At 45.8% G+C, this 71,565-nt stretch overlaps 1 protein-coding gene and 1 pseudogene across 2 annotated transcripts; both read right to left on the minus strand.

The window, feature by feature from the left end:
- Positions 1-1,757: 1,757 nt before the first annotated feature.
- ONECUT2 (one cut homeobox 2) lies at positions 1,758-49,909 on the minus strand. 2 transcript variants are annotated; one of them, XM_047697480.1, is made up of 2 exons: positions 48,259-49,905; positions 1,758-3,876 (listed from the first exon to the last, which is right to left on the minus strand). In XM_047697480.1, exons 1-2 carry the CDS (start codon positions 49,484-49,486, stop codon positions 3,590-3,592), a joined length of 1,515 nt encoding a protein of 504 aa, XP_047553436.1. In that variant the 5' UTR covers positions 49,487-49,905; the 3' UTR covers positions 1,758-3,589. The 2 variants fall into 2 exon arrangements, with proteins under 2 accessions (XP_047553436.1, XP_047553437.1); XM_047697481.1 differs by lacking the exon at positions 1,758-3,876 and adding an exon at positions 14,337-16,282 and having other exon boundaries at positions 48,259-49,909.
- Positions 21,064-21,158, minus strand: LOC125082799 (uncharacterized; annotated as a pseudogene).
- Positions 49,910-71,565: the final 21,656 nt, after the last annotated feature.

Consider the following 71,565-nt stretch of genomic DNA (forward strand, 5'->3'; position numbering starts at 1 on the left):
GCAGAAGTACACTTTTTTCTCCGTTGTTTGACAAAGGAAACATGGGATACGAGAAGAGACAAAAGGATACAGGGCAAAGTCCTGGGACATCCCAAAGTAGGATGGAATACAAGAGCCACGGAGAGTCGCATTCCTTCCCAGCTCTGCGGCTGCTGTCCCTGCAAAGAGAGACCCCCATCTCCCTCGCTGGTGGGGAGCGAGGAGGTGGCACCACGGATGATGGAGCTCTGGGGAGCAGGACGCTGGGCTTCTCCCCAAATCCTGCTTTGCATTTTCCCTCCAAGATGGAGATAAGCCCCCGGTCGGTACCGCTGCCTCACTCCAGGGCCAGCCGTGGTTGCACACAGGCTGGTCAAAACACCAGGGAACGGCCGCCCTGAGGAAATCCGATCAGCCATTCCAACAGGAGCTGGACTTCCCCTATGAGAAGTCCCTTTGGTGGACCTGCTCCCTGAGGAGATCAGCAACCCCTGATGGGACAGGGTGGCTCCTGGAGAGATTTCTGGGCTGGCCTCATCTTCACAGCTAGTGGGACCGGACCCCCCGAGGCTTCCCAGCAGTTACAGAAGACAAGCTCCCCCCTGGCCCAAGGGTGGGCCAGGTCTCATGGACAGACCTCACTCTCCACCTTGATGGTGGTTGAGGCATTCGTCTAGAGCTGACTCCAAATACAAATAAAGCTCATTTGTGCCACGAGTCCATTTATCAACAGGTTAAACGCTGAAATGCTTGACTTTCAACTTTCCTGGGAATTTTCACAGAAATCTGAGTACCCCAAATCATCCACAGTGGAAAACGGACTCTGGGATGGCATGAGAAACGAGCAAAATTCGGAACTAAGGCCTAATAAATGAAGCAGTTGACCAAAACCAGACATGGACTTGGACAGCAAGAATCTGGGGTTATCACCAATGTCAAGTTGAATCTATATATGTATTCATATATTATATATATATCTCTTTCTTTAGAAATGCAACTTTACAGCTGAATTTTAAAAAGCTAATAGAAAAGTAGAAACTGGCAATTATTTTTACGTTTCCCCCCCCCACCCGCAAATGAAGCCATTAGGATGTAGCAATCACATGAAAATGAGGCTGTTGATTCCTCTATCAATTCTTTGGTTCTGTGGTTCAGGAGAGTACGTGTCACCAAGACCCCTAACCCTGACCCTCACTCCCCTTCCCTCCCCTGATGCTGAGACTCTGAACATAGAAGGAACCAAGTCTAAGGGATAAGCAAAGAACATTCAAGTGACATTATTCCCCTTGCTCCGAGGAGTAGAGGAAACAGATCAGTATCCCAACATCTTAAACTTGGAGTCCATGGAACCTTCTGGGAGATTCCAGGTTGGGGCAGAAAGCCATAAAACAAAATTAAAGGGAAACAATAAAATCAAATCAATGGCCCTTGCCTTTTGTTGCTCAGAAACAAAATTGATTACCTTTACACAGATCAATGACGCTATTAGTATTTTAGCCAGACAAGAGGAGATACTGAACTGAAACAAAAGATGTGAGAAATCCTCGTCTTTGGTATTGTAGCTGTTGAGGTTTCTGTTGTTCTGTTCCGTGTTCTTTTGAAAAACTGCATAGGCACAAATTAAAGACAATCTTCAACTTTACGATTACCGATGAGTTGTCAAATGAAGCAGGAGCCACCGAGGCTGTTCCTTATATCTATTCCTGCCTCAACCCTTTCTTTAAAATCTGCTTCCAAAAAATGTCCTAAGAGGTCTGTTTACACACAGTGTGTCTCGCTGTTTTTTTGTTTTTTGTTTTTTTCTGGCGTGCTTCCTTCTTGGTGATGGTGACGTTCACTGATTTACGTATTTATTTATTTATTCATTTTAATGGAACAGTTTTGTTTGTTGCAGAAGTAGGTGCAGAAAAAGTTTCTTTGGTTTCGATTAAGTAATTCATAAAAAAGTCAGTCTCAAGTGTCTGTAAAGAATCATTGCAGCGTTTGGCTTGCTTCGAACACCCCATGGGGCCCACCTGGGGCCATTCACTGGTAAATACGCACATCGTGACCTTCGCATCTCCCAGAGTTCTGCGGGCGCTCTTCCACATGCCGTGGGAAGGTGGCAGCCAGTAACCAGAGCTGGTGTGGCTAAGCCACTCCCTGGGTGGCTGGGCTAGCCGGTCTGCTCAGCCCGATGGTGAGCCAAATGCAAGAGCTGGATGCCATTTGGAGTTGCAGAGGTTTTCTGATTTCTAAAGGTAATCACAGTATTTTTAGGCTAGAAAATGGCAAGTAAGAAATGTCTTTGGTTTGCAGTATTCTGCTTCTTTGGTGTGCTGTGTTTTCTCCAGATTTACTCTGCGGTTTTGCAGGGGTGATTCGACCATGGAAGAGATCTGGGACTAGATGACCCTCATGAGTAACACGTATGGTGGTTTGAATTACTTTTTTTTTTTTTTTTTAATTTTCTAGCTAGAAAACACTGAAAAACGGCCCTACCAATGGGATGGATGAGAAAACAACAGAAATGCGAAAGAGCGAGAATGATTTGTATTAATGCACAGTGGGAAGAACCAGGTGACTCTACTAACCAAGAAGGACACATCGATGACCTAAAACAATCTAGATCTTTGAAAATGCTGCATTTGCTCCATGTACCGTAACAGTTAAATTGGCCTCCTGAGTGTGCGTCTGCATTGTGTACAAACAGAATTTGTAGCAAACTGCAAAATGTGCTTGAAGCCATATTCCCAACGATTCCCTAATGACTTCACAATCAGCGTCTTGAAAACCCAGATGTGGTGAATCCAGAACCTTCCTTACTTCTCTGTTTATCTACGTTGTGCTTGATATGTTGAGCTCAAGAGAACTGATTTTTTTTTTTTTTTTGATGGATCCAAGACCACGTGAGATTTCCAGGAGGTAAGGAAAAGAAAATTGTAAACTGGATCAACTTAAAGCTTTCCAAACCATTCAATGGAATGATGCCTGAGTTGGAAAAACAGGTCCTCGGATTTTTTTTTTTAATTTCCGTATTTAAAAGTTGTGCTCAGTAATTATCATTCTGATGTTTTTTATGTTATGGCTGTGAACTTTGGTGTACTGTGGTATGATGAGGCTAAGCACTGGGAAAGCAAATGAGGTCATTCTTGTTGCTAGAAGAATCTCTCATGGTAGCATCTTGGGAGCCCAAACTCAGAATCCTTACACGGGCCAAATTCCCACCGTGACACGTGGGAACTCGGACTGCAACAGGGCCCCAAGTGGGACTGTTGACACCTGAAGAGATCCTGAGCTTGGCTAACACCATGCTGAAGTCAACCAGCTCCAGGAAGCCCCCCCCATTTGGATTTCTGGGATGTTTAGCATGCTCAGAGGACAATGTCCGGTTCAAAGAGATTCATTTTCAGCTTGCACTTGGACTCCATAGCCATGAAAAACAAAACAAGAAAAGAACACCTGGCCTATGATTACAGCTAGAATAGAAGTTTCTTTTCAAGAGAATTGTGCTTTCAAATCACCAGTGAAGGGCCCCAGCTAAGAATCCGGTGTCTTTTTCCTTTGTGTTTTCTTTTGTGTCGGTTGTCCTCACCTGGAGGGGACCTTTGCCCACCCGAGAGTCCTTCCATCACGCTTTGGTACAAGTGCTGGAGGTGGACGAGGAGCCCCCTGTGCTCAGATCGTCCTGCCACTTCTCCAGGCTGCGGCGGCGGGCGTTCATGAAGAAGTTGCTGACGGTCGTAAGCTCCAGGCCCAGCTGCTGGGAAATGGTGATCTGCATCTCTTTGGATGGGCGTTTGTTCTCCTTGAAGATGGCAAAGAGTGTTCGGCGTTGGAGGTCGGTGAACACCAGGCGGGATTTCTTCTGGGAATTGTTCCTGTCTTTGTTTGGTTCTTGCTCTTTGCGTTTGCATGCTTGAAGGGAAAAGAGAAGAAGGAGGGAGTCAGTACGAGTGTGAGAACCAGCCCCTGAGAAGGTGAGCCATTGAAAACATTGACAGAGTCATACAAGGGGATGTAAACCGTTAAACTTTATTGTGCGCGTTGCCCAGCTGTCAATAACCAGCCTTCCCCGTTCGCCTCCCGGTGATGGAAGGCACCAGGGAATGGAGGAGGGAGGAAGGGGAGAACGGCGGGGCGGCTCTCGGCGGTCTGCTTTTATTTTTTATTTTTTTTATTTTTTTTTTGTTTTTTTGTTTTTTAAAGATTTTATTTATTTATTTGACAGAGAGAGATCACAAGTAGATGGAGAGGCAGGCAGAGAGAGAGAGAGAGAGGGAAGCAGGCTCCCTGCTGAGCAGAGAGCCCGATGCGGGGCTCGATCCCAGGACCTTGAGATCATGACCTGAGCCGAAGGCAGTGGCTTAACCCACTGAGCCACCCAGGCGCCCTCGGCGGTCTGCTTTTAAACCAGTGGCAGCCCCCTGCCTCCCAGCACACCCTTAAAATTCTTCATCTCTGAAATCAGGCACTGTGAAGAGAGTGAGGACTCCAGGTCCCCAGCGGGAGCCTGGGCAGGCAGTTCCTCTTTCATATTCAGCTTCTAGAAGTGTGCACGACTGAGCTGAAAGGACTTTTGGAGTCAAAACTTCAAAGTGCCTTATTTTTTCAAAATCAAAGCTTCTACGCATGTGATTCCAAAAATTGTTAACAGAACGAAGGTAGAAGTGACAGAACGTTGGTATCATCCCAACCCAAATCCCTTTCTTCCAGACTTTTGAAAAATTACGGAAAAACGAAACAAAACCAGAACAAAGAGGGAAAGACCCAAAGAAATTGGTTGAGCCCACTTCACTCCGGGTAGTTTGAGGTGAAGCCGGTACAAGAGGACAGGGCTGGCGGCAGCAGAAGCAGCCCGACTAAAGGGGACATGAATTAACCAATGTGTCGCTATCTCTGCCTTAGCCTACGAGTGCCCGGAAGGCAGGGAGCAGGTCTGCGGAATGTTCCCAACTGGCCCGTTTGGGAGCCATCGACCTCATGGAATGCCTGGGATGCCGAGGTCACGTGCTGCCCGGACTCTTTCAGGGGGTCTGTGTGCTTCACCGACTGATCCAGGTCTCAGAAAAGAGCCTCATACGGGCGAAGTAACATGCGGCTTGCCCGTCAAGAATGTGAACATGACCTTTTTTAGAAAAGATTTTATTATTTATTTGACAGATTGAGAGAGAGATCACAAGTAGGCAGAGAGGCAGGCAGAGAGAGAGGGGGAAGCAGGCTCCCTGCAGAGCAGAGAGCCCCATGCGGGGCTCGATCCCAAGACCCTGGGATCATGACCTGAGCTGAAAGCAGAGGTCTAACCCACTGAGCTACCCAGGTGCCCCAAGAACATGAACATGAGAACACCTGCTCAAGTCGCTGGAAAGAGCCCAGCTCACCCAGGGGCGTTGTGCAGCATCAACAGAGCTAACCCGGGAAAGGCAAGGAGGGAGCAGAGATGCTCCTTCTTGCATCAAACCCTACTGGAAGTTCTGGGCCCAGGTTGGACATTCCTTTGTGCACTGACACCCCCCACCCCAGAGTGAGCACTCTGGGTGCTGCCTGGTTGTCTTCCCACACCTTGTAGCCCTGGTTTGCCAGTTTGACATCTGAGCCCTGGGTCAGGGCGTGACCTTCAGCAGGGAGCAGCTTGTGCGGGCGGGCGGTGGGGGGCGCTGCTGTTGGAGTAGGTGGGGGGTGTGGGGGTGGGATAGCCTTCCCATGGATGGGTCTTACAATTTAACTTGAGGACCAGCATGTAGAGAGATCTTGTGGACGCAAAACATCCCCTCACCCAACTGGCCCTCCTTCCCGGGGGCGCTCCCTGCTGTAAAAGAGTCATTCCCAATACAGGAAAAGTGAGGACACATTGCTTTGCTAAATGCTTTCTCTCTGATTTTTTTCCTTCTTCTTCTTCTTTTTTTTAAAAAAGATTTTATTTATTTATTTGACAGAGAGAGAGAGATCACAAGTAGGCAGAGAGAGAGGGGGAAGCAGGCTCCCTGCTGAGCAGAGAGCCCGATGCGGTGCTTGATCCCAGGACCCTAAGACCATGACCTGAGCCGAAGGCAGAGGCTTAACCCACTGAGCCATCCAGGCACCCCCCCCCCCTTTTTAAAAAGATTTTATTTATTGATTTGAGAGAGAGACAGAGAGAGCACAAGCAGGGGGAGAAGCAGAGGGAGAGGGAGAAGCAGGTTCCCCAATGAGCTGGGAACCCAACATGGGGCTCCATCCCAGGACCTGGAGGTCACGACCTGAGCCGCAGGCAGATGCTTAACCAACTGAGCCACCCGGACGCCCCTCTTTCTTTCTTTTTAAAAATAAAAGAAAATATAGTACTTTTGAAAATGAAATATACTCCCCTCCCGCACACAGAGACCAATGAAAGCAATTTGTCTCCACGTGAAAACTCTTTCTCTTGGAGGGTCGGACTTCCTCAGAGAAGGCGAGCTTCCCGGGCAACGGCAGCAAGAAGGCCGAGATGCTGCGCACCTGTTCTCTCGTCACAGGCGCATCGCACTAAAGGCGGCCTCCTCATTCATCCCTACCGGGATCTTCCGTTTGGGTTGGATTCTGTGTGTTTACCACACCCTATCTTCAGACTCACGCTCTCTGGTCCAATCTCCAAGCCTCCTCAACACGGCTTCTCAACCTTAGATTTTTTTTTTTTTTTTTTTTTATCTGACAGAGAGGGAGATCACAAGTAGACGGAGAGGCAGGCAGAGAGAGAGAGAGAGGGAAGCAGGCTTCTTGCTGAGCAGAGAGCCCGATGCGGGACTCGATCCCAGGACCCTGAGATCATGACCTGAGCCGAAGGCAGCGGCTTAACCCACTGAGCCACCCAGGCGCCCCCAGCTTCTCAACCTTAAAGATGCCCAGGGGTCACTGGAGACTCTGGGGCAGGCGGCCGGGGGCGGGGCCCCAGAAGCTGCAGCTCTAATGAGCTCACAGGTGATGCCGGTCCTGCTGGTCCGCGCCACAGCTGACGCCCAAGCGCACACCTGACTTCGAAATTCCCAGAGGAGCACCCTGATGGCAAGGAAAGCTCTGGAGCCAGGGGAGTCTGGGTTCACAGCGGGGCTCCTCCCCCAGGGCCTTGGGACCCCAGTAAACTGCTTCATCCCTCAGAGCCTGTGTTCCTCATCCGACGGAAGGAACGACGCCGACCGCAGAGGTCCAAGAGGGCGTGACAAGCGCTCCCTCCTCACCGTCCCTCTTACTGCATTTCCCCAGGAATCCGGAGGAAGCCGGCAGAATTGTTCTCATTTTAAATTTTTTATTTTATTTTTAAAAGATTTTATTTATTTATTTGCCAGAGAGCAAGCACAGGCAGGCAGAGTGGCAGGCAGAGGCAGAGGGAGAAACAGGCTCCCTGCAGAGCAAGGAGCTGGATGTGGGGCTCCATCCCGACACTCTGGGATCATGACCTGAGCTGAAGGCGGCCGCTTCAGTGACTGAGCCACCCAGGCGTCCCGAATTGTTTTCATTTTAAAATGAAATCAGTAGAGACCTAGACTGGGTAAGTCATGGACCTGAGGTCCCATTCCAAGTCTGATGCAGACCCAGGGTAAGAATCCAGTCCTTCCCTCTCTCCAACTTTCTTTCCTTCCTTCCTTCTGTTCTCTTTCTTTCTAAGATTTATTTATTTGAGAGAGAGAGAGCGAGCATAAGCAGGGGGCAGGGAGAGGGAGAAGCAGGCTCCCCGCTGAGCAGGGAGCCCGATGCGGGACTTGATCCCAGGACCCCAGTACCATGACCTGAGCCAAAGGCAGACGCTTAACTGACTGAGCCACCCAGGCACCCCTCTCTCCGTCTTTCTCATCTACAGAAATAGCACCCACGTCGCTGTCACATTAGAGGGGATCTGTTCACAGGGCAGCCTCTGGGGCTCCACCCCCAGACATTCTGGTTTTCACCCATGTGGGGCAGGGTTCTGGAATCTGTGCTTTTACAAACCTCCCTGGGCCCTCCTGAGACATGGGAGCTAGCATGCCAGGTCACAGACTATTGTCCCCACCCCAGTCTCCTGGGACACCTAGTGCCAAGCCTTCCTCAGGAGGATTCTGCATCAAAGGTGGTGCATGGTGATCTCCTGATAACAAGATCTGAGCAAGTATCCTCTACAAACATTGGCTTGCCTCCTGCCTTGTCCTCTCTTTGGTCTTTCCTGAGAAGACCTGGTGTCCCAGGTGGGTGACCTCAGCGGTGAGTGTGTGGGGGGCGTGTAGAGAGGAAGAGGGGCAGGAACAAGTTGGTTCTGTCAGACAGATACAGGCTGCGGTCATCCTGGAACCTGCTGTCATCCCTTGACACCTGGCCTCACGGGTGCAGTGTCTTCAGCCCTTCAAGGCACCAGCCCATACCACACCACAACTGGGTCCTCATCCCTGAGTCGTAGAACGCAAGGGCTGTTGGCTGGCCTGGGGCTGTCACTGTTCACATGGGGAACTGGAGGCCCAGCAAGGTGAGCCTGAGCGGAAGCCGAAGGGTGGACCCTTGCAGAACCTCCTTCCCATGATATCTTGGAGCGGAATGTGGGGGTAGAGATGGAGATTCTCATCTTGCAGTGGGTGAAGGTTCAGGGACTTGCTTAGGGGGACACAACTGGCGCTGGAGTGAGGACAAAGGCCCAGAGACCCCTTCCCAGCCTGCCTAGTGTCCCAGGAACCCGTGAAGTAAGAGGAAGCCGACAGGGGTCAGATTCCTTGGCACCCCCTGCTCTGGCCCTGAAGCTTCTCACACTGTGGGGTTTTGTCCCATGAATTCAGGCACCTGTTGGACAACCTCTTCTGTCTGGGCTGGATCACGCCCACTTGTTTTTGGAGAATTCAGCCCTGACCATGTGCTGCAGAATTAGTGCTGGAAGGTCGCTCGGGCTCCTGCATAACGGCCTCAATTGACGGGAAAGGAAAATGTCTCATAGAAGCGAGCTCTACTCCCAAGACTTGAAATGAAAGACTTTGTAGTTTTACTTTTCTTGGGCAACTGACAGAGGGCAAGGCCAAAATGGATGAGGGCCTGGCAGTTCCTACGGACCCAAGTGCAGAGCCCAGTTGTGTGACCTGGGTGTGGTCCCCCGGCCTCCCTGAGCCTTCCTTTCCCAAGTGCTCACCGACCCCCGACATGGCTACCCAGGACCTTCCCACCTTGGTGATGGATTTGGCTTCATGGGCCTCTCCCTCTTTCTAGTACCGTGACTCTTACTGTCCCAAACCGAAGGTAGATGCTCTTTTTCTCAGTGACACCTGTTCCTCTCTCCTCTGGCAGGCAGAAGAATTACGGAAATATTGGCTGTTACCCGCAGGCTTAATATACACACCTGTGTTAATATACACAACCCATTCTGCCTGCAAAGGCCCACACTGGGCAGGTGCCTCTTTTGAGGACACCTATCCCACCTACCTAGTGGAGAGTGGAATCAGGAGTTTCTTTTCCCTCCCAGACAAGACGCTTTGGGGTTGGAGCTCTGTGACCACCACCTCGCAAGGATCCTAGGGGGGAGCTCCTGAGTTACCTGCTGGCGGAAGGTGGCACGGGGCAGGCAGGACCTGATTTGGACTCCAGGGGGTGCAAACGTCCGCCTCCCCTGGCTTGTCCTTTTATCTCTGATCTTTCAAATTGGATGTGTAAACCCCTGTCTCTCAAGTTTCTTCCCAGCGTGTTGCTTCTCTTTTCATGAGTTTTCAGTCCTGTCCCTGTCCTCCAGGCACCCAGCAGCTCTTCCCACCTCTGCCCTAGCCCTCGCTTACCCTCCTCTGCTCCACCCCACTCAGCACCTCCCCGCCCCTCCAGCTTCCTGTGTGGGCCAGCTTGGCCCTGGAGTCCTGCGGAAATGGCCTTGGCCTTGCAACCCTCCTCCCTGGAAACCACAAGCACACAGGACAGAGAGATCTTTGCAGAGGCCGGTGGGAAGGTGAGCTGCTGAGCTCCTGGAGAGGAGGGGAGTCCTGGCTCTGACAGCAAAACAGGACACTTGGGGCTGGGCAAGGGGGAGCCAACTCCAGAGGGGACTCCGCAAGGAGCAGCAGTCTCCGGTGTAGGCAGAGAAGGATCTATCTGCCCCTGGAAGGCCTGCTGCCCCCAGCTCCCCAGACTCCCCTCTGCCTGCTGGCTCATGCTGAGGGCACCTGCTTTAGCTCAATCAGAGGGGTGGAACCCCTGCCAGACTGACTGCCCTCCTTCCTCTTGGGGAAGGAGTCATTTTAAATTCTCTGCAGCAGGGGCGCCTGGTTGGCTCAGTGGTTTAAAGCCTCTGCCTTTGGCTCAGGTCATGATCCCAGGGTCCTGGGACCGAGCCCCACATTGGGCTCTCTGCTCAGTGGGGAGCCTGCTTCCCCCTCTCTGTCTCTGCCTGCCTCTCTGCTTACTTGTGATCTCTGTCAAATAAATCTTTTAAAAAAGAAATAAATTCTCCGCGCAGCTGTCCTGCCCCTTAGTGTAAATGAGGAGAGGCTCCTAGAGCAGGCTTTGCAGGGTGGGGGGAGCAGAGGCTTATAGTAATCAGGTGCCCCCAAGGAGGCAGAGCTGCCCCACAATGGGAACTGAGGCAGACTAATGGCAAAATTGGCCCCAATTCTTCCCTTCCCAATATTTACACCCCTGCAATGTGACTCAAATGCCCACCCCCATCCCCCCAGCATGAGGTGGCATTTGCTTGTCTTTGCTGGGGATCTGGACTGGCCAGATGGTTTGCTTTAGCCGAAAGAATGTGGCCGAAGTGACAGGGTGGCAGTTCTGAGCCCAGGCCTCAAGAAGCCATGTGCTTTGCTCACGCTCTTGGAACTCTGCCTGGTGGCCACACAGCAAGCCCAGACCCACCCAGGTCAGCGGACTGCAGGTGCAGGAGGGGGTCCGGCTGAGACCACCCCAGCGGGGGCCCCGGAGCAGCCGAACCGCCCAGCTGACCCACAGACCACAGCAAAAATAAACATTGATGGCTTTATGCTACTGGTTTTGTGGTTTTGCATTATGTAGCCTTGTTGTGGTGATAGATACAGAAGCCAAGGGAGAAAACCTTCGCATTCCTGCCCAGGGAAAGTCAAATGTTGGATAAGAAGTCTTCGCTTGAAATGGAGACCTGGTTCTCGGCTGCATGACCTTGAGTCTCCGTTTCCTCATCTACCTCATGTCTAAAATGGGGGTAGGAATGCCCACCACTCTGGACATCAGGAGGCCAGCTGTAGCACTTGGAACACAGTAGGTGCTTAGTAAATGTAAATATTCTTTCTCCCTTCATAGAAAAGGAAGAAAAAGGGTGTATAAGAAGGTAAGGTTAGGGGCATCTGGGTAGCTCAGTCAGTTAATTGTCTGACTCTTGATTCCGGCTCCGGTTATGATCTCAGGGTCATAAGATTGAGCCCTGAGCCAGGCTCTGCGCTCAGTGCAGAATCTGCTTAAGATTCTCTCTCCCTCTGCCCCTCCCCACCCATGCTTGCTCTCTCTCAAAAAGAAATAAATCTTTAAAAAATTAGCAGTTAAGTTTAGGAATTTATAATTTCAAATGGTTTTCCAAGACTTACTTAATGGTAGATGTACTGCCCAGAGAGCTAATGGTAAATAAAAGGTTAAAGATATTTGTTTTCTTTGTGAAGTTGTCTCATGGTCAATTCCCAGCCTCACAGGAAAGGTAAGACCATGAGGTGTGGGGCGCCTGGGTGGCTCAGTGGGTTAAGCCTCTGCCTTCGGCTCAGGTCATGATCTCGAGGTTCTGGGATCGAGCCCCACATCAGGCTCTCTGCTCAGCAGGGAGCCTGCTTCCCCCTCTCTCTCTGCCTGCCTCTCTGCCTACTTGTGATCTCTGTCAAATAGATAAATAAAATCTTAAAAAAAAAAAAGACCATGATGTGTTTTCATATATGTGTCAGAGATCCTAATAGGCTTGGGACCACTGCTGTTTCCTAACATCACGAATTTATTTCCAAATACATTCTACATATGATGGGTATTGTTAGCCCCTAATAAATAATGCAGAAGGGTCATGTTCTCCTTGCATTCAGTAAAAACTTTCCCTGAATAGTTCAATGTGATCTTGCCAGGGTGCGGGGTGGGAGTGTGGGAGGAATTCATGGGGTGTGCACTTGTCAACGGTCACTTGACCTCCAAGTATATGGGTTTGGAAAATCTGCTAAGGAGAATCAATGTCCTCTTTCAGATGGAGAGCCTGAAGCTGCCCACTTAGGAGGGCTTGTGCAAAGTTGGAGAGCGACTCTCTCTAGCAAGGAGGGAACACACGCACCAGGGCTGGAGCTCTGCTGGAAAAATCACCTGGGTTGTACAGGAAAAACCAATGACAAACGTAAGTTCATATACATAGCTCCAACCTTGTTCCAAGAAACCTATGGGTTTTCCTTTTTAAGTTTTTATTTGAACTCCAGTGAGTTAACATACAGTATGATATTAGTTTCAGTTTCAGGTATACAATATATTGATTCAACACTTCCACATATGACCCCGTGCTCATCACGACCAGAGCACCCCTGCATCCCCATCACCTCTATAGCCCATCCTCCTACCCACCTCCCCCTGGTAACCATTTCTGTAGTTAAGAGTCTATTTCTTGGTTTGCCTCTCTCTCTCTTTTTTCCCTTTGCTCCTTTGTTTTGTTTCTTAAGTTCCACATATGAGTGAAATGAGATGCATGAAAAGATGCTCAACATCACTGATCCTCATGGAAATGCAAATCAAAATCACGATGAGATACCACCTCACACCTGTCAGGAGGGCTAAGATCGACAACACAAGGAACAACAAGTGTTGGCGAGGATGCGGAGAAAGGGGGACCCTCCTGCACTGTTGGCCAGAAGGCAAACCGGTGCAGCCAGGTGGGCAAACAGTATGGAGGTTCCTCAAAAAGTTGAAAATATTACTACCTTACGAGCTACCACCTGCACTACTAGGTATTTAACCAAAAGATACAAAAATACTCCTTCGAAAGGATGCTCACACCCCAGTGTGTACAGCAGCATTATACACAACAGACAAATGGAAACAGCCCAAGTGTCCACTGACCGATGAACGGATAAAGAAGATGTGGTGGATATACACAATGGAATATTACTCTGCTATAAAAAAGAATGAAATTTTGCCATTTGCAGTGACATGGATGGCACTAGAGAGTATTATCCTAAGTGAAATAAGTCAGAGAGACCTATGGGGTGCAGGTAAGAAGGAGGTAAACTCCATTTACCTCCTTGCTCTGAGGAGGTCCAGGAGGGTCTCCTGTCTTTGGAACTAAGGATATGCAGATATCCAAGAGCTTTGAAAACAATAACAGGATCCCCCACATTCAAATAGGGAAGCAAGAATAGAGATGCTACATACTCTGATGGTACATATTTAATGTTCCAAAAGCCATCAATGCTGATAAGTCTTAGCAATGTAGACTTCTCAGACCGCAAAGACTATGAGCTGGCACACTGCTGCAGGGACAGGGAGAAGAGGGGTCTGACGCACAAGACTGAGGGCTCCAGCTCTACACATTGGCCCCTGAGGGCCAGGGTGGCACAGACCTGTGAGGTGGGAGGGCTTGATGGGGGGGGAGGGGCTGCAAGGGACACGAGCTCCTCAAATCACTGAATTATTGGGCGCCGTCTAAAATTTGGAAATTATAAACAGTTTGCACTTAAATGCTTTGCAGTTTTCCCTGCCTCCCTCTGATTCCTGACCTTGGTCCTGATCACTACAGAGCCAGTAAGGTGAACTTGGCCCCTGAGAGCTAAACTCTAACTTCACTCTGGTTTCTGCAAATGTCCCTGGCCTGAATCAGACGAGAAACTTAATGGCTTTATCTCCAGGTTGGGAGCTGGCCTTCCTCACGGATCAGATGCCAGTCCACTCAGACCGTGGAGCCAGTGACATCCAGACTCCCATCCATCTGAGAGGCCAAGAGCAGAGACGGGGAGGACCCGCCACACAAATGGACTCGGAGTCACTCTTGGCTGTTGTGTTCCAGCCTTCCATCATTCCCTTCGAACTGGGAGTGCGGACAAAACCCTGACGAGAAAACCCTCTAAACCATTTGGCAGACTTTCCCGGACAGGCCTGGCAGTCCAGGTTGAAGGACTACACAGCAGGAAGAAAGCTGTTCCCTGGCTTCTTAGAGCAAAATATGAGCTGGGGATGGGGTAGTCGGGGGTGGGGAAGGGTAGAGAGAGAGAGAGAGGGAGAAGGGTGAGAAGCATCCACAGAGCATGGGGGCCGTGCCCACGTGAGCACACACAGACACCCCTCATTCAGGAGACCCCTTCGGAAGGGGTTATATCCAAAATGCAGAAATGCCAGCAGTCCCAGGAGGTCTGGGGTCACCCCCGAGTGCCTGAGCCACCCCTGAGGCTTCACTCCAGACATGGGGCAAATATCTGTCCACCTGGGTATCCCTGCAGTACCCTCTTCCCGTCTGGAAATGTGGATGATACATGATAAATCTCTGGGGTGCCTGGGTGGCTCAGTGGGTTAAGCCTCTGCTTTCGGCTCAGGTATTCTGGGATCGAGCCCCGCATCGGGCTCTCTGCTCGGTGGGGAGCCTGCTTCCCTTTCTCTCCGCCTGTCTCTCTGCCTACTTGTGATCTCTCTCTCTGTCAAATAAATAAAATCTTAAAAAAAAAAAAAAAAAGAAAAGTCTCTGCTTCTCCTCTATCCCGTGCCCCTGCCTTGGCTTGGGTGTTGGGAGGGTTATCATGACAAGTGTTAGAGCAACTCCCTGATGTCCATTTATTGTCAAATGAAAGGCAGTCAGCCAGCCGCCATTCTTGTTTCCTGCGCCTCAAAGACATTCTCTGAAGGAAACAGGTTTTATTTCCTGTCTTTACTTTTACCTTCAATACAAAGGCACTGGAGGGGACTCAGGAAACAGGGATCCTCGGATGCCTGACAACTTTTGTAGGTAGCAGAGAGCCAGAAAAAGGCCCAGGTGGCCCCAGAAAGTGAATCTTGGAAGGAGGGCACCAGCCCTCGGCCCGTCCCGCAGTCCAGCGCTCCCCCAGCTGCTCCTAACAGCAGGTTCTGCACCCCCAGAGCTGAGGCATGCGCTCCCGACGTGCCTTCAGCTTCTGCTTCCCTTTCAGCAGAAGGCCGGAGTGCAGAAGGGACCAAGTTTCTAATAGCAGATGTTTCAGGACAGCTGGGAAAACCACCGAGTGCCAGAACAGCAAGGCTTTAGAGACCACGAGGTCCCATCCTTTATCCTGGATGGGGCAGGGTGAGGCTCTCAGATGGGCCACGCGTAGCCCAAGACTGAGCACAGCTAGTCCGTGTGGAGTCCCGAGAAGCCAGTTTCTCTCACTTCTACTCCAGTAGGACTTTCCTTTCCCAGCTGGCTATTAGAATAAGTCTTTTGGGGGCACTTGGACTTTGAAATTATAATTTCTGGTGATTAATTCTGCTGATGACAAAGGGAGAGCTTTCCTTCTGCAGCACGGTTGCATTCCTGCAGGCTATCTAGGAAGTCGTGAGTTGCTCAAACGAAAACTTCATTCTGGGTAGAAACCTCTGGCTGAAAATGGCTAAGGGAGCCAGTGAAGCGGCTCCCAACTTCCCACTAAAATCATCTCAAAAAACCAAGAGCAGGAGGTAAAACTCGCCCAACTGAAAGCCAGGCCTGTAGTCGACCTGTATGAGGCCATCTCTGAGGAACGTTCAACTCAACACGAGGCCAGTGCAACTAGGTTGAAAAACAAGATCTGAATTGGAAAAACAAAACAAAACACAAAAAACCCCAAAACCTGTTTCCCCCAATTGTTCAGAAATTCAAATCAAGCAGCCAGCACTTGTCTTGGTAGGTCCGTCCTGAAACAGCTGGAGTGCTTTCCACTCCCCTCACCTACCCATTGAGAACTGGAACTCTCAGAAAATAATCAGAGAGACAACCTGGAGGCAGGGGGCGGAAGAGAAGCACCAGCAGTGGTGGGTCACAGCGTGGAAGGCTGAGTTTCCGAAGGCGCTCTAGGCGAGCGAGGACAAGAGGAGCGGGGCGGGGTATGGGGGCACGGGGACTGGGGTGCGGGGCGTGGGGAAGGATGCACGGACGGTCTTCAGCAAGCAGAGCTGAATCCAAGGCGGTCCAGCAGAGCCAAACGAGAAGAAAGCTGGGCGGATGTTAAGAGCTGGGTAGGTGTGTCCATTGGCCCTTCCGTGCCAGTCTCAGAGGGTGAGTCCATGGACCTCCAGGAAGGACGTCGTCAGGAAAACACACACCGTTTCTGTTAACCACATCGGGCCTGATGGGGTTTTTCTCATTTGAGAATGAATCAGAGGAAATTCTTCTGATAATATCTTATAGAAACTTAAAGAGTATTTTAGAGTATCATGTGGTATCTCAATATGATGTAAAAGGAGATGGTTTCTATGAAACAAACAGAAAATGGTTAAGAAAACAGAACTCTCTAAGTAACAGTATGTAATTAAAAAAAAACAAAAACAAAACCAAAACAGTATGACGAGGTGAGAAAGATAAAAACTTGCAGGAGAATGAGAAATACATAGCACTAGAGGAAGCACAGAGCAACACTGACGGCGTAGTCGCAATGCTAGAATTTCTGTCAGTCCGTGGTCTTGCCTGTAGGGAGACATTCTCAGGTACATGCTGACTCAGAAAAGTGTGTCTATAGACTTGATGAAAAGAAAAATAACTGAAGATACATTCTAGCTTATTTGGTATACGTTCAGAATTAAAAGCTCAAGAATGTTCTATTGCCCTCAAAAAAGAACTGGCTAACAGCCCCATGTGGCTATGAATACCCCTGAACTCAACCCAAACATCCAAAGGAGTATCCTTACATGAACAAACGTCACCTCAGGAAAGCCTACAGCAATGAATCTCTCTCCTTTTCCAACAGGATCTCAGTAATGTTTACAAACAAATAATTTCATTATTAATGTTTTTCATTATTTGAAGTATATAGTTTGAATAAAAAAAATCCTCTGGAGAAATAGTTCCCTCTTTCAGAGTGAAACACCAGATTCATAAGTCCAGTTAAAAATGATTTCGGTGGGGGGGGGGGCGCCTGGGTGGCTCAGTGGGTTAAAGCCTCTGCCTTCGGCTCGGGTCATGGTCCCAGGGTCCTGGAATCAAGCCCTGCATCTGGCTCTCTGCTCAGCGGGGAGCCTGCTTCCTCCTCTCTCTCTCTCTCTCTCTGCCTGCCTCTCTGCCTACTTGTGATCTCTGTCTGTCAAATAAATAAATCTTAAAAAAAATATTTCATGTATGTCAAATAGACAAAACAGAAAACAACTATGCCTACAACAAGAAGAAAAAAACTAGAAGGAAATGCCTCCGAGTGTTCAGGTGAGGCCTGAAAGCACCACTACCATCCAGCATTGTGCTAAGAATGTGATCAATGCAGTGAGAATAAGAAAAAAACAGATAAGGGAAAATTTAGACAGGAATGAAACTAATTAATGACAGATGTCTACATAATTTGAGTGCTCATTATTTGATAGGCATTATTTGGAAGGTATTAACTCATTTAATTTTTACAATCAACCTATGAGGTAGTTTGCAGTGAATGATACTGAGTCACAGAAGATTAAGCAAATTACTGAAGGTTACAGAGTGAGTAAAGGAGCTGGGTGCAAAGTCAGGTGGTCAGATTCCAGACTCCTTGTACCTAACAGCTACCTACACTGCTTCTCCAGGCAGAAACAGAACACTAGTTATAAGTTAATATGATTTTTTTAAAACCCAGAGACTCCAAGAGCCTCAATACTGAAATTACTAGTAAACAGATAAACTATTAAAATTAATATGAAAATTTAGCAAGATTCATGGACTCAGTATCAGTAGACAAAAATCCTCTATAACACAACAAATAGAACATGAAAAAGATGCCACTTATAATAGGATCAAAACATCAAGTATATAGCACTAAATCTAACAATAGGTGTGCAAAATTTTGACAGAGAAAACTATAAGCTTTGTTGGAGAAATTAAAGAATATCTAAATAATATTATATTCAATATCCCATTACTCAATATTATAGAGTTTAATTCTCTCCATGGGGAGCTATAGATTCAATCAAATCTCTAAGGAAAGTGCCAGCAGTTGGCTCTCCATTCCTCCTTTTCTCCTTTCTTGCCTTTCAGTTTTGGGGATTTGACAAGCTGATTCTGAAATCTTTACGAGAATGCAAAAAATCAAAGGATGGTCAAACTAGTCTTGCTAAAAAGAAAAAGATAGGAAGACTTGCTGTATCAACCATCAAGACCTTTAATAAGTCGATCATGGTGTGGTACTGGGATAAGGACAAATAACTAGACCAGTGGAACAGAAGACAAAGCCCACAAACAGATCCATGCACATATAGACACTTAACAACGAGATTTAATGACACTCGATTTAATGACAAGTGCTGTTTAATGACAATGCCGCTGCAGAATATAGGAAGAGTGTGTTCTTTCCAATAATGGAGCTGGGATAACTGGATAGGCATTGGGGCAGGTCTTAATTCTTAACCCTACCTTCACATAGGGGTTAAGAATAAGTTCTGCACAGATCACAGACCATGTTAATGGCAAAACAATAAGGCTTATAGTAGGTAATATATTAGGTCCTATCCTCATAATCATGGGACAGATTTCTTAAGACTCAAAAAGTACTAACCAAAAGGGAAAAGATTTACAAATTAGAGCATATTAAAATTAAGAAATCTGCATATCAAAAGACACGAATAAGAGAATAAAAGGAAGAGAAGAGAGAAAGGGAGAGTAAAAGAGAGCCATGGATATTTGCAGCACATAAGACAGACAAAGGGCCGAATCCAGAATACATAAAATCTCTTGGAAAGCAATAAGAAAATGTCAGACATCTCAATAGAAAAACAGGCAAAGGCTTGAACAGGCACTCACAAAACAAGAAATCCAAATTTCCAGTAATTATACAAAAAGGCACAATTATTAGTCATCTAAAAATTACAAATTAAAAACACATTACACATCCATCAAAATGGCTTAAACTAAGTGCTGGAAAGGCTATGAGAACTCTCCTGCACTGCTGGTGGGACTGTAAGTTGGTACAACATTTTAGGAAACTATTTGACAGGATCTCATAAGGTTGAACATACACATGTCCTATGACCCAGAAATTCTTCCTCCTACATAGACCGTCTTGTTGTAGATGCTATCATATATTGGCACACTCTCTTGGCTATCACCATTGTAGAGCATGTCAGCCCAAATCCCAATTGCCAGCACCTTTATCTCTTCGTCTAATGGCTTTCTCTGGTTACTAGACCCCGCTCTGTCCATATACAGGTCATGCCAGAAGGCTGGGGAGTCAATGCCCCCCTCCCAGGAGCTTCTCCCAATCAGTGAATGGTGAGTGCTGCCAGATAGAGACCTCAACACCCTTGTTTTCCAGGTACAAGAACTCTGAGGCATGTTTTCTATGAACACACAGGGAGTTACTCAGTAGGTTTAAGCTCCTGCTGCCAGCTGTGGGAATGTGCTTGATAAAACAACACTTAGTGTGTTTCTTCCTTCCTGGTCTTACTTCTCTCCTCTACCAGTGCTTTCTGGGATCACCTTTCAAATAAATGACCTGTCTTAGAATCCTTGTTTCAGAGTTTGCTTCTGGGGGAACCCAGATAAAGAAAACTCTACAGGAAATGTATGCCAGGTACATTAGGGTCCATGTCCAAGAATGTTCAGAGCAGCTGTTTGTAATAAAACTAGAAACTAGCCAAGCGCCCATCAACAGTAGAAAGGATATATTATGGCGTATTAATTTAATGGAATACTATTCAGCTTTGAAAAAGAAAGAACTACTACTATTCCTACTACATGCAACAATGTGTAACAACATGAAGAGAGTGTTGAAAAAAAGAAGCCAAACAAAAAAGAAACACACACCAAGTGAATTTATTTCCATGAAGTTTTAAAAACCTGGCAAAACTAGTCATTAGGGATACATATTTGTGTTAAGAACTGTAAGACAAAGCCAAGAGATGATTATCTAAAAGGCAGGTTATTACTTAAATTTTATGATTGAGGAATGGGTTTTTGATAAGGAAAGGAAATATGGAGGACTTCTGGGGAGCTGGCAATATTCAATCTGCTTTACAATGATTTACTAAGCAATCTATTTATGTTTCATCACTCCTTGTATACATGTTTTCTTTTATAATAATAATACATTTTAAAAAGCAATAGGTTTTCTGTACACCAGACATACCCTATTAGAAAATGCATCAGAAAGAGAAATTTACAATAATACAAGTACCTGGGAATAACTATTAGCAAAAAAATGGAAAGACCAAAGCTAAAACTTTTCTTAATGAAAATACAAACAAAAATTTGGATAAGTGAACACTCTATGCCTTATATATAATTGGAAAGGTCAAACTAATAAATAAATTGAAACTGATTCTATAATTCTTGGGAGAATGAAAGGGCAGGAAAGGCTAGGAAAATGCAGAAACAAAAGATGAAGAGGTAAAACATGCTTTACCAGATCTCAAGACTTTATAAAACAAAAACAATTTATGTAGTGTGATGTTGACATGGGAATTGACAGATCAATAATAGAGAAAAGAGTTCAGAAACAGATCCAAATATATAGAAGAATTTAATACATGTAAAGAGAATACTGTATTTCAAAGTCTAAGAAAGGGATGAATTGTTCAGAAACTAGTGATGGATTAAGTGGTTATCCATTCAAGGAAAAAAATAGACACCAACGTCACATCATTTACAAAAAGAAATTTCTAGCAAAGAAAGAGTAAAGCTATCAGCACACTTAATGGTAAGAAATTTGAAGCTTTCCCACTAAGATGAGGTACGAGGGAAGAGACAAGGCAAGTGGCCCCTCTCACCACTCCTTTTCAACACTATACTGGAAGTCCTTGCTAATGCAATAAGGCAAGAAAGGAAGTAAAAGGTATACAGATTGTGACGAAGGACATAAAAGTTCGTTTATAGGTAACATGTTCATCTCTGCAGAAAATCCAAAAGAATCAAAACAAAACAAAAAACAAACCCAAAAAACGAAAACTCCTGGAACTAACAGCAATTAGAACAAGGCTGCAGGATGCAGGCTAATATACAAAAGTCAACTGCTTTCCCATATACCAATAATGAGTAAGTGGGATTTCAAATTAAAAACATAATACCATTTACATCAGCATCCAAAAGAGTTGAAGAGTTGGAAGAAGTTGAAATTTATACTTAGGTATAAATCTAATATATACTACACTTGATCTTAGCCAAAAGGCCGAGAAGTGACAGACAGACAGACACACACACACACACACATACACACACATAAGATCTATGAGAAAAAGCACAGATTCTGATGAACAAAATCTAAGAACTATGTAAATGGACAGGTATTTCATGTTCATGGATAGGAGGACTCAGTACTGTCTAGAGGTCAGTTCTTCCTGACTTGAACTATAGAGTCGGCACAATCCCAATCAATCCCAGTAATTTATTTTATGGGTATTGACCAACTGATTCTAAAGTTTATACAGAGAGACAAAGACCCAGAATAGCCAACACCAATTTGAAGAGAACAAAGTTGAAGGGTGGATACTACATGACCTCAAGACTTCCTATAAAGCTACAGTAGTTCAGGGACCCCTGGGTGGCTCAGTGGGTTGAGCCTCTGCCTTCAGCTCAGGTCATGATCCCAGGGTCCTGGGATCAAGCCCCGCATTGGGCTCTCTGCAGGGAGCCTGCTTCCTCCTCTCTCTCTGCCTGCCTCTCTGCCTACTTGTGATCTCTTCCTCTGTCAAATAAATAAATAAAATCTTAAAAAAAAAAAAAAAAGCTACAGTAGTCCAAACAGTGTGGTGTTGGTGAAAGAATGACAAATAGACCAGTAAGACAGAATAGAGCGCCTAAAAATGGACCCCCATAATTACAGTCAACAGATACAATGGAGCAAAGATAGTCTCTTCAACAAATGGGCTGGAACATCTGGATATTCACACGTTAAAAAAACAAAAACAAAAACAAAAAAGAATGCAGACATAGACGTAACATCCTGCACAAAAACTGACTGAAAATGGATCAGAGACCTACGTGTAAAACACAAAGCTATAAAACTAGAAGGTAACTAAGGAGAAAACCGAGATGACCTTGAATGTGGTGGTATCTTTTTAGAGATGACACTGAAGACACAATGTATGAAAGAAATAATGGATAAGCTAGACTTCCATGAAAATTAAAAATTTCTGCTCTGCAAAAGCTAACATTAAAAGAATTAGAAGACAAGCCACATCTTGGGAGAAAATATTTGCTAAAGACACATCTCATAAAGAATTGTTATCCAAAATATACAAAGTACTCTTAAAACCCCCACAAAAACAAAAACAAAAACACAAACACCCTCAACAAGAAAAGAAACATTCCAATTTAAAAAATGGGCCAATGACCTTAACAGAGACCTCACCAAAGAAGTTACACAGATGGCAAATGGCAAATAAGCATATGAAAAGATGCCCCATATGTCAGCAGGGAAATATGTAAATTAAGACAACACTCTGATTACCACCACACACCCATTAGAATAACCAAAATTCTAATGTCAGTCCAGAGCAGGGACATCAAATGCTGGCAAGGACGTGGAGTATCAGCAACTCTTACACAGTGCTGAAAGGAATGCAAAATAGTAGTTACTTCGGAAGACAGTTGGGCAGTTTCTCACAAAACTGAACATACTCTTACCATATGATCCAGAGATTGGGCTCCCTGGTATTTACCCGAAAGTGCTGACAACCACATCCGCACAAACTCTCACACACAGATGTTTAGGGCAGTGTTATTCGTAACTGCCAAAACTCAGGAACAACCAAGATGTCCCTCGGCAAGTGAATGGGTGAATGAACTCTGGTCCATCCAGACAATGGAATATTTATTATTTAGCACTAAAATGAAAGGAACTATCAGGCCATGAGAAGACATGGAGGACTCTTAAGTGCTCATCACTAAGAGAGGAAGCCAATCTGAAAAGGCTACATATTGTGGGATTCCAACTATCTGACATTCTGGAAAAGGGAAAACTATGGAGATGATACAAAGACCACTGACTGTCTGGGGAAGGGAGGGGAAGAGATGAACAGGCACGGCACAGAGGAGTTTTAAGGCAGTGAAAATACTCTGTATGATGATAATGGATACGTGTCATTAGACATTTGTCCAAACCCACAGAATGTACAACACCAAGAGTGAACACCAAGGGAAACTATGAGCTTGAGTGATTATGATATGTCAATTCAGGTTCCTTCTACTAAAAAAAAAAAAAAAGGAAGTGTACTATTCTGGTGTGGGATGTTGAGAGCGGGATAGGCGGTGCACATGTGGGGCAGGAGCTATATGGGAATTCTCTGTAGCTTCCTCTTCATTAAATGCTGTAAACCGAAAACTCTTGTAGAAAAAACAGTCTTAAAAAAATAAAGAGCCAAATGTTTAAAAATTACCTAAGAAGCAAAATGTATGAAATAGAACAACACAAAAAGGTTAATTTGATCACATGAAAGTGAAAAGAAACTTCAAAACAAAAGGAGTTTGGGAGAAAATGTTGGCAGTATATAAAACAAAGGAGTATTAGCATTCAGAATCAAAAGAAGTACAAAAAAAAAAAAAAAAGAAAAAGAAAAACAAATCAGCAAATTAAAAAATGGGCAAATCATGTGAACAGAACATTTTCAGAAAAGGAAATATATATAACCAGTAGGCCTATGAAAATATTCAGGCTCACCAGAAAGAAATCATGAACATGTAAATTAGAACAACACAAAATGCCATTTTTACCCATCAAGGATGAAAAAAATAAAAAAGGAAGGATGGACAATACATGAACTGTTCGCAAGTGGGGGGAAATAGGTGTTTTCCTGCATTGCTCAGTTTGGTCATCTCTATCAAAATTCAAACATGTGCTTCTCTACCACCCAGCACTCCAGCTCTCAGTGTCTGTCCTGGGGAGTACTTGCTCACACACCCAGGGATGTGTGCACAAGGCTGTTCAATCAACACTGCCCAGAAAATCCAGCAAACAGCAAAAATGGACAGTCCAACTGTCCATCTGTACAGGTGTGGCTAAGGAAATGAAAACAGCCACGCCATGGGGTACAGTGCAGCAGATCTGGGTTGGGTGGAACTCAGTTACACATAGAAACCAGGTGGTCTGACCACTGAATGAAAGCGGCAAGCTTCGGAATGGCGTGTGCCGTGCCATGGGACTTGTGCTAAAGCAGAACACTGCGCAAACCGCAGAGATAAACATTTCTGTGGGTACCAGCCTCCGTAAATAAACACATTGGAAGCACCTGGATTGGCAGACACCACTGTAGCTATAAGAGTGTCCATAGTGGGCAGTGATAAATAGACGGGAAGGGCCGCTGAGTGGCAAAGTCAGTTGAGTGTCTGACTCTTGGTTTCGGCTCAGGTCATGATCTTAGGGTTATGAGACTGAGCCCCGCGTTGGGCTCCACGCTCAGCCTGGGGTCTGCTTGAGGTTCTCTCCCTCTCTCTCCCTCTGCCGCTATCCCTGCTTGTGCTCTCTCTCTCTCTCTAAAATAGATGAATTAATTAAAAACAAAAAAAGGAGCATGGAATCTGCTCGAGGTTCCCTCTCTCCCTCTGCTACTCCTCCTGCTCACGCATGTTCACACTCTCTCTCTAAAATAATAAATTAATTTTAAAAAGAGACTGGGGGGCGCCGGGTGGCTCAGTGGGTTAAAGCCTCTGCTTTTGGCTCAGGTCATGATCTCAGGGTCCTGGGATCGAGCCCTGCATTGGGCTCTCTGCTCATCAGGGAACCTGCTCCCCACCCCCCGCCTGCCTCTCTGCCTACCTGTGATCTCTGTCTGTCAAATAAATAAATAAAATCTTTAAAAAAAAAGAGAGAGAGAGACTGGGATTACAGGAGGTGGGCAAAGGAGACTTCATCCTGATCATGAAGGTTTTGAGTTTTTACACAGAGAATGTTTTGATGCATTACCTAAGTAACTAAAAAATAAATTTAATAAAAGCAAAGTATTAATATGGTTGTCTTTAGGCAGTGGAACATTTTAGGTTTTCTATTTTTCTGCTGTCTAATTTTTACGATTAAGAAAGCACTACAATATAAATGACCATCTATTTTTTAAAAATCGTGCTAAAATACATATAACAAAATTGACCACCTTAACCACTTTTAAGTGTACAGTTCATTAGTGTCTAATATATTCACATGATTGTGCAAGCAACTGCCAAAACTTTTTCATCTTGTAAGACGGGAAACTCTAGATCTGTTGAACAACAACCTCTCCTTCCTCCTCTCCCCAGCCCCTGGCAACCACCATGTCTCTCACTGTTTTTATGAATTTGATGACTTTAGATACCTCATATAAATGAAGTCACCAGTATCTGTCTTTTTATGACTGGCTTATTTCACTTAGTATAATGTCCTCAAGGTTCATCCAGAAACTTGTCAGATGTTCCCTCCTTTCTAAGGCTGTATTTTATGTATATAAAATATACATTTTATGTATATACTACATCTTGTTTATCCATCTATTTTTTTAAAGATTTTATTTATTTATTTGAAAGAGAGGGAGGGAGAGAGAGATCATGGGCAGGGGGAGGGGCAAAAGAGAAGCAGACTCCCCACTGAGCAGACAGCCTGATGTGGGACTTGATCCCAGGACCCTGGGATTATGACCTGAGCCAAAGGCAGACGCTAAACCAACTGAGCCACCCAGGCACCCCATCTATTCATCTGCTGATGGACATTTGGTTGTACCTACCTTTGACTACTGTGAATAATGCTGTTATGAACATGGGTGTACAACTCTCTTAGAGACCCTGCTTCAACTCTTTCAGGTTTGTAGCCAGAATTGGTATTGCTGCATCATATGGTCATTTTATTTTCAGTTTTTTAAGGAACTGCCATATTTTTTTTTTCTTAGAGGCTGCATCATTTTACATTCCCACCAATGGTGCGCAAGGTTTCCAATTTCTCCACATCTATTGCTTGTTATTTTCTGGGGTTCTTTTTGTTTTTTTGATAGCTGCCATCCTAACGGGTATGAGGTCCGATGAACTTTTAATGAAAACAACTGGCATCAGAACTCTGAGTGGGAAGCAGGCTTCCAGAGTGTAGCCGGTGCCGGGTCGCACATCCGCGAGAACGGAAGAGAATTTGCTTGCCTTTGAGAAAGGCAGATTTCTCTGGGCACTATCCTGTCCGTACCTCAGGTTCCAGAAGAGGTTCAAGTGATGCTCACCTCCCACCAAAAAGCTCTGCCCCCACCCCATCCTCGTAAGCCCGTCCCTTCTCCCCCCGTGGAAGACCAGTCCTCCCTGCAGACTTCCCTCCCTCCCTGCATCCAAGGGCAGGCACTGGGTGCAGCTGGAACGAGACCCCATCAGAGCCGCTCAAGATGTGTCTGTGGATCAGAACTAATGGCATTAGGCGATCACTCAGGGAATAGAGCTGCAATTACCCCCTCAGATGCGTTCTCCAAGATGACCACATGCAGAACACCGAGCGGGAGAGCAGATGAATCACCAAGTGAATTAACTGGAAGCTGCTCTAATTAGCGTTATAATTTTTCATGAAAACACTAATGAATATGAAATAATGTGGCCATAAAACCACTAGGACAATTAATGCCTGGGAGTAATTTGGGGTCAGGAAAGGATGCTAGAGACTGTTTAAATAGACTTGCGTGTTGAGCATTCAGAGGCTCATGGCTTCGAAATCTTCTATTAGCAAAAAAATTTGCTACTTCAGAAAAGACAATGGTGGGGTGGCTGCGAGATTCCTTGCTTTTCTTGTTAAGCCTCCTGGCTTGGGAGTAAAGATGATGGTGGGAACCAAAACAGGAGCTCATCACAGAGTCAGACGAGAGCACAAGTGAATGCACAAAGAATGATTTGGGGACCACGAAAGGAGGCAGGGTCCAGACATGCCGAAAGAAAAAAAGACGTTAAAGAGGGAACCATTCTCAGCACTCTTAGCCTCATAATCACCTGGGTGTCTGAGAAAATGACTTTGTGATATGACCCCCGGCCTATGATCACGATGAGGATACACGATGGCTGAGTCTTGTGGGCTGGGCTGCGATTTCCACATGGGAAATCGTAATGTTCTATCAGACAGAGTTTGTGCTCAGCGCATGTCACGCCAAAAGGGACTTTATCCCAAGATAAGGTGGTAAGGATTCAGTGAGGACCTACTACGTGCTGAGCCGACTTCTGTGTGCTGGGCGTGAGCTTCACAAAGTGTCCAGAATTGTTGAGCCTTAAAAGGACACAGGGGTGAGGGAGGAGGGGCGGAGAGGAAGAGTCAACAGTACTGCTCTGTGTCTGATCAGTCTGAACGGAGCGCATCCTGAGACCAGCGCGCTGTCTGGCAATCCCTCTCATCACAGATTCCGCCAGTGAAAATGATGCAGAGGTTACGTGGAAGAACAGATGTGTCTCTGCCAAACGGGATGGCATCTGCTGTGTGCAGCGAGCAAGAGGTAAGTGTGGTAAGTGCGGCGCTAAGCAGATCTCCCTTAGCCCTCACACCAACCACGTGATGCCCGACGGCAACCTTACCCCCATTACACAGAGAAAGTAACTGAGTCTCCCTAAAGTGAATTACTCACCTGAGGTCACACAGCTAACTAGTAAGTGGTGCAGCTGGGACACAAATTAGATCTGTCTGGCCCCAAAGCTCGTGCTCTCAAGGACCACCCCAAGCAACACTCTTAACGTACAAAAATTACGGGAGAGTTGTTGACTAGGGCCAAATCTCCTACGGATATACAGACAACTTACAGAAGGTGATATTATCCAACGGTAACAATGATACAGTGGAATTAGCATGCGCATTCAGGTGTTCCGAGCATCTATGTGACTTAGCTCTTTGAAGGCTCACAGTAACTTAATGATTGCTGTGGGCTGAATACGTGGCCCCCACATTCATATGTTGAAAGCCTAACCCCCAAAGGTGATGGCATTAGTAGGTGGGGTCTTTGGGAGGTGCTTAAGTCATGAAGATGGGGCCCTTCGCCAACAGGCTTAGTATCTTTATCTAGATACTTTATCTAGATACAGGCTAGTATCTTTATACAAGAGGCTCCAGAGAGATCCCGTCTCTTCGTCCGCATGAGGACACAATGACATGTCTGGGACCCAGAGGAGGGTCCTCACCCTACCATGCTGGCACACACACCCCCAATCTCAGACTTCTAGACTCTGGAACTGTGAGCAATACATTTCTGCAGCTTCTAAACTACCTGGTTGGTGGTATTTTGTTACAGCAGCAGGAATGGACTAAGACGAGATAAGGATAAACCTGAAGACCTTGACAGGTCGTAGGGAAGTCTGAAATGTTTAAAGGCTAATTAACAGTGCAGCAAAAAGCAGTTCTTTGGGGCTATCTTTTCCCCCAAGATTTTGTTTCTTTGAGAGAGACAGAACAAGCAGTGGAGAGGGATGGCGGTGGGGGTGGTGGGGAGAGAAAGAGAGAAAGAGAAGCTGGTTGTTTTGACCTGGAGTATGAGCTTATCCACAGGAGTCCCTGGACTCCAGTAATCCATGAAAGAAGTTATGAATTTTGTTCACAATGCTCAGACTTTCCACTGAGCAGAGAGCCTGAAGTGGGGCTCAATCCCAGGACCCTGAAATCATGACCTGAGCCGAAGGCAGATGCTTAACCGACTGAGCTATGCAGGCGTCCCTCTTTGGGACTATTTTTAAAAATATTAAAGAAGTGCCAATGGAGTGTCGGCCCTCCAATTACAGCTTTATCACCGCAGGTTCCCTTGCCATAGAATTTAATGGAGTGGCTGTCTCAGGAAGAGCTAGCATAAAAGAGGAGGAGGGTCTGCTTTTCTCGCCTTCAGCAGCAGAGTGGGTGGAACTGGGAGATAAGGCCTTTCTCCTGTTTCTTGCTTCTAACGATACAAAACATTGAGAATCACACTTCTTCCACTGGGGATGAACCCTCAGACCGCCCGCTCTATTTGCTTTCAAACCCAGTCTGGAATTCTACCCTCTTGGCTGTGCAAATACGATTACGTAGGGAGCTGGTTGCCTTGAGCTGGAGTATGAGCTTTTCCACAGGAGTCCCTGGACTCCAGTAATCCATGAAAGAAGTTATGAATTTTGTTCACCATGCTCAGGATCTGAATAAATGAGCCTGCCGAGCCACAGGCACAGAAGTGCAAGGACATTTTGGAATTACAAAGTTCAGTAACCAGGGACAGCTCGTTATAGTAACAGGAGACTACGTCTGCCTGATGAGGGTGTCATTTTTTTCCCATTTGTGGGAAGTCTACACACTGGGTATTCATTCATAGGATCATTTCATACATACGCAGAACGAATCTGGCCAAACCAAGTTATCTGCCCAATGGAACTCAAAAATATTTCTCAATTTAATTTTAAACAGACCTTGATGTGAAGGAAATTTAATTAGGTAAGTAATATAGAACACAATGAAATGTCGGTCAAAATTGCTTCCAAAGGTTTAAAATGTTTTCCTTTTCAGACAATGTAGTTAGAACAGCTGAGATATCTATGTTGGTACAATGTCTTGAAAAGTGGGGCTCGGAAATCAATGCACCTCTCTGAATTAAGTATGCACAAATGAGAGCAACTGAGATCCATATAAATCAGCTCAAGTAGCCCTCCGTGTGCCAGGCCATTAGGGGACAGGCAGAGAAGAAGGAAGATGTAAATAAACACATTATCTGGGGCATTCTCACTAATGGAAGGCACATCTCTTAACACCCGCATTAAGAATCAAGACGGAACTGTCTGGTGTTTTTAACATTGCTTATGTCTTAAAAAAATAATGCCCCAGATGTAGAACCTAAGGTTAAAAACAAACAAAGAAAAACAAACCTTAGACATTGTCGGAGTCACAAATGAGCAAATCTTTTGATCTTTTGGATATCGTCTCCCAATCGCTTCCATATTTGTTGGCAAACTCTAAGCAAAGTGTTTGCCGTGTTTGGATTTTGTTGGCACAGAATAACGGAGGTCTAAATTGAATGACTTAACTTCTATAGGCATCAGATATTTGGTGATTATTTCAGTGGGAAAAAAGAGGAAAAATGGGAAATAAAGCCTTATTTAAAAATAAAAGGGTGGGGGAGGTGCCTGGGTGGCTCAGTCGTTGAGCGTCTGCTTTCAGCTTAGGTCATGACCCCAGGGTCCTGGGACTGAGCTTCTCATCAGGCTCCCTGCTCAGTGGGAAGCCTCCTTCTTCCTCTCCCACTCCCCCTGCTTGTGTTCCCTCTTTTGCTATGTATCTCTCTGTCAAATAAACAAATTAAATGTTTTTGAAAATTAAAAAAAAAATACCTGTAGAGTGCATGTGGGTTCCCTGGAGGGGACCTTCTGTTAGGACACTAGAGCTGCGTGACCCTGGGGATCATATGGCATCTGGATATATAACTACATATAACTATGTACATACAACTACATGTTAGGCCCTACACTAGTGCTAAAGGGAAGATGGAGGAAAGCAAAGCTCAGGAGGCCTGTCTGCTATGATCTAGAAGAGCCCGTCAGGCATGTCCACAAATAGACATGGTACAAAGATATATGGCTCCCATCAAGTTGGCCATAGGTTTGTTACTTGTATAAAATATAAAATAACAAAGTATACTGAAATATTTCCATATTTATTGCCAAATTTCTTATCCTATCTTATCCCTACCATAGGATTGGCTTCTTGCAAAATTAGAAGTGAACTAAAATATATGGTATTACGTAGACTGCAGAATAAAAAGTTCCAGTTCACCCTTCCCTGTGCTCACGCTCCGTGCCATGTAACCATGTGGCACCCTCCCACTATCTCTGGGCTCAACCACGTAACATGCTTTCGCCAATGGTATGTTCCAGACTATGTTATTGCTTGCACTTTCCCCTTTGCCACTGCATGCAACGGACACGCTCATACCACTACAGTGGCTCCAGAAAAGGATGGGAAGCATGTGGAGCAGAGCCCCCCAAAAACACATGACCAAGCCAACTGAACCAAAGATGCATGAGCAAGCCTAGCAGGGACAAGCCTAGATCAACCGAATCCTGCAAATTTGTGAGAAGAAAAAAAATGTTTATTGTTGAATGTTGAAATTGGGGGATGGTTTGTTTCTTGGCATTGTTATGGCAATAGGTAACTGATATGTAGCATGTAATAGAATTTCAGTAAAATTTGTACTTTTCTTCCTTTCTTTCCCCCTCTTCAATATTCAAAGTCACCTCTCCTTTAGGTCACCACTCTAAGTAAGTGATTCTGTGGGGAAGTCCTGAAGACAGCCTAGCACCCTGTTACCTGACAACTGCTTTATACAGATCATCTCTAATACTTAATTCTGTTCTCCAAGGTGGACATATTATTCCCATTTGATAAAGGGGGAAACCGAGACTCCGAGCAGTTAGGTTAGAGCTAGTAAATGGCAGAGTTAGAAGCAAAGAGCATTCATTCTACTGTACTAACCCACTGCTACTTCTGTAAGGTCAGCTGGGTGAAGGGGTGGTGACAAAGGAATTTTTGGTGCCTCCAAACCCTTCCCAACACCCCAGGAGAGAAGGATCTGGGTTGTGTAGATACAGTTCCCAGGCCCTGCTGTTGACTCCCACTCTTCTTAGCTTGGGGCTCACATGGGGATATGCCTATCCCAGGGAATTTCAGAACTCTAAGGAAGCAGAACACTTGGCCTCCAGAGTTGGTATGGCTATTAGCAGAGAAGTCCAACTACTTCTCCTGTTGATTTTCCTCCCTTTCCCCTCTAATTCAATCAACTACCTACTCCCCACTCTGCCTTTATTAACTGAATTTCCAGCATCTGCCTATGGAAGCCCAAGTCCAAAACTCTAGGTGGAAAACTGGTCTGGGAGGAGTGAGTTCAACAGTTCTGCATCTGCTGGGTCCAACGTGATTCCTCTGGGTGGATGGCAGAGGAGGAGGCTGAGGTCCCAGGCATAAGAGAGAAAAGGAAAGTGTGTGGTGTTTGTCGTTAGCCCATGGTGTCCCAGCTAGAGAAGAGTGTGGCCCTTACTAGGTGGTCTTTAGACAGGCCCTAGGGCTATCTCCTGCTCTGCTCAACCTGCCTATCTCTGGAAAATTGGTTGGGCTATGCACGGCACCTGAAAGACAGTCACTTAACTCAACTGCTTACAGAGAAGACCTAATTATCATGCAGCCCAAAGTGCATGCAATTAAAGGCATCAGGAGGGGCGCCTGGGTGGCTCAGTGGGTTAAGCCGCTGCCTTCAGCTCAGGTCATGATCTCAGGGTCCTGGGATCGAGCCCCGCATCGGGCTCTCTGCTTGGCGGGGAGCCTGCTCCCTCCTCTCTCTCTGCCTGCCCCTCTGCCTGCTTGTGATCTCTCCCTGTCAAATAAATAAATAAAATCTAAAAAAAAAAAACAATTAAAAAAAATAAAGGCATCAGGAAAGAAAAAGTCTGGGATGTGTTAATATTAACACTAAATTGTTTATATATGCTCGGTCTTCTTAGTTACTCATGTAATACAGAGATCAAAAAAACATAACTGTAGAATAGATAAAACATCTCAAGGCAATAAATAAATCCCACCTAAGATGGACAGCAAATTCTCTTAGTTTCAATTTGGAAGTTGAGATAACCATAAAATCTTTTTGTTCAATCCTACATGGATATTAAAAAGGTAAATGAGGATTTCTCCACTTAAATCTTAAAAATCCAGTAAAATGAAAGGTTAAAAAATAGTTAATTTTTCCCATTCTTAACTACTTAGTTCTGTACTGTATAGGCAGAAATGGTATATCCAGAAATTTTTGAACTGCTGGGTTGCAAAGATCGCAGGTAATTTTGTTTACGGACACATTTGCCAGAAAATAAGGAAATGAGAAAGGAAAAGCATAAACTTGAGACTATAAATGTTGACCTCTGGCTTTTTTCCTTATAGGTTAAATTTAAGGCAATAATCTAAGAATTTGCAGTATATGGAGTAATGGCCATTGAAATGCAAACTTAGTTTACTGGTAACTAAAATGACTTGAAAGAGTACAGCAGTCCCTCTGATTTGCTGATGTGTTTGCAGGCATCAATGTTCTAAAATATTCAGTTTTGGGGTGCCTGGGTGTCTCAGTGGGTTAAGCCTCTGACTTTGGCTCAGGTCATGATCTCAGGGTCCTGGGATCGAGTCCCGCCTCGGGCTCTCTGCTTGGAAGGGAGCCTGCTTCCTCCTCTCTCTCTCTCTCTCTCTGCCTACTTGTGATCTCTCTGTCAAATAAGTAAACAAAATCTTTTAAAAAAAATAAAACATTCAGTTTTGTGTGGAAGTAGAAGAGCCCTTGTTATTAACTGGCTATCATGAGTACTGTTTTCTCCGTATTAAGGTTATCTCTCATTTCAGATTGACATAGGAATCTATTTTGTGGTATGTAAGCAAGAATTTATGTCAACGACCAAAACATGTATAGAAAAGAATATCCTTTTTTGAAGAGCAGAGTCTAAAAAAAATGCCAGATATAAGTCAACATGCACCTGTTCCTTGCAAGAGTGATGGAAATTAGGGGAACCTGTAAAGACAGGCGAGAGTCCATCAAAGGTCTCACTTGGAAAAAAAAATGCCTAATGGGGTCGGCTGTGAACCAGTAGCTGTGGGATATAATATATAATATTACAATATTACCATATCTCCTCTCCAGAGTTGTAGGGAGATATAGGAGAGGTCTAGAGACCACAGCTAAGAAGCAGCTCAGTACTTTGGAATGGAGGATTGCAGCCAGAGTTCAGGAAAGAAAGAGAAAAGAATGGGCTAGAGTAGGATAGGAACATCTACAGAAGGAAGAACTGAGGTGGCCAGGAAGGGATGTGGAGAGAGACAGGAAATAAGGCATTCTGGGTAGAGAGGAAAAGAGTGTGCAAAAAGACATGGTCATGGCAGAAAAGATAACGTATGAGCAGAATAGCAAGGAAGACCACCTAATTGGAGCAGGTTACCTTGGGGGACTAGTGTCAACTGGTAAAATGGGTTCTGATTCTAGTGTCTAGTCACTGTCACTTTACCTCCCTCACCTCATTGATGACAATATGAAGCTTTGGATAAGATTTAACCCCACTTCAAGATTCCCTTTAAAACTCACGCATATCTATAATAGCTTAGGGGGAAAATGACATTGATGAGAACTTGATATTGTAAAATATGAAATACTGCTCTGAAATAATGCACCAATACAGATGATTCTTTTTCGAATGCCATTGACTTGGGACGCTTGAGTGGCTCAGTCAGTTAAGCATCTGTCTTCGGCTCAGGTCATGATCCCAGGGTCCTAGAATTGAGTCCTGCATCGGGCTCCTTGCTCAGCGAGAAGCCTGCTTCTCCCTCTGCCTGCTGCTCCCCCTGCTTGTGCTCTCTCTCTCTCTCTCTCTCTGACAAATAAATAAATAAAGTCTAAAAAAAATTTTTTTTATGGCCATCTACTAACTTGAGGGAATAAAGTGGGAAGAAACAGTGTCATACAGAAGAAAAGTATTTATTAATTTATTCACAGGTCCTTATTGGCTGCCTATTATATAATATATCCAACTTTTGCTCTTGTGGAACTTAGAATCTTTGGCAGGAACACACTAACAAATTAGTAGGTGATACCTGTTTATGTTCTATGTGCAATGGGAGGGGTTGTCCAAGGGCATCCCAATTTAGGAGACTAGAGAAGACTTTCTAGAGGCAAGGACATCTAAGCCAAAATCTGAAACTGAGCTCAAGTTAGTTGAGTAAGGAAAAAAACGTTCTAGGCTGAAGGAATGGCCTGATGTGTTTGGTAAGCTAGCAGTAGTGTAGCACGGCTGGTGCAAAGTGAAGGGGTAGCAGTGTGAGATGATGCTGAACGTGTCAGGAGTCAGTCCATACAGGGACTGGCACACACTGCTTAGGGACCTGCACCTTCATCCAGTGGTCACAGATCACTAACAAAGAATTTTAAATAATGGTGTAATGTGATCATATTTGGATTCCAGAAAAATCACTCTGGCTTAAGGTTGGAAAATGGATGGAAGAAATCAAGACTGGAGATAGTGAGACCAGTCAGGAGGCTGTTGAAGTTGGGATGACTCCAACTAAAGAAGCAGCACAGGGAATGGAGAGATACAGACAGATATTTAGGAGGTAAAATCCATATGGCTATTATGGTTGACTCAAGGGGAAAGAGGAAAAGGAAAGAGTCCAAATTGATCTCCCAGCTTATGGTGTGTACAAAGGGGTATTACTGAAAGAGAGATGGAATAAAAGAAAAGACTCACATATGGTTGTAGTGGTGAGGGGGTCAGAGTGAGGCAAGAACATGAGTTCACTTTGAGGTAAACTGAATTTGAGGGCATTCAGGCAAAGATGTTCAGATGCAGAAGGAAATAAGGACCTGGAGCTAGGAGAGACATCAGGGCTGGAGAGAAACGGAGAAGACCTCATCTTAGAGAGACATGGTAACCGAATGGAATGTATCTTCCAGGGTGAGTATGGTGAGCATAAAAATGAAATATTCTTGGTCAGAATGCTGAGCTAGATGGACAGAGCAAGAGAAGCCCAGAAAGGAGACTGACAAGGAGTGGCCAGAAGGCTAACAATGAGAAAAAGAGAGTCTAGTATTATTTTAGAAGTCAAGTGAAGAAAGGGTTTAAAGGTGCGGGTGGTCAGCAGTGTGTCAAATGCTGAGAAAAGCCCACGTTTAAAATAAGAACTAAGAAGTGTCCATTGGGTTTGGCTACAAAAACTTCAACAGTGACACCAATAAGAGATGGTTTAGTAAACAGGGGTGGCTAGAAGCAGCCTGCAGAGGGCTGGGCCTGAAGGGGGAAGCAAAGAAAAGGCACGGAGTTAAGGCAACTCCAGAAGTGAAGAGAGGGAAAAGATGAAGTTAGAACAGGTGTTGGGGTGGGGGTGCATTGTTTAAAAAGATAAGAGAAACTGCAGCCCAAAAATGTGGATGGGAAAAAGGTAATAGAGAGGAGAGGTTAAAAGCACAGGGAAGGCTGGGGTCCTGAGAAGGCAGGAGAAACAAACGCCCGGAATCAGCTTGAGAAATTGGCCTTTATCAGAAAAGCAGTCTCTTCCTTTTCAGAAGAATAAAAGAGAAAGGAAGAGAGGCTGCACACTGGGATGAATAAAGAGTCCACTTTTGTGCCTTAAACATGAACTGAACTCCGGTATACATTAGGAGACAACTGAATCCAAGATTTAAAAAAAAAAAAAAAATCTTAGATTTGGGAATCTGTCATACTCTTTCAGAAAAGCAAAAAGTTCTTTACCTCACTCATTTTTTAGTATTTGGAATAAAAAAAGACTAGAAGTCCCGTTCATAGTGCAGTCTTGTTGAAATATCTTTTGAAATGCACACAGAATTCACAAGAAAAGAGATGTAATTAAGTACAAGCCCTTGCAGTGTATTGCCTTATTTTAATAAGATGCACTGATCCATTTAAAATGGACTAAAACAAGGCTTAGCTCACTGTCAAATCCGTGTTTTACTGGAAAAGGTTTTGATGGTGTAACCCAACAACTGCTAAGAAATGCATGTCTGCAAATTCAAAGATTATACAGCTTTCAGGAACTGCTTTACTCAGTGTTTATCAAATAGATTTAAAACCAGTTCTTAGATCTGATTTAAATATGTTCCTGCTCATTTCTAGGGCAAAATTTTAGCATTTAGGCAAAGAAAATTATTTCTTTTTAATATTGGCAGGGAGTGCTCTCTCACATTTGTTTTGTTTTGGGCTGTATTTTCCTTCTTTTCATCTAAGAGCCACTAGGAATTTAAAGGTGAATTGTCACAGGAAGGACAATCTCATCTATCATGTCCTTGACTTTCTTTTGAAAGTGGACACACTTGTCTGTTCCTGTGCCCTATCTCCCTGAGAACCACTTTAGCAATAAATTAGGCTTGAACTAAAATTCCTTGAAATAAAGCAAAAGTTTTACATTCTAATTAGCTTTGGGAGGGGCTCCTAGGTGGCTCAGTTGGTTGAGTGTCTGGCTTTTCTTTTCCGCTCAGGTCAGGACCTCAGAGTTGTGGGATCGAGGTCTGCATCAAGCTCCATGCTCAGCATGGAGTCCACTCGAGATTCTCTCCCTCTCCCTCCTCCTCTGCCCCTCCCCTCTTCTAAAATAAATAAATAATTAAAATCTCTTATTAGCTTTGGGAAGTCAAAGGTCATTTTACCAGAAACCCAAAGCGGTATGAGTCGTGCAGACCAAAAGAACCCACCTGTCTCTTTTCTCTGGAATAAAAACACAAAGCAGAGCAACTAACTAAAAATGGTCAGAGTCAGGGGGTCTGTGCCTAATGTTAGCTCTCACCCTGTGTGGCCTGGAGGAAGGGACTCGACCCTTCACCCACAGGAGTGGTGCAGAGGTGCTTAAAGAGAGCCCATCCAAGATGACTCTCAAGAAATCAAACCCAGCTTCAAGATTTATTGGAGGTAGTGATGTCCCTTAGTTGGCTTTCCCTGCAACATTACTGCTGATACAATGTGAGAATATTGTTTAATATAATGAGAACCATGTTTTCAAAAGTTAGCATGTGGGGTGGGTTGGGGTGGAGGAAAGCATCCATTTGTGCACACCTGTGTGCGAGGCAACCAGACTGTAAACCTTGAAAGGAAATCCAAAGCTAAAATATCACGTTAAGAGTGGCCATCAGCGTCTGCATGAGGCCGTAACATGGAGTAAAACAGTTCAATCCCTCAGCCCCCCAACAGAGGTAATGCTCTCCCTCTTTGGAAGGAAAGGGTCGTTTAGCATCTTTTGTCCTCTCACTCAGCATAGCCTCCTCTCCCTCTATTATCGTTGACCTCACACAGAGAACGGAAGCCATGGGCGCCAGAGGAAAATCTGAGGCCCGTTTCTGTCTGGCGTGCTGAGATCTAAAGAGCTGGAGCTACTGATCAGGGTCCTGCCCAGACTTAACCCGAGTAGAGAGCCCATCTTTCTTCTCCGGGTTGAGATGGAAACCCGCTCAGAGCCTGGTCCAAGCGCGCAGGCTCTGGGGCGCTGTTCGTGGTGCTGACGCCCGCTCTAAGGCGCGGAGGCGGCAACCCACCCACAGGCGCTAGGCAGCCAGGGGCGCTGGGCCGAGATCCATGTGAGGCGCGTCTGGAAACAGCTGCTGCCCACAGACCTACAGCCCGCTCCACGGTTTGGCTCCACATCTAGCTCACTGGCTCACTTCTTTGCAATTGCAAAGCGGCTGGTTCACTTTTTCTCATCCTGGGGGATTTCACAGGGCCCACCTCTGGCTCGCTGATTTGGCATATCTTTCCTGATGTCCTCCCTCACCAATACTAATTCTCTCCAACCCCCTCTCCTTTGTACAATACATTACTTTTGCAGAGCACCTTACAGCTGGCACAGCTCTCACTGGCATCACCAGCTGAGCCATTTCTCCTACACACATAACCATTCCTCTTCTCTCCCACAGATATTTTTTTGCTTTCTCCATCCCTCCTCTCCCAAGCAGAAGGAGACTATCACCTCAACATGCAGGGTGTGCAAATCATCTCACTCACCACAGCAGGCCCACCGATTTCTCTTTGATGACAAATTAGGAGAGGGAGAGGCTAGAGTCCCAACGGACAAGAAAAAGTCCCTCAAGAAAATGTGCGTAGTGGTCTGGAGACTGGGAATGGGGACACACACTAGAAGTAAAGCAAAGGAAGGGGACACATGCTAGAAGCACCTCGGGGTGGGGGGTGGGGGGTTGGGGGTGAGGTTCAAGGCTTGTTGCAGTGAGAAGACTCCCGGCAGGTGGCACTCTAGCCCAAGGTGCTCTCCACAGAAGCTGGGACTGTGCTGGGGCTCCACCTCAAACCTTCTTTCTGCTAAACAACTCCCCCACCGCGTCCCAGCCATGTTTGCAGGTCTATCTTCCTCTTGATCCAAGCACTTACCCAGACTATATTCCTGCTAATAAGCACCGTTTGCACAATTCTACTTACTGTAATGCACAACAAACAAAACATAAATAGAAAAGAGAGGGTTAGTGGGAGGATTTTTTTTTTTCCCTAGGGTGATTGATGGTGCTCAGATCAGAACTGTTTAATCATCAATAACATGATTCAGCAATTGGGAAATGTAAACAAATTGTGCAACTGCTTGCTGCGGTAGAAGCCCTGAAGGGGCCTACAGCCCTGAGCCAAGTGTGGGGAGGGCAATGCCAGCAGAATGCCCCCTCCCTCCCACCAGGGCAGAGCTGGCTATGCCTACAGCCTGACTGGCGTGACCTTTGGCTTTTGCAGCACACACGCGATTGGGCTGGGGTTAATGGCACTTTGCAGGGAGCTCCAATTGAGTAAACAAAAAATGCCTTGCCCTGTTCTAATGGAGCACATTATTAGGAGGCCTAAGCCTTCATCCAGGCCCCTGCAGCTGCTCTGCAGGTCAGTGCTACCAATAAAGCAATTAGCCAATGAGAAAACTCTTCTTCCCCGAGGGGGACTGTGAGGGTTTTGTTGCAGTTGCTGTGCTTTGCTTTGGGTTTTTAAACAGGCAATCCAAGTTGATCTGAGCCTCTTACATCAGACTCCAGGATGAGGACAGTGAAATTGTGTGTTTGCTGAGTGTGATATTTTAAGGGCTGGACCCTTGCTCAACATAGCCTGGAGAGCTCACTGCTTCCTGTTCAATTAACCTGAACCATAGCTGAACTCTGCCCTTTGAACTCACTCAGCAGATAAATACATTAGCTCACCTAAGGAATCATTAATATTTTTCAATCACAGAAAACAAACATGAATGTCCGAACACAACCCAAGAGATAGTCAGTTAGGAATAATGCATGTACCATGTTGGAAAAAAAAAAATCACAAATGGATGTTATTTACAGAACAAAAAAGGGTCAAGGAAGAAATGAAATGGATTGTGCCAATAGTTCTGGAAACAAAGGGGACTTTCATTTTCATATCTGCAAACATGAGGGATACTGGGGAATATTTAGCAATTCCTATTCCATCTACACTGCTCTTTAAATAAATTTTTTAAAAAGGGTGTCCCTTCTGTTGGCCTGGTTTCTACTTACTTCCATCAGAACACAAAACTCCAAGCCCTTTCTCTTCTGGAGTGACTTCAGTGTCCATGCTTAAATACATAACCCAAAATGTTGCATTTCTGGGGAAAGTTCTATTCCATTCCTCATTTGCTACAAATGAGCCAAAACAATTTTTATGGAAGTATTAACTGCTTTTAAGTACCAGTTTGAATGAACCAAGCTAGTGGCTGATTGAAATAATTTTATAGTAGAAAATGATGTTCCTGACTTTGTGACTCTAGTATTTAAACAGATCTGTGTTTGTGTGTGTGATGTGTGCGTGTAAAAAAGGAGAGAGAGAGAGAGATGCTAAATGCATCTATTTTGTTCTTAACCCTGCATGTCGTCTTAGAAGAATGAGAAAAAACATCTCCAACCGACTCATTACACATTTCAGTTTGATTCAATTTCACTTCCCACAATTCTGCCTCTTGACCCCTCCCCTCCACCCCCCTCTACTTTTCATTTTTGTTTGGTTTGGAGTGTGGGCTTAATGCCCAGCTATCCTAGATGAGAACACTTAAAGGAATATCACAAGCACGAAGGGTAAATCTATTGAACGAGGGTCTTTAACTATGTGGTTTCCTTAAAGGGAAAGGTTGGATCAATAGGATCAATATGAAAGGTTTCCCTGGCCCTGCATAAAAGGGTAAGGGCTTCTCTTTTCACTGGTTTAACTTTACTCTCTGACAAATGCAAATCAATGGATCTGTGTTTACAACAGATTCCCTAACAGACTCAACTTGGGTAAAGCCCAGAGCCTCGCCCTGGGGGTGGGGAGTCCGGGCTTGCTCCAGGAGGATGCTCTAGGGCAGAGCTTCAAGCTCAAGGCCCTGCGGGTAGAGTAAGGAGTGAGCTGCCAATAGCTACCACTCACTGTTAAAGAAGGGGCTCCTGGCCCAATGAGATCCTGATGCTGCTGCCTGTGGAATACCAAATAGGTTCCTCCAAGGATGTCTCAACACAAGGATAGAGCCCAGATTCCTAGGACCTTGTGAGCCAGTCACTGTTCTTTCCTACCTATGTAGATTTGTGGAGTTAACTACACAGAGGGAGTGGGAATGAAATATCTAAAATCGGAGCAGCCCTTTCTTAGACGGTAACTGGCTCTCTTAGCAATGGCAAGGCAAACCACTAACGTGTGGGTTCTTTTCCTCTTAATTTTACCTTTCCCTTTAAAAATGTGATGCTTTCCAGAGATTACATGACTTCAAGTCAATACCAGTTACAGAGAAATTATTTTTCTTCCTGCAGGAGAAAGTATATGTATATTTGATTATACGAACCAAAGTCCGATGCTGATTAAATTACACTGGAGGTGTGCTTCCAACCCAAACAAAGTCTGCATTCTACAGAAGAGTAATGGGTCTTCCAATGGCGACGAAAGCACCAAGGTGGAACGCGGAGCCTCCCTTCCCTCGGGGGCAATTTGCGTGCAGACGGCTTTCCATAAAAAATGTCCACAACTTCTAGGAACCCTGCTCCCCAAGGAAGACTATCTATCTGTATATGCATGTCGCCAGCCTGCCTTCGTGTTTTGCCCATCCTGTACCTTGTCGGGCACCAGACGGGCTGAATTACCCAGTAAATTTCCCTTCCTCCCCTCTCCCTGCACTTAGGAGAGAACCTATGCACATTTTCCAGAGTTGTTGGCTTGAGTGAGACTTGGGAAACAAAAAGCCTTTCCCAAAGGCAATGAAGTGGGGTAGGGGGACAGAGTGGGTGAAGAGGGGTGCTGATGGGCCTCCCGCGCCTGAAGGAGGCTCTGCACATGATAGCCTAAATGATTCCACTAGGCTTCTTCATAAAGTTCTTTCCCCACCAAGAAAAGTACTGGAGAAAGTGACTTTCCCTAGGCCAAGAAAAAAAGAAAATAATAAAGTGTCTCTGAGATGCCAGGGGTGAGGGTAATCCAGAGAATCTGTAGATAAAGTTTAAGGCCCAGGGTGCCTCCATACTCACCCTTTCCCCCAGGGTCCTTTATCCAGGCAATTATGTCTATTTATTCCCTTCTCATTTCCCTTCCTTTGGCAAGAACCCAGAAATTAAATCTCTCTCCTTCTCCTCTGAGGTTTTCATTCCTCTAGGGATCCCCCGACATGATCCCACTCTTCCTGAAGACAATTTCTGCCAACGTCAGCCACCAGCTATAGTGTGGTGGGGCTCAGTACATTCTTCCTTCAGCCTCTTTCCTCTGCTGTTCCTTTAGAAATAGATACTAATGGCCAGAAAATCAAGAGGCGGAAACAGAAAGAGAGGGAGGCTCTCCTTCCCTCCAGGTTCAGGTTTGGAGCTTGGGACCTGCCCAGAGCCCTGTTAACTCCAGACCTGGCTCTAGAAGGAAGTAAAAACATTTCTCCTCTTGGAACCAAAATCTGGGGAGTCAGTTTCCCCTCTGCCTTACCCTCACCATTCACCAGAATCCCTGTCCTATTTTGGGATTCTAAGATGGGTATGGAGGAGAGTCTAAGCTCACTCACCCCTCCCAGAACCTAGGAGCTCTTCCAGTGGAGGCTCTGGGGAGAAGGACCATTGTCTCCCTGACCTGAAAGACACTACCCACTCTTCTTGGTTTCTTTATCTGGTCACCTGACCCAGGTAACTGTAGTTTTCAGTAGGGTGTTTGGCATATTCTGACTAGAAATCAAGCTGTATCAGAGCTCCCTTCTTTAAGAAGTCCACTGGTGGGAAGATGAACCCCATCTCTGTGAGTGATGAAGAAATTCCAGTTCACCCTCTGGCACACCTCAAAGCAGAACCATGAAAGATTTTTCTTCTTCTCTCTTCTTCCTTTTTCTCATGTCATTCTTGGAGAAGGAAGGAAAACACTCCTTTCCTTCCAGATTGAGACCTCCTCTTGAAGGAAAAGCTTAGTTTTTCCCATTCGTAGGATTTAGAGTTTCATAAAACCAGAGCAATTTAATTCTCGTCCCACCCCCACTATCCACCCCAGCTCTTTCATTCTTTTCAGTAAAATTCACCTTAGCCTTCCTTTTGGACGAATAAGCCACCATTTGGCAAGGGAAGCCAGTAGGGCATGGTGTGGACATCTCCCCGGCAGGAAGGAAGGAAGAGCTCAAAAGTTGTCTTCTCCAGTCAATGCACGTGCCTTAGAGAAAACCTTCCATCCCGGGTCTCAGTGGATAAGTTCTCTCCAGCTGGTGGGAAGGGGTGGGGTGGGGTTCCCCAGTTTGATTTTCTTACCTTACTGCCCCCGCCCCTACAGAAAACAAGATTCTGCCGTGGTTGACCCAATTAGCCCACAGCAGACTGTTCTGAGAGATGAAGCCCAGGCCTTTGTCACTGGGGCGGTGTTTAATTGCCCACTTAATGCAATAGTGTAGAAAGTCTGTGAATGCGAACACTCTGGTGTGAGTGATTCCTTTTAATGAAAACAAGGAAAGATGCGAGGGGATCCGAGGATCCGGAAGCTGCGCGGTTATCACGGCAGCTCGAGAGACGTTTCCAAGTTGCGTTTGGTCGTTCCCGCAAATCGAGAGGTAGGTCAAATTGCCTGGATGGTTTAGAAGAAGAAAAGACGTTTTCCGGGCCCTGTTTGACCAGACGAGGGCCATGGGGACCGGGAGCGACGGTCCCCCGAGAACGAGAGAGCTGGGAGGACTCCGGCGCCCCCCGGAGCAGCCCTTTCGCGGACTCGGTCCGCCGCAGAGCCCTCCGCGGGGAGCGCAGGACGCAGAGCGAGCGCGCGCGCGCTCGCGGCGACAACGGAGATGGCTGGGAGCTCTGCGACCCGAGAAAGCCTTGCGAAGAGGCGGGCTGGGGCCGCTCGGGGAGAAGCCGCTGCCTGACCTATGGGCCCGCCGGGAGCAGGGAAAGCGGCGCGGCGGGAGCGCGGGGGAGACTGGGCGCTGGGGAGCGGGGGCGCTGGGGAGCGGGGGCGCTGGCGAGCGTTCTGCTGGGAAGAGCGCGCCGTCGGGCTTACTGGAAACCCGCCGGATCAGGTTCCAGATCAATGAGATCTGGGTCCACACGTTTACGTTATTGTTGCCAGCATTAATGCTCTTTTAATCTTCTAAACATTATCAGCATCGATCTCCCTCCATATACACATTTGTTTGAGAAAGTGACATAACCACACGGTGGAAAGCCTGGAATAAAATGCACAGCCGCTCGCGTCGAGGGCGCCCAGTGGCCTGGACTGCTTCTCGCGCTCGGCTTCACTGCCCTTCCTTGCGTTCTGTCTTCTCCGCCCGCTCCCGCTCACCCTGATGCGTGTTAGGAGGGTGTTCTCCAGGCACCCGGGACTTGAGCAAACAAGGACAGTATTGAGCTTTTCAGTTATTAATCCGACCAGCCAGCAGGCGAAAGTATCTTGCGCTCGGTACGGACGCAGGTTTGTGTTCGGTCTCTCGGGCTCGGATCCCGCACTAAACTGCGGGGAGAGAGGGCCTGAGCTGGGCCGGGAGCCGGACCAGCAGGAGGGACGGTGGGGTTCCGACAATGAGGTCCCTGCCTCTCCACTTAGAAGAGGCCAGTCGGCCGCCGGCATAGCCCACGACTATCCTGGCGCTGAAGGAGAGACGCCGGCCCGTGGTGCCGCTGGCAGGAGCCGCTGCGCACTGTCCCCGCAGGCTCTGCCGCCGCGAGCGTCAGCTGGCCCAGGCAACATCTTGGCAGGTTGGTGAAAGGCCATCAGCTGTCTGAACAGAGTTGCCTCCATACTGGCCTCTGGGAGTTGCTGTCTGAAGAGGACCGTGTGTCTGTCCACCGCCGGGACATGTGGCAGGTTCCAAGCAGGCCTCCCCCACCCTCCCCGGAGCCCGGATCTCGGGAGGCGCAAACCTTGGCAGGTCGTACCGTCAGAGGCTTCGCTCTAGCTGCGGGGCTTTGGAGGTAACCACTCCCGCCACGGAGGCCCTGATCTTCCTCCGTGAGCCGCCAGTCCCAGGTTTTGCCTGGGTTTTTCGGTCTCTCTTTCTTCGTGTCTGCTTCGTTCAGAGGCTTCTTGGGCTCTAAGTCAGGAGTGTTAGCGTTCAAACCCGCGGGAGTTTGTCCGAGCCGCTTCGTGCGGGGCGGAATACAAACTGCGCGCGGAGCGTGCCCTGAGAACCACCGAGGGCACCGCGGCAACCCCTGGCGGCCTTGGCCACCTTTTCCCAACGAAATCGTGCTCTTGGAGTCCGTTTCTCTGAAATCTAGTGCTGGGGCGATCTGAGTTTCCACAGGGTCTTGTCCCTTTGAAATGCCACCCTGAGCTGGGGACCCACCAATGGGCCCAAAGGAGACGTGGGGGAGGCAGGTGGGAGAGGAGAGGAAGGACCTGCTTCTGTGGATCCGGAGTTTGCTTCGCCTAAGGGTGAGGTCTGCAACATCTGGTCCAAATCAGACATCCTGATTCCGAGGTCCCTCAAACCCCTGCCTGCTTGAGTCTCTGGCAAGACCCAGAGGGGGCCAAAATGAGAAAGAGAAAGGGAAACTAAAAGGAGAGGAAGGGAGAGAAAAGAGGCCTGGTTGGGGCAAGCTGGAGGTGCCCAGGCTGCTCTTGGAGGCTGGAGCCTGGCAGGCAGGACCAGCTGCCCTGTGGAGCCCTGGGCTTGTTTAAGCCCCAGAGCCTTGCCGCGTGAGCCCTCAGTGGCGTCCCTGCAGGGATTCCGATCGATACTCCTGGCGGGGAAGACCTCTGCTTTTCTTCTCCATTTGCTCCTGTTCCCTAGCACTCCTGAGCACATAATACCTACTTACCAGTCCTAGCTTCTGTGTCAGCGTCTGAAGAGACTGATCTACTGACCCCATACTGAAAAGCCTCCTATGTAATAATAACCACTCAACACACTTGTAGTTGCTGATAAAATGGCCAGATAAAAAGGCTAAAGCCCTTGTCCCTTTTCAACTCGGGATAATAAAACAGACACACATTTGAATGCTTGAGCAAAGCGGGGGTCCTCAGCAGGAATTTCCCGCTCGCTGAAGGAGGCTTTCAATTTCCCGTGGAGGTGGCTTCAGCACTTCTCCTTGGAAGAGCCTCTGTGCTTCCCGGGGCCAGCCTCTGAGGAGTGTCCTCCACCCCGACTTTCCTGGGGTGGGTGGTGGGACCGGGGATCCCCACATATGCCACACTTTCTCTTATCCCAGCAATGCTTGGGGCTAAGGTGGGCTAACAGGTCAAGTATTACTTGCCATGTCACTTTCAGACACACATAGGCTCAAGGCACACAATCTATTTCTCTTTCTTTCTTTCTAGCTCTGTCCTTTGCAGGACAGGCGTGAGGGGGCGGCAGCGCTCTGAGATGGTCTGGAATGGAAAAGCTGTCATCCTGCCTTTAACTGTACCCTCCACTCCAGCTGCCAAGTTTCTTCTGGCTGCCTGTGCCAGGGAAGCCAGCCGCTGCTGGAGCTCACCTGAGAGGCACTCGTGGAGTTTTTGGGGGCCAAGACAAAGGAGTACTGCACTGTTCAGAAGTGTCAGCAAGCCTCTAGTTTATTTCTGGCAACACCGCTGCCCTCTATTCACTGCTTAATCTTTTCTAGGAACCAGGGGCAAATAAGAGAGAATTGTGGTAGAGAACGAAGAGTAAGCTAAAGGAGAAAGATTACTAAAAGCACACAAAAGTATTAGGAGTCCATAGATTTGGGGAAGCTTTTGGGGGGATAGTTTTCTTTACCTTTTCAGATCAATACCGAGGGGGCGATTACTGCTTGGAGATCGGAATCCTCCAACAGCGGGGAAAGGCGGAGGCTGTCAGAGTGGAAACGCCCCCTCCCCAAGCCTGGGTGAACACGCCCCCAGCCCCGTCCCGCGTCGGTAGAGTGTACCCCGTAAGCCAGGCTCGGTGGTGCGAGGAAAGCCCCAGGGAGCGGGAGAGGAAGCCTGAGCTCGCCGCTCCGGAAGCGCGTTGTGTGTAGCTGGCTCGGACCATGCCGGCCGCACACAACGCACATCCCACTTTCCGCACCAATGTAAATCACTGCTACTAAGAATTGTCCCCTCGGTGACTCACGGATCCGGAGAGATGGCCCCAGTCCAAGAGAAACTGCCCATACAGATTTGCAGTAGGATACTGTGTATCCTCCCCAGTGGGGCGCCTGGACCCTTTGCTCCTCTGGACCCATGGCTAAGTCCTGGAGGCAGCGCAACTGCCACACGCACCGCGCTTGGTCTGCGCTCACAAAAGCGCGCAACTGTATGTCAGTCGAAGCCACGGCTGCGTCTTTCTCTCTCGCTCCCGCCGCCCACACAGGAGGTATCTGTGCTCCTAGAACAATAGAGGGCTGTACCTCGCGGCTTGGCCGCTAGAGGAGGCACAAAGAACCAAGCCCGCTCCAGAACAATGTAACCAACGCGTCGACCGGTCCCCTCCCGCGGGCCGCCTGCCCTCCCCGCCGCCGCGCTACGCGCACAATCAGCGTCCGCTTAATGCAAAGGCGGAGCCTGTAGCCAGTGGCCAAGATGCTTTAACTAACCTGCATCTTAATTTTCAGCACCCCTCCTCACAAACGCCCAGCCTCTCTCCAAGTCCAGCCAAACCTCGGTAAATGCCAGCAAAAGCTGGGTGCCGGGCGAGCGTGGCCGGCGAGTTAGGCAGCTCTCCATTCTTAGTTTTTCCTCCCCCATCCTCCTAGAGGTGAATGTATTAGTCCCAACCTTCGTCCTTGCACCCTCCCCTCTCGGTAGGCAATGACACGGGAACTGGCCCGAGCCTGCTCTTTGGGTCAGAAACTCCCCGAGCCAGCGCCAAGGCCGGAGATGTCTGCAAAGCGCTGTTGTATCCTACCATCCGTTCCCCCGCGCGGTCAAGATTGTGACTCCTGCTAATAACTAAACAAGTTTGCCTGGTGTGGTGGGTAGGAGAAGAACGGAGATTTCTTTTTTCCTTTCTGAAGAGCAAAGCGCCTCAACTGCCTCCATTCAGGGAAACCAGGCAGCTTGGAAAACTGAAATGTATTGTCTAAGCTAGAGTTCAAGTGCACAGGGCCAATCCTGAGTCTCTGTGAGTCCTGTAAAGAGAAAGCTCCTAGTAGACACAGCGCACCCCCTCCCTTGTCCCACAACTAGGGAAGGCAAAAAGAGGGGGTAAAATTGGCACATTCAGGGGAGGGTGAATGAAATGTGGTGGTGGACCGTGGGTCAATGAAAGCTTGGAGTCAAGGAGGGAGGAAGAGAAGTATGAAAATGCGAAGAAAAAAGGACAGAAAAGGAACAAGGGAGCAGAAGGAGGAAATGACAGAACAAGAAATAAAGTGGAGAGAAAATAGGAAGTGCGTAGCGGAGAGGAGGGAAGAACCCAAGCCAGGCGCGCTGACCTGGGGCCACAAACACCCGGAGAACTCTCCCCAGCAGCCGGGGTCCAGCAGACCCTCTGTGCTTACCTGCCAGGCGTAAGGCGGACATGCGCTGGAACTCGGGCTCCTGCAGCCACTTCCACATCCTGCGAAAGGTCTCCCTGCCAGATTTGAGTTTACTCCACGGTTTTGGGTTCCGGAGCAGGTCGGAGAGAGTCCCCTGAGACCGGCACAGCACCCTCTGCGCGAAGATCGCCTGGGGGATGCTGTAGCGCTTCAGCTCCGCGGTGATGCGCTGGGCCACCTCTTTGGTGTTGATCTCCTCCAGTTGGCCCGATGTAGCCACCTGCGAGCCAGAGGAGGACGAGGGTGGCCGCTCGCGGCTGGGCGCCAGCACCGGCCCATGGGACTGAGCATGGCCAGGGTGGTGCAGGCCGTTGAGGTGCGACATCATGGCCGCGGGCGGGGTGCCCAGGCCGCGAGACAGGTGCTGCTCACCGCGGGTCAGCATGGCAGTGTGGTGCGCGTCGAAGTTAGGGCTGAGCATTTTGTCGTGGCCCGGCGGCCCGTAGTTGGGCAGGCTCTGCTGCGCGTTGTGGAGGCCGCCCAGCCCGTTGCCCAGTGGCGTGGCGGCCAGCGGGGACAGGCTCTGGCTCATGCCGGGCATCTCCTTGTAGGGGCTGTAGAGGTTGTTCATGGCCGGGAGCCCGCGCTCGTCGCGCATGAGGGTGAAGCTGCCGCTGACGTTGCCCGACAGGCGCTGGTGGTGGTGGTGGTGGTGGTGGTGCGGGTGGTGGTGCGGGTGCGGGTGGTGGAACTTGTCCGACACTGTGGAGATGGGCGGCAGCGGCTGGAGCGGCGTCAGCGTGGTGTAGGTGTTGCTCATGCCCATGCCGGGCGGGGACGAGTCGCAAGACATGCTCATGGCGTGATGGAGCGGGATGGAGAGCTCGGGCCGGTAGTCGCCGCCGTCCAGGATCGAGGCCATGCTAGTGACCATGGCCGAGCGCGACGCCGCCGCCGCTGCCGCTGCCGCCGTGCCCAGCTCCTGGTGCGCCGTTGGCGGCGGCGGCGGGCCCCGCAGCGAGCCAGCAGCGCCGCGGCCCGCGTGGTGGGGGCTGGGGCTGGCCAGCAGCTCCTGCTCATGGCTCGGGCCCCCGCCGCCGCCCCCGCCGCCCCCGCCACCGCCCCCGCCGCTGCCGCCGCCGGCCGGCCCGTGCAAAGTGCCCAGACTTTCCATTGTCAGCTCCGGGTTCATGGCGCAGCCTTCTAGGTCTTTGGTGAGGCATCGATAGGCGGTGTAGGCAGCCTTCATTCAGTCCATCGGGGCCCGGGGGCGGCGGGGGCGGCGGGGGCGGCCGGCGGGCTGGCAAGGCGCGCGTGGCGGAGCTCGGTCGCGGGAGCGGGGGAGGGCGCGGGAGTGCGTGAGTGTGTGGAGGGGAGCGTGCGTGCGGGTGTGCGCCCCGGGCTGCGGGCGGGCAGGCGGGCGCGCCCGGGGTGGGGGTGGGGTGGGGGCGGACGGGGCGTGCGAGCGGGAGAGGGGAGGGGGCGGGGAGGGAGGGAGGGATCACCGGGCCCCACCGCTCGGGCCCGCGCGCTGCCTCGCCATGTCCGAGCCCGCTCCAGCGCCGACGTCTTCTGTTTGGGTGAGCGGGAGCTGTCCAGAAGGGCTCTGCCGCTCGCCGGGGCAGCCAACCTAGCCTCCCGGACCCGGGGCGGGGCAGCGCCCGATGGGCGCTGAAAACAGCCATTCCGAGGGCGCTACTGCCCTGGGGGGCGGGCCTCCTGAGTGAGGTTGCCAATGGCTGAGGAGGGGGCGGGGCCATGTGTTTCAGGTTTGGCTGACGGCTCTGTGCCTTTTTTCCTCCTAAGCCACTAGAATCAAACGTCAAGGAGAGGGAGGGAGGGGAAGAGGGTGCAGTGGGGAGAGAGAGGCGAGAGTGCGAGCGAGGGAGAGAAATTATGTTAAAGATGCCGCTCTGTGTCCCTCTTGAGCAGCTGCGATCTGTAGAAAAGGGCATTGCTTTAGTTCCCTTTGCCTCACCCCACAGCTTTTCTGGAGGCTACCAAGCCGGTCTGTGAAAATACAAACCCAAGTCTCCTAGCGAGCCACTTCCCAAGCGTCTCTATCTGAGAGCCAGTAGTTTACCCTTTTAAAATGCAGGCGCTTAGGTATTCTAATGCAGGGTAAATTCCGGAGACCGAGGCTTGCATAATCTACCGGGCGAAAGGAACCCCAGGACCCTCGCTGCCTTGGAGCTGCGACCGGCGACGCGAGCCCACAGGCGGCGCGGGCCACCGTAATCCAAGCAAAGTTAACACAATAACATCATTTAATTACCCGGCGAGCCCATAAATCTCCCAGTTATGAGGCTTCAGAAGGGCCCTGTTAGATTGCAAAATAAAACTAGAACTCTAGGAGCTGCGGTTTCAAGGTGACCAAACGCTCCTCCCATTAGCGTCTTGTAAAGTGGTTGTGGGTGGGGGGCGGCAAGACTGTTCCCAAGGCCTGTAGTGAGCAAACTTCTCCTGGGAGCAAGGAGTACGTAAACCTTCCGGGACGACACCCGCGGATTTTTCTTCTATCGTGTGTGTGTGCGCGCGCACACACACACACGCACGCACACACGCACTCGAATCCCGAGAAAGGAAAGCCCCAGGTTGGGGCTGTGGGTAGATGGCACGGACCCTCGGTCGACATCTGAATATCAAAAACTTGTTTCTGAAAAGACCAGAACCCTGGCGAGTTTTAGAAGGCTCTCGAGCCGCAGCTTTAAAAAGTGCACCCAGAATTTCCGTTGTTTGCTCACCCTGGGTCGGGGACTGGAAGTGGAGAGGCGGAGAAAGGAGGTGGAGATTTCCAAGGCCTGGGTTGGGGTGGAGGGGTGGCTGAAGACAGGGAGCTACCGGGCATTGAAACCCTTAAAAGTAACAGATTCTTCCAAAGCAGGTTGCGCTCTGTTTGCCTCCGAAGATTCAAGCTAGCTGAGGTTGCGCAGATGTTGCCTTTGTTTAAAGAGACAGTAATTAAGGACAGGGTGGACATAAGTTTGAGAAGCGTGACCTATTTTCTTTTGATCAGCTGTCAAAAGAAGGGCGGGGGGTCTCCTTAAGACAGCCCCCTCCAACCACTTCCAGCTGTTAGAGAAAACTTGATAAGAAAACAAGGACACACAGCCTGGAATACTGTATTTGCCTTCCTGGTGCTAGAGAAAGGTTGATTCATTTGGAAAATAGTTCTTAGTCTTGGTGACCTTTTCCTGCTGCCCTCCTTTCCCTTCTAGCTACAGAGCAAAAAAAAGAAAAAGGAAAAAGAAAAAAAAATCCACCCACTCCCACACCATTCTGTCACACGAATGTACAGTGACGTTATTGATAGATCAACTTCGTTGAGCTCTGGCCAATACATTGCCAATTATTCACTTAAGTAGCTTCTTTGTAATATCAGAGCCTGAGTAAGAAAGTGGACGTTCCTCTACTTTGCTAAACATACTTTTCTAGCTGCTAACATTTTTTAATGTCACAAAATTAGGTAAAATAACCGGATTTTCTGTTTCTCTGTCTTTCCTCTCCCCCTCAACCCTCTCTTACTGTCTCTCTTTTCACTCCCCACCTTATATATGGCAGCAGGACAGTTGGGATAATTTGAAACAGTTAGTGTTTGAAAAACTTACCGAGTTGAACAAAAGTTCACAAGAGCGCAACCTCCTGTTGGACTAGGAGTGCTCAGAGACTGAAATAGGGCGAGAGAGCAGCAAGTCTGGGGAATGAGTCTGATATGCCCCAATGCTGAATACAGCCTTCTCTGCCTTGGCTTCAGGCTTAAAGAGTGGCCAGGGACCCCAGGCTGGGACATTGAGTAGGCACTGCCTTCATACAGAAGACTGAGTATATAGATGGCCATTAAAATAATTTTTCAAAATGATAAACTCGTTTACCAGGCTACCAAGATAAATCTGCTCCTGGGAATTGCATTTTGGTGTGCCTGGGAGCAGTCACATGCTGGAGAGTTGAAAGGTGAGTTGCATATTCTTGCTGCCTTCCTTCCTCCCTCTCTCCCTCCTCCCTCTCTCTCTCACCATCCCTCCCCCTTCCCTCGATCAATATTGGCGATCTCAGGGAAATCATGAAATCGTATTGGCTTCTTTGTGTATAATTTCATTGGGCTAGATTAAAGCAGATTTTCCACGTTGTTTTTCTTAATGATGGTTTGATGTTTTGTATGTCAACCTAAAACCCATTTAAAAGGGAAATTAATGTGCATTTTTAGTCAGCATCCTAATTTTTAGTAAATTAGTCTTGCATGCCTTTTCCCTTTCTAAAAAGGAAAAAAATATTTTCTACTTGAAGATAATTTTAAGAATATCAGTATTAAGATTTTCAAATATGTTTCAAAATGTCTTTGATGTTCCTTTCTCTAAGAAAATAAAAGGAAAAGGTACTTTCTAACTGCCCCTTATTTACACACATACTCTAACATTCAGAAGTTGTGTAACTCAGAATTTAAAAAAAAAAAATTGCAGCTACACTCTTGTTCCCCCTCCCCTCAGCATTTGATTCACAGATAGATGGTAGCAGGCATGCTATTTCACAACTGTTAGAGTCTGGACAAACAGTTACACCAGCCAATATATTGAGATCAGGAAATCCCTTTCTTAACATACCACGTCCGCAGATCTGATTTTCTTCAAAATCAGACACTTAAATGGTCAAAAGAAGTCTGTAAATAAAATACAGCTTTGACAACAAATGTAAGGTACTGCATTATAAAAGAAAAAAAAAACACTTGAGTTAGGAATTGTAGGAATAGACTGGAAATTTTTACTGCCAGAGCTTTTCATATGTGTTTTCATATTCAAAAAAAATTTTAGGCTCTGAGAGGAAGAGCAAGGTGAGCATTCAATTAAAACAGAGACCCTATAAATTATTCACACACACACACACACACAAATACATAGACCACAAGTAAACCCAGTCTGGATAAGGGGCCCAACAGCTTTGTTTCTAAACAACAGTAACCACAGCCCAAATCCCAAGAAGAGGGGGGCTGCTTATTTTTCTACCCAAATGTTCAAAATCCTGAGGAAGGTTTTGTGTTGGGAGAACACATTTGTGCTACAACTAGGTTTATCAAAGCAATACAAAAAGACATAATGGTGGGTTGATTTGGACTATTTTATTTTTGTCCTTCCCCAAACCATCTGGCGTGTGAGTGTAGGGGTATTGATCAGGATCTGTGAGCTGCAGACCCCATGCCAATCCATAGCGTTTCTGGCAATCAGTGTCGCCCATGAATTGCAGCTGTCTGTGTGGCTCCCGAAAAGAAATCTTCAGAAAAGTCCCCCCCTTATCAAATACTTCATCCGTTCAGGGGTAAGTCAATATCATTTCTTTGTCATTTTGTGGGCGAGGATTATGCAGGAGAAAGTTTTTGTTGTCGGTTGTAGCTGCTGCTGAGCCTTTTTTTTTTTTTTTTTTTTAAAGGAAGGAGAGCAATTTTCTAGCCATTGAATGGTAATGGTTTTCCAGAAAGGCCTCAAGCGTTTGTATGAATCGTACAACAAATGCTGTTTCAATATTGTGGGGGAATTTTAAGGGGGGGGGAATTCTCATGTTGCTATACACAAATAATAATAGTGATAATAGAGGGTTCCTTTTAACGACGGAGAAATTTCTCCCCCTTTTTTTCGGAGCCTCTAGTGATGAAGACACCGCAAGTCTCTGTGATTACACTTGCAGATGGACGGTGGGTGCTTGTGGAGGAAAGGGAGCCTTCGGAATTGTGGCTCTGTTTGATATCTCCATTAGCTTCAATTTTATTCTGCCTGAAAGCTCAGGCTGGTTGAACACAAGGAGAAGAAAACTAAAACCGAAGCCCGGCACCATTGACCCTCTTCTGCCTCTCAGCTCAGAAATTCTCTGACACTTCGCGGATTCCAGTCGAATCTAGGAAAGTTGTTGTTTAAGTGTTTTAGGTGGTGAGGTCCCATGGGTCCTTTTTCGTGAACTCGCTTCTCCTCCGCGTCAATCTGGTTAAAATCTGAAAAGCCGGTTTAGTTAGGAGCTGTCAGGGACTGCCCTTAACTTCTCGGGTGACACAGTGCGCCAGGACGGAGGATCATTTGGAGTGTGGTAGTGTTCTTCCCACCTTCCGCTGGTCTCTTAGGAAAAGAAAAATGAAGCTTCAAGAGCTCTGTCAGCTGGGGGAGCCTTCTGTCACAGCCCCAAGCACCGCCTGGGTTCGCAGGTGGGGAGTAGGGCTGCGGGGCGAACCCAGCAAAACCCACCCAAGCCTCAGTAGTGCTGGCGCGGGCAGTGGGCGGGCTTGAGGGCGGGGAGAAGGAGGAGACCCCGAGCCTGAAGAGCCGTCACACCTGCTCCTGGGGTAACGAGTCTGGAGAGGCAGCGGCAGAATCCTCAGCTCCGCAGAGCTAAGGAGCAAGCGGGTCCTCCTGCCTAGTTTTAAAGAAAGCCAGAGACTAGGTCGGCGAACCTTGATCGTTCCCCCTCCATGCCCACAGATAGGAAATTGTTGGAGTTACTGTGCCCTCAGGGATGGACACACACACACACACTTACTTCTGTCCCTCTCCATTCCGGTTCTGGCTAGGTTCCCCAACCCCCTCGCGGGAGGAGTTTGGGTGGAAAGCAGAGCCTGGGCCTCTGATCCGGACTGGAGGCGACTGTCGCGGTGGTTGAGTGCTGGGATTGCAGACCTTGCCCAGGACATTTTCCTTCTCCCGAATTCGGGGCCCACCACAGAACCTTCTTTGGAGCCACCCTTCTGGTTCTGTTTTCGCGGCTGCTACCACTGTAGAAGCTCGTGGCAGAAATAATTTGACTGTTGGGGAAAATATAATTCAAAAAAGTGAAGGGGAATTTGAGCATTTGGAACTGCAGAGATCAGAGGGCTTCTTTTTCTGAGAGGAGGGGACGGTGGGAAGCTTGGGGTGGGGGGAGCCTGCAGGACGACCCTCAACCGGAATACAGCTTTTTCTGTAAAAGAACGTTGCACTTTGAGAAAGCAACTTGTTAGCCTGAGAACGGAGAAGAGTTTTATCGCCGCGGCCTTTAGTACCTGTTCCATTATTTCTCTCCACCAAAGCCCTGGAGCACCGGTTTTGAGCCACGTGAATCTGCAGTCGCATTTTCTTTTAAATGGGTTTCCAAAAGTACAATTTTGGATTTCCAAAAATACAATTAAGGTATGCTTAAAATAAAGTTTTCCTCTCCTCCAGTTGTCACCCCACAGAAGAAAAACTGGCGTGAGGTCCTTTTGTTCAGGTTAAGTTGTGCGTGAAATCTTTTTTGTTGTCCTTTCAAAGGGAAGGCAAAAGTTGCAGTTGATTGTAAAAAGGACAAATTTAACTCTCTGAAAGTAGAACTGTTTTCAAGTTACCCTGAGACACTAAACACGGGCATTGCCTTTTATTTATTACTGTCTCAAAACGATCATTTATTTGCTCTGGACATAACCAGTTTTGATTGAGGATTCAATATTGTTTAGGTATTAATACAAATATCCACCACTTTTACCCTCTATGGAAATGGGAGAGTTTAAAGATCTTTTTCTGTAATTTTAATTGTCTCCCTATGATGTAATTAAAAAAAGAGGACAGAGTACCGAAAAAAGAAAAAGAGTTAGCCGGCTTTTAAACTTAAGAAATATTATTTCCGATTTCTAAAGATAATATTTCTATTTGAAAACTAACAAAAGCAATCGAGGGGTTTAAAATATTTATGCGAGTCAGAAGATTTATTTATAAAAAATCACATGGTATATGTTTTTTAGATTCCATGTGTATATCAGCTCCTAAAATAATTAAATAACTAAGTGAGTCTGCGCTGATCTTTGAAGACGACACGATCAAAAGTAATATATCATATGCAGATTATTACAGGAGTATTTTATCTCGGGAAATCGCTTCGGTGCCACTCTTTCAGAATTGTGAAATGTTTCACTTCCAAGCGTGTAGGAAAAAGCAGCTCTGTCCGACCACAGGGTTCACGGGCGGCGATTTCGTAGCTGTGGGGGCCGTGGTGGTTGGGGGAGCCGGACGCGGTCCCCGCGGGCCACTCGCAGCAGCGCCGGGGCCCGGGCTCGGGCCCGGCCAGACACAGGTGGTTTGGCCGCTTCTGGAGAACCCGGGCTCCGAGGGCGTCGGGCCGCCGGGGCTGGGAGAGAGGATGCGGCGGCGCTCCTGACTCGGGAGAGACTCGGGAGACCTGTTGGCCGCGGCGGAGCGGTGCTCGCGCCGGCCGCTCCCGCGGCGCAGAGGCGGGCGTCGAGGCCGCGGGCGCGGGGTGGCGGCGAGGGGCTCCCCGGCCGGCCGTGCCCTGGTGCGGCTGTCGGCCCAGCCTCGCCAGCCCGGCGGAGGCGGCCGGCCTCCGGCCCCGAGGCGAGCCTCTTCCCGGGGAGGGGGCTGCGCGGCCCCGCGGCTCGGGAGGCGGAGGGAGCCGGCCAGGATTGATGTCTAAATCAATGCCGTTTCTAGGCGCTTCTCTCTGCTCCTCTCCATCTTCCTCAAAGGCAAATCGCCTCCTGAAGATGATTTCCTCTCCCTTCGCGACGTCGGCGTGAGGGGAGTGGAAAGCGCAGCCCCACGCGAGACACTGCGGGGCCGGCGGATCTGGAACAAGCCCCCAGATGGAGCTCCTCGGCGGGGCGCCCTGCTGGTCCCCAGGCCACGCGCGCTTTCTCCCTGCCCCGAGCTCCTGCTGCTTCACGCGCGGCCGCTCTCCCGGCGGCGGCACAAGGCGAGGCCTGTCCCCTGGCTGCCCTCCCCGCTCCCAACTGGGCCCCCAGTTTGATGGGATCTGCTGGGGGAGACCCCTAGTCTCCGACGCCAAGCCGGGCCCTGGCTCAGGCAGGCCTGGCTGCTTCTGATTTAATTATTCACTGGTGAATTAGACAGCTGCAATTGTCGTGAAAAATCAGCGGTCACTATTGATTCCCGGAGCGAGGGGGGGTGGGGAGACCGCGGGGTGCGCGCACGGGAGGGGAGTCGGCCGGGCCCTCGGGTGCCCTCGACCCGGCGCCCTGGCCTGGCTCCCCGCCCGGGCCCGGGCCGCGCACGCGGCAGGGTCGGGCCGCCCGGGCCCGGGTTCCTCTCCTCGAGCTAGGCCTGGCGGGGCCGGGGTCGGGGGGCCAGGCTTGGATCCCTCCTCCGGCCTGCTCTCGCCCCCTCGGGAGGAGACCGAGGGAGGCGAAGACACTGGGCCGGGGGTGGAGAGAGGCTCCCCCCGAGGCCTGCCGGGCCACGCCAGCAGGCGCCCCAGGCCCGACGCGGCTCTCCGGCCCCGCGCCCGCGTTCTGGAGGCGGAAGGGCGGACCGCGGGCGCTTCCGGTCCCCGCGCTCCGGGCGCGGGTTTTGTATGACCGCCGCCGGCTCCAGGCCCGGCCCCGCGAGGCGCAGAGGCTCTCAGGGCCGCGGCGTCCCCTGCGCGCCGGACGACCGGCCTGGGACGGCGGGTGCGGGCACATGCCGTCCTCCCGTGCGCAGGGCGACCCGCGTTCGGTCGAGAATGGTGAGTTCCCGCCACCCGGGCAACAAGTCTCAGGTGTCCTCGAGGTTGGAGCCAGGAGCCCCGAGGGCAGGGCAGGCGGCTTCCCTCTCCTTTGCTCAGGAACTGGGTCGGGAATGTTCTCGGTGTGCTCGGAGCCGCGAGCCGACGCAACCGTGCGGAGAGTACATGCTGAAGAAGCCATTATGGTTCTGTAGACACAAAAATGTAGAAGGATTTGACGTATTCAGATAGTGTAGGAAGAGCTCCCCTCCCCCTCCATCTAGATCAGAAAAGCACTGGAAGCCAGTTTGGTCTGTACAGTTTATGTTCTCCTCTTGGGTCGTCTTAAAGCCGTGTGGTTTACTTTACCATTTGAAATTGCTTTTTATACCACATTTTAGAGGAATCACAAATTATACAGGAAATTTATAGGCTACGTAAAGCAAAAGTAATAAAACGTTTAACACTCCTTATCCCCAATATTTCATTTTTCTCTTTCTCTCTTCTTAAAACTACTTTGAAGTGTTTACTATCCACTTTTGTTTGGTGAAATGTGTTCTTCAGACTTTATCCGGGAAAGAGTTGAGCTCAGGCTCCCTGGAGACCAGATATAGAGTCAAAAAGGCACTACATTGCCTGCTTCATAATCCATGGGGCTGAGTATAGGTCACTGAACACAAAATGGCCTTTCCTCTCTTGCCTACTGAGATGGTTTAATGGATTTTGTAATGGTTTCCAACTATCAGCCAGGGGAGACCTGGTTTTGGGCTTTGTGTTCACATAAACCGAATACAATGCACTATGTTAATAGCACTTTGCCTTATCAACGGAAATTGGTAACAAGGGAGTGGAATTTCTCAGGGCAATTCTGAAACATCACATTTGGATACGCCACGTTTCAAACATCGCTTCTAAGTATAAATGTTCAAAGTCTTCAGAATTTTCCATTTGGTTGATTCCAGGCGTGAAAGATTTCTGAAAGTCCTTTGAATAATCACATACATCTGCTAGAAAACTATGATACTGAATTTGAAAGCAGTTTTCTGTATTAATCCCCTCTCCCCTTTCTTTGAAATCAGGGGATTTTGTGGGGGAAGGGATGAGTTCTGGTTGATTTCAGCTTTCTGTGGAGTAGAGCTGGGGTTAATGGAAACATTTTTAAGAATTCACAAATCAAGTAGGTTAAATAGAGCCATCTGATTAAAGCAAAGATTTTTGTGTTGTGAAGGGACACAGTTTTTGCCTTTGCAGATGCTGTTCCTTCCAAGTCCCTGAACCGTTTCCACCCACAATGCCCCCGCCCAATGTCAGCTCATATCTGAAGTTTCAGTTGCCTTTAAGACTTTTTTGAATCTATTTCCAAATCTAATTTCTTTTGAATAAAATTATTTCACTTTTTTCATTTTTTTTTAATTTTATTTTTTATAAACATATAATATATTTTTATCCCCAGGGATACAGGCACTTTTTTTCATTTTTAATACTCATACTTGGTTCTTCTCCCTAGCTCTTATTTTAAACTTCTCTTTTAGAGGTTTTACATAATCAAATTACTTATTACTTACACGGTATTACTCATAGTGGTAGCTGATACCAAGAGATATTATGGCAGACCTTGAGAAATGAAGTCTAACCCTTGTTTAGTTAAAAAAAATTTTTTTTTATTTGATTCTTGCATTAAGAAAAACTTGCCTTGGATAAATGTCATAACTTAAATATTGGAACATAAATGCAATAGCAACCAGATGCAGAATATTGGGGAGTTCTTGAAAACTGTAAGTGTTATACAGAAAATTACGATGGTGGTTAATTGCTTTATTAATTTATTTGTTCATTTTAGAAATATTTACTGAATGCCTACTATGTGCCTATTAGAGGTTTTGGTTATAAGCAGAAGCCACCTTGAACCAATTTATGTAGAGAAGAACTTTCATGGCAAAAACCAGGTAGCTCACAGAAGCAGTAGGAATGTAGCTTGGAAAGCAGTGACCAGGGGAGACTAGCAGACACTGTTGTCTCTGTCACTGCTGTCAAGAGTAACTTCTTTGCTGTCCCTGTGTTTTTATGTTGCCTCCACAAGAACCAGTTGGGGGCTGTCAGAAGGTGAGAAGAGGGTCACTCATTCTACCTATACTGCCTACTGTAGGGAATTACTTTAAAATAAGAAGGGTATTTGGATCATGGGCAGCAAAAACCAGAAAACAAGCAGAAAGAACCCAGAAATATGTTACCACATAGATGCTGGGGATAGAGTAATGAACAAGTTAGATGTGGACCCTGCTCTCATGAATCCTCTACTTTAGTGGAATATTTTATATTTTCAAATATTTATATTTATAATATTTAGTATTAAATAATGAAACATTTAAAATATTTACACTTTAAAAACGTCTTATAGTTGCATACAGCTTTATGTTTCTTGTATAAAGGAGGAAAAAAAACCCCAACTATTCAGATCTCATCTCGAAGTAATAGATTCAACTGCCTTCTATTTTTACTTATTTGTTTGTTTTCTTCTGTTGTCTTCTGGATATGGTTCGATGTTGGTCAGGGTAAGTCAGAAAATACTAATGTAGGAAGTGCTGTGTGTGGTCCTCTACCCCCAGTCTCAAGGTCAAGGATGTGGTGGAAACAAACTCTGGATCCGGAGGAAGAGCCCTGCGTTCCAGTCGCAATCCGATTATTGTCTCTTGTGTGACTTTGAGCTCCTTTCTGTAGACGGTCTCTTCAAGTCTGATTTGGTAGGGATCCCCTTTTATCAAAATAGGGTCTTTATGATGATCTGGTTAATTTTCCGAGGGCTTTCTTTTAGATATTCTAAATCCGAATCCAAATAGTTATGGGGCTTATAGCCTTAAAAAGCTACTTCTTTCTTTCTTTCTTTTTGAAGATTGTATTTGTTTATCTGAGAGGGAGAAAAGAGAGAGCGTGTCCGTGGTAGACACTTAACTGACTGAGCCACCCAGGTGTCCCTTAAAAAGCTATTTCTGTTGGGATAAATTTGTAATGATTAACTTCATATTCCAAAAAAATTTTAATTTTCAAACTGAATTTTCTTTTATTTCTAATTCCACGTGATCTAGTTCAGTGAATGGGCTTGTTGCTTTCAGTTTCGAATTACATTCTGGGTTTTTGGTTTATATTTCTAACGAATTTTCAGCACAAGAAAGGCAGAAGGAATAGAAGACAGGATGAGAGAACAGAAACTGTCATGACTCAAAGTTATTGGGGAGTCTAGAATTGCTTCAGAGTTGTGTCATTTTTTGGATATTTACTACAAGTTTTTGAACAGGTATTGCGTTTGAAGAGAATTTTAAGTTTTATGTGAAAAAAAGTTACTTGATGTGACAAAATCCTTATTTAAACCCTATTTCAAGGTGAAAAGATGGTGATATTTACTATATCATCAAAATGTCCTGACTGGAAGGATGTAGGAATAGTTTCAAGGGTCATGTTTAACATTAGGTTTGTTACACAATATAAGCAAACAGAGGCAACCCTGGATATTTTGTGTTTGTGGTATTCTCAAAAAAACTGGGTGTCAATCACATGAACCCATATTCAGCCAAGGTCTCTTGCCTTGTACATGAGCCTTACGTGTGATCTGTGATCCATTTTATTTTATTTTATTTTTTAACTTAAAAAATCTTAAAAGATTTATTTATTTTAGAAAGAGAGAGAAAAAGAGAGATAGAGAGAGAGAGTGAGCAAGTGACTAGTGGGAAGAGGGACAGAGGGAGAGAATCTTCAAGACAATTCCCCGCTGAGCACGGAGCCCCGCCTAGGCTCAAACTCATGACCGACCGTGAGATCATTACCTGAGCCCAAATCAAGAGTCAGCTGTTTAGCAGACCGAACCACCCAGGTGCCCCTGTACTTTTTTATTTCTTAGAGTAATCTCTACACCCAACATGGGACTTGATCTCACAACCCCAAGATCAAGAGTTGCATGCCTGCACCATGGACTAAGTTAGGCAGGCCTCCCCTGTATGACTGATTTTAAAAGTGAGTAATTCCTTGGGAAACCAGTCATTTAAAGACATATATACTTGAGATATTGATTTCTGCATGTTGGGGTTGGGTGGGTGGAGTCAAGGTGGCAGCAGGAAGAGTTACATCTATAGGAGTTGTAGATCCATAATGGGGCAAGATTGTTTCCTTTGCTAATTCCCCCATTCTTTGTGACATTTCAAAATCCTACTCATCCTTTAATGCTGGGTTTGTAAACTTTCTGGGTTAGATCAGTAGTAGGAAATGGCTTTTATGTTGCAACTCTAGTACAGATATATGCACTTTCAGGAATGAGATACATCTTTTTTTTTTTTTTTTAAGATTTTATTTATTTGAGAGAGAAAAAGAGAGAGAGAGAGAGAGAGAGAGCAGGCATGAGCCCACACACAAGGCTGGGAGGAGCAGAAGGAGAGGGAGAAGCAGACTCCCCGCTGAGCAGGGAGCCTTGCAGGCGGTGCCCCAGGACCCTGAGATCATGACCTGTGCCAAAGGCAGATGCCCAATCCACTGAGCCACCCAAGTGCCCCTGAGATACATTCTCTTAAAGTTTAGTTACTAAAATGTAGAGCTTGGTGTGATGGTTCTGAGCTGTGTTGTTTTCTTCTCTGTATAGCATCTGTTTTTCTTACTGCTCATTCAATACCTGTCAACTAGAGCTTGGTATTATTATTTGTGTATGGAGTTCATTGGCTATTGTAGATGGCAAGCACTTGAGGATGCCATTGAGGAGGGAAGTCTCCAGTGGCATGCCATAAGGCTCTTGATCCTATCTTGTTCAATGTTTTTATTAAAGTCTTTACTGGAGTTTAAGGACTGCTCATCAGATTTGTAGGTGACACAGAGCTGGAAGCCATAGCTAATATACAGAAAGGTGAAATCAAGGTTCAAAGTGAAATGTAAATGTTGGAATGAAAACCAACGTGATGTAATTTAACCAGTAGAAAACCCCTTTACTGAGACCGAAAAATTTAAATCAAGGGAGATGTAGAGATTAATATACTATAAATGCAAAACAATCCAAAAGAATCATGCTGCATACAAAAAAAAAAAAAACCACTAATGTAATTTTAGGCTGCATTCAGGAACATGATATATAGCTTATAAGGAAGATAACAGGTTCCCTGTGTTCTGGGCTAGAGATTGATGTAGCTCTGGCTACCTTGTTTTATTATACACATTGATAAGTTAGAGATTGGTATGGGCTCTCAGGATGTAAGGGAAGAGGAAACTATACTTTATGTGGAAGAGTTAGAGCAAATGTTTAGCCTAGAGAAGAGGCGGATGATGTGGTATGTGGTCACCACTTCAAATATTTGTCTAGCTGTCATGTGACCCAGGGGCTAACTAGAGTAGTTGTCGTTCCTGCTCCCCAGGGCAGAGTTAGGACTAAGGGGTGAAAGTGACAGAAGATCTGACTTTGATCCTCACACTTAAGGTTTTCCAAAAGTGCAGCAAGTTGCCACGTGAAGGAGTGAATTCTTCACCCATAGGAGTATTTTGCCAGGGCTGAGTGACCGTCTGGATAGGTATCTATTCGCAGGGGTCAGCTGCATTAGGTGGCAGTTTGAGATAGATGATCTCTCTGGCTGAATTCCAGAATTTGCTGAATTGAATACTAAAAATTTATTTTGGAAGTGATTTTAGATAGATGATTTAAAGAGAGTAATATTAATATTCAAACTTATAAGAACTTTGCATGTACACAGTGAGTATTTTTTATCTCAAGGCACTATAGACCCATTCCCCTTTTTATGAAAAATACTTTATTTTTATCTGCATTTTTAAAATCCTAAAAAAGCTCTGTAAACCAGAAGTTTTTTGAATCTTATGTTGAAATAAACTTAACTGAACTGATGTGAGACTTTCCTGTTTATTCCCCTTTAAACTGGACATTTATACACACTTCTGCAAAAATAATTATTGTGTTTGATTGCAGGGGGCTGTCCCAGACCATGCTGGGGGTTCTATAATATACGATTTTTACCATGAACACCTTTCAAATAAATGAAGCATTTTCAATTTTAAATCTATCTCTAAAGGATTTGGTTAAGGGATTGTTACTATTAGCTATCCTACAACCAGGTAGGTCTTGTTTTCTCAGGGTAACTTGAATCCATTGGACAAAAATCTACATAAGCTACATTACTTCTCCATGCTAGAATGATTCTCAATAACTATTATCTGGTCCCTAAAACTTGTCACAGGAGGAATTTGCTCTATAAGCCAAATTTATACCATATAATGAAACAAGTTGCTCTGCCATTTCCATATTTATTTTATGAAGAGGTCAGTGGCAGAAATTTTCAGTGTCAATGGTCTGCTCTCAAAGCACATTTGATATGACTTTAGGCTGGCTCTGGGTGACAACATCACACTTTTCTGGTCTAGGTGGAGGATATAGTAGGATCAGCTAATTAATGGCTTTCATTTTGCAAATCTTTACTATAGCGATTACTCATTCTGTAGACATTTATGGAACACCTACTCCAGCCAAACCCTAAGCTCATCAACAGTGTTACAAAGATGAATGAGATGAAGATAGTAGCCTTAATATGCTCACACACTCATTTGATCCTCAAAACCAATGTGTAAGATAATCAGGGCAGATATCACTGTTCTCATTTTAAAGATGGAAAAAAAAAATGGGAGGCTCACGGAAGTTGAGTGACTTGCTTAGGATCACACATTTAGTAAGTGGTAGAATAGAACTTGAATCTAAGTCTTTAATCCAGTCTACTTAGTATTATTATTATTATTATTATTACTGGTCATATAGCACTTTTATTTATTTATTTATTTTTATTGTTTTATTTTTTATTTTTTATTTTTATTTTTATTTTTTTTAAAGATTTTATTTATTTATTTGACAGAGAGATCACAAGCAGGCAGAGAGGCAGGCAGAGAGAGAGGAGGAAGCAGGCTCCCTGCTGAGCAGAGAGCCCGATGCGGGGCTTGATCCCAGGACTCTGAGATCATGACCTGAGCCAAAGGCAGCGGCTTAACCCACTGAGCCACCCAGGCACCCCTTGTTTTATTTTTTAATTAACATAGAATATATTATTTGTTTCAGGGGTACAGGTCTGTGATTCATCAGCACTCACCACAACACATACCCTCCCCAATGCCACCCCATCCCTCCCAAGCCCTTGCGTTCCAGCAACCCTCAGTTTGTTTCCTTTGATTAAGAGTCTCTTATGGTTTGTCTCCCTCTCTGGTTTCATCCCATTTCATTTTTTCCTCTCTTCTCCTATGATTCTCTGTCTTGTTTCTCAAATTCCACATATCAGAGGGAGAGCATATGATAATTTTTTTTCTCTGATTAACTCATTTCGCTTAGGATAATACCCTTTAGTTCCATTCATGTCATTGCAAATGACAAGATTTCATTTTTTGATGGCTGCATAGTATTCCATTGTGTGTGTGTGTGTGTGTGTGTGTGTGTTTATACATGTATATATGTATATACACATTGTGTGTGTGTATATATGTGTGTGTATATGTATACATATATATGTATATATATGTGAAATGTGATATATATATATATATTTTTTTTTTTTCTTTATCCGTTCATCTGTTGATGGACATCTAGGCTCTTTCCATAGTTTGGCTATTGTGGACATCGCTGCTATAAACACAGGGTGCATGTACCCCTTTGGATCACTACATTTGTATCTTTAGGGTAAATACCCAGTAGTGTGATTGCTGGGTCATAGGGTAGCTCTATTCTGAACTTTTTGAGGAAACTCCAGTCTATTTATTTTTCCGTATATATTGAGAACCTGTTGTTTGTATACAAAATGTATCTTCTTACTTAACCCTTATCATAGACATTTACTTTTATTTGGCTGCTCAGAATTTGTAGCTACCTTTTGTTTGGAAAATGCTGTGTGAAATGAGTTTTTATGGAAGATGGGTCTCCACCTCTTCCTATGAAACCCAGAATGCCAACTTTCCCCTTCATCATCCTGCCATAGTTGGGACTCAGGAACATCAACTAAGCTCAGCCAATTAAATACACTTCTTTGGAGGGAAGACACCAAAGAACGAAAGCATGGGGACAGCCTAGAATTCATGCTGTTGATGCTGGTGCAACAGTAGCTCTTTATCAGTCAGGCTGGTTCTTTGGCTCTGACTCCTTATACTTAAACTTCATTGCTTTTAGACCATTTTCTGGATTTGGTTCTCATACCCTTCGTTCTAGTCTATGAGCCATCTGATTTCCTTTCACTAAATTTGTGTGCAGTTTTAGTCCAAGTCAGTTTCTGTTGTTTTCAACCAAGAATTTTGACTAAATGAGATCTATCTTCTAGATGAGGTGGTGAAGTTGGTCCTATTTTGGATATATTTGGAAAAGAAACTTGACAGAATTTGTTGAGGGATTGGATATGGAATGTGAGAGAAAGGAAGCAAGGATGACTTCATCATTTCTGGTATGATTAATTGAAGGAATCAGCTTGCTATCAGTTCCAGTTTTTTATTAACTACAAACCACCCCTAAACTAGTGGACTAAATCAACAATGGCTTCTGTTGTGTTTTAAAAATGTTACCAGCTTGGGCTTTTTACAAGATAACAGTTGAAAAGGAGATCTTCCCGAGGGTGAACATTTCAGGAGAACCAGGAAGAAACTGCATGACTTCTTATGACTGAGCCTCAGAACTCAAATATTGTCACTTCCCCCATATTCTATGGCTAGAATTATGCACAGGCTGGTCCACATTCAAAGAGGTGGGGGCATTGAGGTATCAAAGAACTTGGAGGCTTGATTTAAAACTATCATGCCATTTATTAGAGAGTTCTTAGAAAGTTTTCTTTCTTGCTCTTAGAAGTCCCTGGAGGAAGACAGGGAGAGGAACAAGTTGAGACGGGGGATCACGTGTTTGAATGTGTTAGGTGTAGATGTCTGTCAAGTGTTCAAGAGAAGATATTAGGTTGGCATTTGGATATGAGTCAGGAGTTCAGGTAAGAAATTGAGGCTAAAATTATATATTTAAGAGTTGTATGTGTATGAATGGTTTTTAAAGCTATGGGACTAGTTGAGAGAGATCATATAGAGATGTAGTTTTGTAATGGTTTGAAATCAGGGAGTATGTTATCTCCAGCTTTGTTGTTCTTGCTCAGAATTGCTTTGGCCATTCGGGGTCTTTTGTTGTTCTGAATGAATTTTAGGATTCTTTTTTCTATTACAATAAAAAATGCCACTGGGATTATTATGGAAACCGTTGAATCTTTTTGGAAAGTATCAAGTATCATTTTGGGAAGTATGGATATTTTAATAATATCAGTTCTTCTATTTCCTGAACATGGAATGTCCTTCTATTTATCTGTGACTTTTAAAATTTCTGTCATTGTTTTGTAGTTTTTAGTGTACAAGTCTTTCACCTCTTCTGTTAAGCTTATTCCTAAGTATTTTATTTTTTTCAATGCTATTGCAAATGGAATTGTTTTCTTATTTTCCTTTTCAGATAGGTTGTTAGTGTATAGAAACATAAGTAATTTTTGTATGTTGATTTTGTATTTTGTTACTTTACTGAAGTTGCTTAATCTAACAGGTTTTGTAGAGTCTGTAGGGTTTTCTATGTACAAAATCATGTTGTCTGCAGGCAGATAGTTTTACTTCTTCCTTTCTAATTAGGGTGGCTTTTATTTCTTTTTCTTGCCCAATCACTCTGGCTAAGACACCTGGTACTATATTGAATAGGAGAAGTGAGAGTGGGCATTCTGGATCTTAGAGGGAAAGATTTCAACTTTTCCTTGTTGAATATGATGCTACCTATGAGCTTTTCGTAAATGGACTTTATTGTATTGAGGTAAGCTACTTCTATACGTAATTTGTTGGGAGTTTTTATTATGAAAGTGTGTCGAATATTGTCAAGTGCTTTTTCTGCATCCATTGCAATGACTGTGTGATTTTTAGCCTTTGTTCTATTAGGGTGGTATATCACATTGATTGATTTGCATGTGTTGAACCATCCTTGAATACCAGAGATAAATTCTACTTGGTCATGATATATGATTCTTTTCATATGCTTTTGCATTCAGTGTACTAGTATTTTGTTGAGAAATTTGCATCATTGATTTATCAGGAATATTGACCTATAGTTTTCTTTCCTCATATAATCTTTTTTTTAGCCTTGGTGTAGGTTTGAAGCTATCTTCATAGAATGAATTTGGAAGTGTTTCTTCTAATTTTGGAAGACTTTAAGAAGGATTGGTTCTTTACCAAACATTCTTTAAATGTTTGCTAAAATTCACCCATGAAACCATCTGGTTGTGGGGTTTTCTGTGTTGGAGGTTTTTTGATTACTTCTTTAATTTCTTTGTTTGTTTTTGGTATGTTTAGACTTTATATTTTTTCCTTTATTCAGTCTTGGTAGGTTGTATGTATTTAGGAATTTCTCCATTTCCTCTAGATTGTCCAATTTGTTGGCATATACTTGTTCGTAATAGTACCTTATGACCTTTTTATTTCCGTGGGATCAGTTACAATGTCTCCTCTTTCATTTCTGATTTTGAGTCTTCTCTTCCTCTTTCTCTCTCTCTTTTTAAAAAGGTTTTATTTACTTATTTAAGAGAGAGAGAACACAAGAAGGGGGAGCAGCAAAGGGAGAAGGAGAAGCAGGCTCCCCACTGAGCAAGGAGCCTGATATGTGGGACTCAATCTCAGGACCCTGGGATCATGACCTGAGCCAAAGGGAGATGCTTAACTGACTGAGCCACTCAGACTCTCCTCTTCCTGTGTTTTTTTTTTTTAAGTCTAACTGGGGTTTTGTTGATTTTTTCTTTTCAAAAAATCAACTCTCAGTCTCATCAATTTTATTTATTTATGTATCTATCTATCTATTTATAAGATTCTTATTTATCTGAGAGAGAGAAGGAGAAAGAGAGAGAGAGAGATCATGAACAGGGGGAGTGGCAGAGGGAGAAGTAGTTGAGCAGGGAGCCACTAGTGGGGGGCGCTCAATCCCAGGACCCTGGAATCATGACCTGAGTTCAAGGCAGATGCTTGACTGACTGAAGCATCCAGGTGCCTCTCATCAATTTTTAAAAATGTTTTTCTATTTTCCATATCATTTATTTCTGCCCTACTATTTATTATTTCCTTCTTTCTGCTAATTTGGTGGCTTTGTTTGTTCTTTTACTGGTTCCTCAATTGTAAAGGTAGGTTGTTTATTTGAAATCTTTCTTCTTTGTTAATTTAGGTGTTTATTGCTATGACCATCCCTCTTAGTACTGCTTTTGTTGCATCTTATAAGTTTTGGTATGTTATATTTTCATTTTCATTGAGATATTTTGAGCTGTTTTCTAATTTCCTTTTTAATTTCTTCTTAGGCCCAGTAGTTATTTGAGTGTGTTGTTTAATTTCAATGTGCTTGTGAATTTTCCTGTGTTCTTTCTTTTGTTGACATCTAGTTTCAATCCATAGTAACTGGAAAAGATACCTTGAATTTCCTCCATTTTCTTAAATTTGTTAAGATCTATTTTATGACCTAGCATGTGATCTATCCTGGAGAATGTTCCATATGCACTTGAATGAATGTTCTGTTGCTGTGAGGTGGAATGTTCTTTATATGTCTGTTAGGTCCATTTGATATGCAGTGTTGTTCAGTTCTATTGTTTCTTCACTAATTTTCTGTCTGGATGGTCTATTTTAGAGAGTAGGTATAGAAGTCTCCTATTATTGTAATGTGCATTTCTCTATCCAGATCTGCCAATGTTTCCTTTATATGTTTATATATAGGTGGTTTGATGTGTGTGTGTGTGTATACACACACACACACATATATATATATATATATATATATATATATATAATTATTATATCTGCCTATTGAATTGGTCCTTTTATCATTATTTAATTGTTTTTATAGTATTATGTAATAGCCTTCCTGTTGTATTCACCCTTTTATCTTACATAAGGCTTTTGTCTCTTGTGGCAGTTTTTGACTTAAAGTCTATTTTGTCTGATATAAATGTAACCACCCTGCTCTCTTTTCACTTCAGTTTGCATGGAGTATCTTTCTCCACTCTTTAATTTTCAGCCTATGTATGTTCTTCAGTCTAAAGTGAGTCTTTTGTAGACAGCATATAGTTGGGTCTTATCTATTTTATCTATTCAGCTGCTCTGTGTCTTTTGATTGCTGAGTTTAGTCCATTTACATTTAAGGTAGTTATTGATAGGTAAGGACTTAGTATTGCTCTTTTGTTAGTTGTTTTGTAGTTTTCCTGTTGTCTTTCTTTATGGTTTGATAATTTTTTTATTGATATGGCTTGATTCCTTTTCTTTATCTTTTGTGTATCTAGTGTACCATTTTTTGTTGGTTACCATGGGGTTCATATTGACCATTTTATAGTTAAAGCAGTCTGTTTTAAGCTGATAACAACTTCAGTTGCATACAAAAACTCTTCAGTTTACCCCCCCATTTACACTTCATGTAATCAATATCAGATTTTACTTCTTTCTGTATTGCGTTGAATTGACAAATATCTGTGGTTATACTTATTTTTACTACATTTACCTTTTGATTTATATAACCAGTGTTAAAAGTGATTTATTTGCTACTACTGTAGTCTTAGAATATTCTCTTTGTCTTTATATTTACCATTAGCAGTGAGATTTTTGCTTTCAGATGCTGTCATTTCATTGTTTAGTATCTTTTTATTCATCTTGAAGAACTCTCTTTAGCCTTTCTTGTAGGGCTCATCTAGAGGAGATGAACCCCCTTAGTTTTTGTCTGTTTCCTACATTCTTTTTTTAAATTGTCTCTAAGAAATTGACTTTATTTTATTTTATTAATTTAATTTAATTATTATTTTTTAATTTAAATTCAATTAGTTTATGTATAATGTATTATTTGTTTCGGGGGTACAGGTCTGTGATTCATTAATCTTATATAATACCCAGTACTCATCCTACATTACCTTTTTTTTTTTTTAAGATTTTATTTATTTATTTATTTATTTTTTTTTTAAAAGATTTTATTTATTCATTTGACAGACAGAGATCACAAGCAGGCACAGAGGCAGGCAGAGAGAGAGAGGAGGAAGCAGGCTGCCTGCTGAGCAGAGAGCCCGATGCGGGGCTCGATCCCAGGACCCTGGGACCACGACCCGAGCCAAAGGCAGAGGCCCAACCCACTGAGCCACCCAGGCGCCCCAGATTTTATTTATTTGACAGAGAGATAGAGAGAGAGCACAAGTAAGCAGAGTGCCAGGTAGAAGGAGAGAGAGAAGCAGGCTCTCCGCTGAGCAGGGAGCCTGATGCGGGGCTTAATCCCAGGACCCTGGAATCATGACCTGAGCTGAAGGCAGCCACTTAACCAACTGAGCCACCCAGGCACCTCACATCCTACATTCTTAAAAGACAGTTTTTCTGGGTACAATATTCTTGGTTGGCAGGGGTTTTTTTCTTTAAGTACCATGAATATAGCATCCCATTCTCTACTGGTTTGCTAGGTTTCTACTGAGCAATATGCTTTATAGGGTGTGAACAATTTCCCTTATGTGTGACAAGTCTCTTTTTTCTTGTGGCTCTTAAAATTTTATTTTTCTTTGAAAATTTTTATAAAGATTTTATTTATTTGAGAGAGAGTGAGAGGGAGCATGAGTGGGGTCAAGGAGCAGAAGGAGAGGAAGAAGCAGATTCCCCACTGAGCAGGGAGCCAGACTCAGGGCTTGATCCCAGGACCCTGAGATCATGACCTGAGCCAAAGACAGATGTTTCACTGACTGATCCACCCAGATGCCCCTCCTTTAAACATTCTTAAGCTATTTTAGTTCTTTTGTTTTTTCATATACATTTTAGGATAATCTTATTTGTATCCACAAAAAATCTTCCTGAAGTTTAGGTAGGAATTGTGTTAAACTTGTATAC

This window comes from Lutra lutra, chromosome 12 (assembly GCF_902655055.1).
Source record: "Lutra lutra chromosome 12, mLutLut1.2, whole genome shotgun sequence".
Lineage (NCBI taxonomy): Eukaryota > Metazoa > Chordata > Mammalia > Carnivora > Mustelidae > Lutra > Lutra lutra.

Bases quoted from the DNA above. Each gene is read 5' to 3' on its own strand.
- ONECUT2 (XM_047697480.1), bottom strand. From the start codon at position 49,486: ATGAAGGCTGCCTACACCGCCTATCGATGCCTCACCAAAGACCTAGAA. The intron at 3,877-48,258 runs GTAAGCACAGAG...TTTCCCTTCAAG, and splicing joins GTCCGCCTTACGCCTGGCAG to CATGCAAACGCAAAGAGCAA.